A 72,089-nucleotide genomic window follows, 5' to 3' on the forward strand; every position below is an offset into this window, starting at 1 on the left:
AATTATTACTTTACTGAGAGAGTAGTGGATGCATGGAATAGCCTTCCTGCAGAAGTGGTCGCTGCAAATACAGTAAAGGAGTTTAAACATGCATGGGATGAGCATAAGGCTATCCTTCATATAAGATAGGGCCAGGGACTATTCATAGTATTCAGATTATTGGGCAGACCAGATGGGCCAAATGGTTCTTATCTGCCGACACATTCTATGTTTTGTTTCTATGCTCACATCTCCCCTAGCATTAGCTAAACTACAACTCCCAGCTTGTCCTCTCTGACAGTAGCGGGACACAAGCTGACAGTGGGAGGATTTTTCCTCCAGCTGTGGGCCCTGTGCTCACAGCTATCAATCAAGGAAGTTTGTCCATGACGCATGGACACAGCAGGACTAGCAGGGGAGGCAGTTGTTTGACTGGCTTTTTCAGTATTAAATACTGAAAATTTTCTAATGAAAGCAATTGCAAACCCTATCTATTGGTTTTGCATGCTTTACAACACATCAAAAGTTTTTTTTTTATCTGACAGTGCCCATTTAAGGAGTTAATTGTAAAGAAAGAAGAGAACAAGTATACTGAACATTTATGCTTCCAAAAAGACTGACATTCGACTTGAAATGTACACTTTATGTTTATTGGAACAATTATGTGTGATAAAACATGTACACAGAGCATCGAATCCATACTGCCCAATTTATTTGCAATAAATAATGAACTAAAAAAGTGCTGGAAGGCCACCGAAAATTTTATATATATATCTATATACCAGTCCACCAGCCTCCATTTTAAGCACTTAAAAAACATTTTTGACTGATCCTTTTTTCTCTTTGAAATATAAAATTCACGTTTTGGGCATTTTTGAATAGGTTTGGTTTTCTTTACAAAAGAAAGAGCCAGATGTCGTGATCAGTCTGATACATCTGATCCACCCGCAGATCTTCCAACAGCTGTCAACTGTGTCTCAAATTCTTCCTCCGTGATTTTACCCTTTTTCAGCTTTTTCAACAGCCTGGTATCACGTAGCAGCTCATTCACATCTTCATCATCCAAGTCTGAGCCCTAAGGGGTACATCAGCAAAGTTAATACATATTCCATATCAGAGTATTTCTGATCAGAGTGTGTTTTATCTTAAAGCAAATCTGGCAGTAGGTTTGTGGTGCTCTGAGATACTAAACAGATGATGTATCGCTTACACCGTTCTGTTCAGTCATTCTCCTGATATACAGAAGTATGGGTTGTGCTCCTCGATCGTCACCAGAATCTTCAACATGGCTACACAGACTGAAGTAAGCAGTTTTTTAAATAAAAGCATTTATTGTGTAAAACATTTTATACATTTGTTCATGTGCCCCTACTTTGTATAGAAAGACCTGTATAGATGCAGTAGTTTTTTTTTTCATGCATCATTCTATGAACTTACAATATAAACAGAATTTACTGTACAACTTATGGATGGGTATATACAACAAAACATCTGGTGTCGATGGAGCTGCTTTCCACAACATCTCACAGCCGGAGTGAATTGAATTATCAAACGTATATCACTGATTGGCCAACTTTTTATGGAGCCACATGTTCCACGTCATCACTTAGCAGAACAAAATAGGACAGGCCTTGACGAATGCCTGGTGCCAGGTTGCTGTAGCAACCTAAAAAGTAGATTTTTCGGCTTACCATAAAATCTCTTTCTCTGAGCTTCTATTGGGGACACAGGACCATGGGTATATGCTGCTAGGAGGCTGACACTAGGAAAAAAACTAAAGAAAGTCGGCTCATCAAGCACCCACCTCCTGGCTCTGAGCAACTCAGTTTAGTCCCAAAGCAGAAGGAGAACCGACCAAGAAAGAATAGTCCAAACCCAGACAAGAAGGGGGCCGATCACAGCGGCGGGAAGTGGCTGGTCACAAACCAGGGGGGGGGGGGGGTGCTGTGTCCCCCAATAGAAGCTCAGAGAAAGATATTTTACGGTAAAATCTACTTTTCTCGACCGCTTCATTGGGGGACACAGGACCATTGGACGTCCTAAAGCAGTCCCTGTGGAGGGAAGACAACATCCCAGCCAGAAAAGAACTCAGGTGGAAATCTGAACTGCCGCCTGTAAGACCCTGCGGCCCAGACCCACGTCGGAGGACACAAAGGTATGAACACGGCAAAACTTGGCAAAAGTATGCAGCAACAATCAGGTCGCTGCCTTGCAAACTTGAAGAGCTGAAGCCCCGTGGCCTACTTCCTAGGAGGCCCCCACCGATCCGGTGGAGTGAGCCATCACTCGAAAGGGGGGCACCTGACCCTTGCAGCGATACGCCTCCAAAATGGCGGAGCGTATCCACCGGGAGACAGTGGCCTTAGAAGCCAGGAGCCCCTTGTTCTGCCCATCGGTAAGCACAAACAGGGAATCACACCACCGGAAGGAGGAAGTGACCGACAAATAGGTCCGAACTGCCCAAACCAAGTCCAGCTTGTGAAGGCAATACGATCTCCTCGTTCAGGTGAAAAGAAGACATGACCTTTGGTGGAAAGGAAGGCACCGGCCGAAGGACCACCTTGTCCTGTGGATCACCTTAAAGGGTGAACGGCAAGAGAGGGCAGCCAGTTCAGACACGCGGCGAATGGATGTGACCGCAACAAGTGGTGGGGGACCGGAACATAGGGACCTCGTGAGCCACGCCCTGCAAAAATGTGCGGACATGAAGGTCGGACGCAAGAGGGCACTTGGAAAAGGACGGAAAGCGCCGAAACCTGCCCCTTGATGGAACTGAGAGCAAGGCGCGTCTCCAGCCCCGATTGCAAAATGGACAGGAGATTCGGCAGAGAAAAGGAGGTGGGAGAGAGAGAATATGCCTCACACCAGCGGAAATAGGCCCGACAGGTACGGTGGTAAATCCTGTCAGATGAGGGTTTCCGGGCACGGAGCATAGTCTGGATCACACGGGTAGAGAAGCCCTCAAAACCGCGGTTTCAACTGCCACGCCTTCAAACGCAGCAGAAGTAAATTGGGGTGGCAGAGGGGCCCTTGGGTGAGGAGGTCGGGACGATCCGGAAGGGAACGTTGGCCACGAGACTGACCACGTCCGCGTACCACAAGCGACAAGGCCAGTCCGGGACCACCAGAATTGCCGAGACGCCTTCTGCCTTGAGTTTCCGGACGTCCTTGGAAAGAAGCGGGAGCGGCGGAAAGAGGTAGGGGAGCACGAACTGGGTCCAAGGGACCACCAGAGCATCTACCGCCAGTGCCAGGGGATTCCGCGACCTGGGCACAAAGCGAGGGAGTTTCCTGTTCTGGCGAGATGCGAACAGATTCACGTCTGGAGTCCCCCCGTGGTGATAGATTAGATCGAAAACCTCCGGGTGAAGGGACCACTCGCCCAGGTCAGCCGAGGAGCAACTCAGGAAGTCCGCCTCCCAATTGTCGACCCTGGGGATGTGAACCGCCGATATGGCTGGAACGTTAAGTTCGGCCCAAGAGAAGATCTTCGACACCTCCCTCATGGCCGCCAAGCTGCGGGTGCCGCCCTGGTGATTGATGTATGACACGGCTGTGGCATTGTCCGTCTGCACCCGGACCGGAAGGCCCCAAAGCAGGCGACTCCAGTGAAGAAGGCACAGGAAGATTGTCCGGAGCTCCAGGACGTTGATGGGGAGACCGGACTCCGACGGAGCCCAGCGGCCCTGGACCGTTTGGTCCCGAAAGACACCTCCCCAGCTGAGGAGACTTGCGTCCGTGGTCAGGACATGCCAAGAGGCAGGAAAGAGCTACCCTCCCGAAGGAGAGGAGACGAGACCGAAGCCACCAAAGGAGGGAGTGGCAGACTCTGAGAGGGAGCTGTATCCTGCGGTGAAGAGACCAGGGAGATTTGTCCCACTGAGACAAGATGGCCCACTGGAGAGGAAAGTACCGAAATTGGGCAAAGGGGACTGCTTCCATGGAGGCCACCATCTTGACCAGAACTGACATGCAGGTGCAAACGGAAATCAGACCCGGCTGCCGAAGTAAGCGAATTCCCAACAAGAGCTCCCGGAGCTTGTCCTCCGGTAGAGAGAGACGAGCCGCCGCTGCGTTAAAGGGAATCCCGAGAAAAAACAGGGATTGGGATGGAGACAGGTTGGATTTTGCACAGTTGATGATCCAACCGAAACTGGAGAGGGTCTGCAGCGTGATGTTGAGGCTTATCTGATTCTGTTCTAGAGAGGGCACCTTGATGAGCAGGTCATCCAGATAGTGGAGAACAGAGACACCCCGAGAGTGGAGGAGAGCCACCACTGCCGCCAAAGTCTTGGTGAAAACCTGGGGTGTGATCGCCAGCCCGAAGGGCAGGGCGACAAATTGAAAATGACCCGCAGGAACAGCGAACCTGAGAAAACGCTGGTTGGCCGGAAAGATAGGGATGTGCAGGTAGGCATTCCGTAACTCCCCCGAATCCATGGAGGTGACTACTGTCCGAAGGGATTACATCCAGAAATGCCGAAGCCGCACATGATGGTTCAAGATCTTCAAATCGAGAATGGGACGAAGAGTGCCATCCTTCTTGGAGACCACTTAGAGATTTGAGCAGAACCCCTGAGAAAGGAGGATGCGAAAGGCCACCTGAAAAGCTGCAGCAAGAGCGGGAGATCGAGGAGGGTGGGACCAGAAAAAATACCCGATAGCCCTGAAAAACAACCTCTCGAACCCAAGCATCCTGAACTTGCTCCAGCCAAATATCCCGAAAGAGGGACAGGCGACCCCCCCCCCACCCGAGAGGAAGACTCAGATAGGGCGCACCCTCAGGCAGAGGGAGGTTTGCGGGTCCCGGATTTGGAAGAGGGGCAGTTGGAACGGGGCCCGACTTCCAGGAGAGGCGAGTTTTGAAAGATGAAGCCCTCCTATCCTGCGAGGCCGCAGGCTTGTCCGGGCGGCCTGAGAAACGAAAGGAAGAAATCTTCCGCCGGGAGTCCGAATGGCGCAGACGATTTTGGGGCAAGAGGGAGCTCTTACCTCTGGTAGCCTCAGAGATGATATAATCAGGGCGTTTGCCAAAAAGGACAGACCCCAAAAAAGGAAGTTCAGTGAGGGAACGCTTAGAGGCCGCATCTGCGTTCCAAGCCTTAAGCCACATGGAGTGCCGCAGGGCCACTAGATTGCCTGAGGCAAAGGCAGCGCAGCGGGCCAACTCCAAGGAGGCCGAGCAGGGATAGTCCCCTGCATTAGCGATTTGCTGCGCTAGAACTGCCAAATCACCAGGGGACTCCCCTGTCAAAATCCCCTGGCGCAATTGACCGGCCCAAACTGAGAGGGCCGGCCAAGTGGATGCAAAGGCTGGAGACAAAGCAGAGCCCGCCGCCTCAAAGGCGAATTTCACCAAATTTTTAATGCGCTTGTCTGAGGGGTCTTTAAAGGAGGCTGCATCCGCCAGTGGCAAGGTGGTGGATTTAGATAGCCGTGATACTATAGGATCCACTGCAGGAGGAGAAGACCACTTTGTAACCAGTCCCATGGAAGCGCTTATCCGGATGCTTCCAAGCCGCCTCTAACAGCTCGTGAAATTCTGTGAGTGGACTGAAAACTTGGTGTGACCGACGAGCGCGACGGAAGGACACTTCAGGGCCTGCGCCTGAAGTTCCCGGGTCCTGCAGACAACAGACTGTCCACCATATCAGACATGCGGGAAGTCTCCTCCGAGTCAGAGGGAGGATCCGAATCAGAGTTGCTCAGAGCCAGGTATATCCTACTGGGAGGAGACGACTTTCTTTAGTTTTTTTGCCTAGTGTCAGCCTCCTAGCAGCAAGCAGTATATACCCATGGTCCTGTGTCCCCCCAAAGAAGCGCTCAAGAAACGTGGCAATTTGCGATCTTGTCAGCCCAGTATTGGTGTCACAGCCATCCACTCCTCCCCTGTCCTTAACTCAAATTTGAAGTCTATGATAATACACTGTTTTCTTCTGTCCTAGTAGGAGATAAAGATAACCCTATTGTGTGCTGCCTTGGGACTGATAAAAAGAAGAAATTTTAATGAGTAAATTTGAACTATTGTTGGCAATTGGTATAATTTTACCTTTTCATGTTTTCTTTTCAGAGCCACCTTTTTCTTCTTTTCTTTCTTACTTTTCTGCTTTGACCAGGCCTTATTTTTAGCAAAGCTTTTCCTGATTTCTCCTTGTTTCTCTTTTTTCTCCAGCAACATTTTCTGTCTTTGCTTTTCTCTGTTTTTATCTTTGTAAGGAATAGAATCTGTATCAATGGTAGTGGAAACAAAGTCTGAAAAATCCTTCCCTCTCAGTTCCGGCATTCGGGGCATCCTTAGCAAAGCAAAGCCATGGGCAAGAGTAGAAAAGTCCAAATCTATAGAAATAAACATCTAAAAATTATAAGGGCAAATAATGGATACTTACTATATTCTCAAAAAATCAGGCTGTGTAGGGGAGATAAGTACTTCTACCATCAGACGCTTAGTTTTACACATGGACATTTAACAGTATAGGGAATACAAATTACTACCGTATATACTCGAGTATAAGCCGAGTTTTTCAGCACGATTTTTCGTGCTGAAAACACCCCCCTCGGCTTATACTCGAGTGAACTCTCCACCCGCAGTGGTCTTCAACCTGCGGACCTCCAGAGGTTTCAAAACTACAACTCTCAGCAAGCCCGGGCAGCCATCGGCTGTCCGGGCTTGCTGGGAGTTGTAGTTTTGAAACCTCCGGAGGTCCGCAGGTTGAAGACCACTGCGGCCTTCGACATCATCCAGCCCCCTCTCACCCCCTTTAGTTCTGTACAGTACTCACCTCCGCTCGGCGCTGGTCCGGTGCTGCAGGACTGTCCGGAGAGGAGGTGGTCCGGTGGGATAGTGGTTCCGGGCTGCTATCTTCACCGGGGAGGCTTCTTCTAAGCGCTTCGGGCCCGGCCCCAGAATAGTCACGTTGCTTTGACAACGACGTAGAGGTACGTTCATTGCCAACGTACTTCTGCGTCATTGTCAAGGCAACGCCTCTATTCCGGGCCGGAAGCGCGGAGAAGAGGCGCCCCCGGTGAAGATAGCAGCCCGGAACCACTATCCCACCGGACCACCTCCTCTCCGGACAGCCCTGCAGCACCGGACCAGCGCCGAGCGGAGGTGAGTACTGTACAGAACTAAAGGGGGTGAGAGGGGGCTGGATGATGTCGAAGGCCGCAGTGGTCTTCAACCTGCGGACCTCCGGAGGTTTCAAAACTACAACTCCCAGCAAGCCCGGACAGCCGATGGCTGCCCGGGCTTGCTGGGAGTTGTAGTTTTGAAACCTCTGGAGGTCCGCAGGTTGAAGACCACTGAGGGCGGATGATGAGAAGAGGATGATGAAGGGGGGGTGTGGGATGATGAGAAGAGGATGATGAAGGGGGGGTGTGGGATGATGACAAGAGGATGATGAAGGGGTGGGATGATGACAAGGGGATGATGAAGGGGGGGGTGTGGGATGATTACAAGGGGATGATGAAGGGGGGTGAGGATGATGACAAGGGGATGATGAAGGGGGGTGGGGATGATGACAAGGGGATGATGAAGGGGGGTGGGGATGATGACAAGGGGATGATGAAGGGGGGTGGGGATGATGACAAGGGGATGATGATGAGGGTCTGGATGATGACAGGCGGTGATGATGATGAGGATGTTAATGACGGGTCTGGATGATGACAGGGGGGGGGGATGATGTATTTCCCACCCTAGGCTTATACTCGAGTCAATAACTTTTCCTGGGATTTTGGGTTGAAATTAGGGGTCTCGGCTTATACTCGGGTCGGCTTATACTCGAGTATATACGGTATGTGATGACCATAGCAGCTGCTGGGTTAGGGTACACATTTTATTTAGGTCACAACATGAATATGTGTCAGTGTATAAAATTTAGCAGTGGGACAAGATGCATTATCTTGCTGAAAGAGGCCGTTGCCATTATATAATAACTGTGCCATAAAGGGTTGCATTTGGTGAGCGATTTTTTAGGTTGATGGTATAAGTCAAAGTAACATCCACATTAATGCCAGGGACCCAAGCAGAGAAAGAACAACCTAAGCTGATGTACAGAAAAGCATTGTCAAAAGCATGACACTGCCCCCACTCTGTGTCACTTGCAAGAACAAAGCAAGCAACACATAGTCACAATATCACCTACAAGATATAGAATATAACACTACTCATCAGACCAGGCCACCTTTTCCATTGCTCCATTGTCAATTTATGGTACTTATATGCATACAGGGGGTGCTGTTTATAATGCACGGGAGCACTATTCAACACTATTCTAAAAGCTACACAGCCTCATGTGAAGCAAGCTATGATGCACTGTACATTCTCACACCTTCCTTTCACTGAATATATATATATTTAGATATTGAATACACATACATACCTTTGACTCGGAAAATGAGGTTGCATTCATGTTTGGCATAAGCTTGCACAAAAGACACAAAAGCTTTCATGCCTTTCTCAAATATTGCCCTGTCATTTTGTGCCATAGATCGTAATTTTGGCAAATGATCCACTGTGCATTTGAAGTCTGCCATTTCTTGCAAAGGGCACTATATATGAAGAGATTAAAAAAATCAGTTACTAAGAGCATCTGACAGAGAACATACAGTCACTAGGTAGAGCTGGTGCAAGACACTAAAGTGTATCACAAACTACACAGAGTCCTCTTTCTAGGTCTCCCACCGGCCATGAAAAAAATTCTGTGAAGTGGGTAAGATATCAATGAAAAGGTTATGCAGTGTTTTCAATGCTCCTTTACAGAAAACATCCATAAAATAATGAGAACTGCAAAGAAACATGTGCAAACACCATCATGGAGTCACGTTTCTTGGGACTCGCACTAGCTGTAAAGCATTACTTACAGAACTGGAGCAGGACATGTTTTTTTTATGTCTCTTACGAGCAACATTTAAAGGGGTACTCCACTGGCCAGCGTACGGAAGTAAATCTTCTGAATGCTGTTTTCGCGCTGCGGGGGTCGGTCACTCCCTTGTGCCATCACGGCCATGCCCCCTCAATGCAAGTCTATGGGAGGGGATGTGACGGTCGTCACGTCCCCTCCCATAGACTTGCATTGAGGGGGCGTGGCCGTGATGGCACTAGGGGCGTAGCCGACCCCCGCAGCGCGAAAACAGCATTCGGAAGATTTACTTCCGTACGCTGGCCAGTGGAGTACCCCTTTAAATGTTGATATAATGCATAATACAAATATTCAATTCAATGATAATAAAAATGATGATTATGATAAGTAAAATGGAAAATGAAAGCAAGTGAACAAACAAAACTAATGGAAAGTGAATCAATACTTCACAAAGTGTATTCTGCAGCTTCAAGTACACATTATATATATATATATATATATATATATATATATATATATATATATATATATATATATATATATATATATATATATCTCTATAAGGATAACAAAGGATTGGCCTGATTTTATGGGAGAGGCCTATATTGTATTTGTACAGGGGTGGGGCCTTACCACTAGGTCAGTGTTCACTGCTGTTACCGCCCTCATCATATATTTTACTCAGATGGTGTGCCCCATTTCTCATTAGAGGTTGCAGTGCTCACACAAGTGTAGCAGCGCGTTCAAGCAGCTTACAAATAGAATTCTTTTTTTTATTATTAGAGGCAAAGTGTACAACAACAAAAAAGAAAGAAAAGCATATTATAAAAAAATGGGTTATTTCGGTAATATATATAGTCTTGGGAAAACAGGGCAGCTATGGTAAAGGTTTGTGTTGATGCCCACAACCATATGCTGTATGTGAACAGCATGAGGTTGTAATGTAGTTCAAATGCCAAAATAAATTACTTATTAAATAGAAAACCATTCATTCAAACAATACTAGATATTGAAAGTAAAAACAGCAGTATTATAATTTATAAAATATTCACCTTTTGGTTTATTGACAGAAAGTTAACATATGATTCTTCCATAGGAAGCAAAAATACAAGTGCATTGCCATGATTACCAATTCTTGCTGTCCGACCACACCGATGAACAAATGCACTGGAAGAAAATGTCACCAGAATTATAGTGGAAAAGGAATACATGCATAACGAATCTAAGACCCTGTGTGAATGCACAGACTAATGTCAATGCTGAAAACATAAGATACAGAAAAGCACTTTATTGCCGTTTATAAACAGTCAGCAAGGAAACTGTGTGACATCTAATGAACTAACCAATACTGCTCCCCAAATGCTGTTATATTCAGAATTCTGTCCTAATAAATGTACAAAGATGGAAGATCTGGGATCTTGACCTGACAGGTCAACCCATTAGCACCCCAATGGGTTCTGCTCCAATCCATTGCTTTTCATATCTGGTTAAAGAATTTCCAGTGACATGACTGTATATTTTCCGGTGTATACACTTAACAGAGGCTTGTGCCTGATACAATACGATGGCATCCTTAACTGACAGATGGAAATAAGCAAATCAATTCGGAACAAAATAAATTTGTTCCAAATTTTGCAAAAACATTTGAATTGGTCACAATCTGATTTTTTTGGAGGATTGAGTTTGGGCAAATTCAGTACAATGCCAGGGACTCCTGTCAATGACATGACTCCCTGTTCCTGCACACTGAGCAGCAAGGCAAACAAGGTTTACCTCGCTACAAGGACTCCTGTATTATTGCATGTCAATGTTTTAGTAGGCAAATAGATAGGAAAGTAATGGGGTTAGGCCCTCAGCTGCCATGACAACCCATAAGTACCCAGAGATTAAACCAAAAGGGGCACCAATGGGGTAACAGAGGGAGCTCCCTCCTACTAATAAACATATTTGAAGTGACATTTGCTATTGACCCCAGCATCTAAAGCAGTTTTTCCCAACCAGTGTGCCTCCAGCTGTTGCAAAGAGCAGAGTTAGCTCTTATTTTGGTTGCTACAGAATGTACATTGACACCCTCTGCACAGGGGGAAGGGCACAGCTTTTGAGCCCCCACCATCCCCATGATGTAACTAAAACCGTACACTGAAGTATAGGAAGTCAATCAAAATCTTGACAGTTATTTTTCATTAAACCATGTAGTCTCATGTTTTGTTTTTTTCACATTAATCAATATTATAGACAACAAATACAACTCCTTGTCGCTACAAATTAGAACTATTAGAGACATATCTCAAATCGAAAAATTGCTGATATTCTGAAAGAATGCTTACCTAGCACTGCTAGGAGGGTCATACTGCACAACCCAGTTCACTTCTGGTATGTCAATGCCTCTTGCCATCACATCTGTACAGACCAAAATACCACTGTACCAAAGGACAAATGAGACAACAAATGCTTAGCATTCAGATAATACCAAAGTCTATAAAAACATGGAATGCAATGTCATATACAGTCTTTGGTTTTATAAGGCAACACTCTAGAATACTCCATGAGCCAACAAGATGCTTTCTATCTGTAGCCAACCATTGGAGTTGTCTCACCTTTCAAGCTTCCTATATTCTGTGAAAATCCTGTTACGCTTGTGTTTCATTTTCCCATGAATGCTCATTACTTTGACGTTCTTCACAAAACTTTCTAATGCTTTCCCATAGTACTCCACACAGGCACAGGTGCTGTACACACAAGCAGAAATGGCATTGTAACACAAATCAGAGATTTATCTTAAAGCATTATCCACAATAACGCATTTACCTGAAAAACACGAGATGCTTCTCTTGCTTCCGTTGGCGCAGGAAACTAACAAGGTAGTTGAATTTTTCATTTGCTTTACAAATCTGTCAAAAGCAATCACTTGGTAAGAAAAAAAACTGCATTTCCATATTTATTCAAGGTCTTATTGTCTCTTAAACATTAGCCAATCACTGGCAAATGGATAGAGGAGTAGCTTCAACAGGAACGTCAGTTTCGCATGGCGCAGAACACAGATCCCGACAGGTGCAATGCGTTTCACTGCATAGGACAGGAATAGCAGCAAATTGAAGGAGAAAATTTCTAAATCTTCATTTTTTTACACTTGCATGTTCTTGTAGACCCAGTTTTTGAATTTTTACAAGGGGTAATAGGAGAAAAAGCCCCCCAAAATGTGTAAACCAATTTCTCTCGAGTAAGGAAATACCCAATATGTGAACGTAAAGTGCTCTGTGGGTGCAGTAGAGGGCTCAGAAGGGAAGGAGCGACAATGGGATTTTGGAGAGTTTTTGCTGAAATGGTTTTTGGGGGGCATGTCACATTTAGGAAGCCCCTATGGTGCCAGAACAGCAAAAAAAAAAAAAAAACACATGGCATACTATTTTGGAAACTACACCCCTCAAGGAACGTAACAAGGGGTCCAGTGAGCCTTAACACCCCACAGGTGCTTGACTACTTTTCGGTGAAGTTGGATGTGTAAATGACATTTTTTTCTCTCACTAAAATGCAGTTTTTCCCCAACTTTACAATTTTTACAAGAGGTAATAGGAGAAAATGCCCCCCAAAAGTTGTAACCCCATTTCTTCTGAGTATGGAAATACCCATACTCGTATGGGTGTGGATATAAAGTGCTCTGTGAGCGCACTACAAGGCTCAGAAGAGAAGGAGCCACATTTGGCTTTTTGAAAGCAAATTTTGCTGAAATGGTTTTTGGGGGGCACATGTCACATTTAGGAAGCCCCTATGGTGCCAGAACAGCGGGGACCGCAATTCCCAAGGCCTACAGGTACGCCCTAGGTCCTTAAGGGGTTAAAATATGCTAGGGAGCTATTCTATGTTGTTGTGTAGCTATGTTGGTATTTAATAAGGAATGTTGTATCATTTTTTGATTATCAGACTTTTGTAGGTGGTACATATGTGTTCATAGATAGACACAGTATAGCGATAGCTGGATTGTAGGTTTTTGAACCCTTATAAAGCATTTAATGAACCTGCATACATTTATTTGACTTTCTCTGTGTAATCTCTTTCTATGTAAAATACTCTCATCAGAAATGTTATTATTTATCAGCTTACCATGTAATAATTCTGAAGACGTGTTGGTGTTTTCTGGGTGTTAGTGGCTGCCACTCCTTTTTCCTTTACAGCGATACGCACAGGATTCCGAAGCCCAGCTCGCACTAGATTCTCAACTTCCTGAGTCTGGGTGGCAGAAAATAGTCCAGTCCTCCTTTGCTTGGGCAGAAATCCCAATATGGTGTTTATGCTATGAGTGAGAAAGGATACATCTTTTAAAGAAGTGAGGTACTTGCCCAGGCACTTGAGTAGCAGAAGATACCTAAGATGAATCTATCATCCAGAAAATGGATATGAAACCAACAGCACTGTTACATCCAGTGCAATAAAAAGATACAGAATATGTCCATGAATCTTGTGTGCTTGTTTCTATTCCTTATAAACAGTTTTTTCTTATGTTAAGAGTCAGAGGCAGGCCTAGGGTCTGTTGTGCACAAAGACACACAAGATTCACAGGTATACTCGGTTTTGTTTTATTGCTTTATATATAATGGTGCCAGCGATTTTATATCCATTTTCTGGGTGACAGATTTGCCTTAAATAAATCTAGAGGGTAGGGGATAATAGTCTGATCAATGTGGGTGTCCAATTTCTGGGACTTCCACGTACATGACAACCTGGGTGTCTTGTTCCCCAAGTGAATGAAGAGGCAGTCAAGAATGCGTACTATTGCTCTATTCATTTACTAGGGGACACCCACTGATCAGATAAGGGATAACCCCTATAAAATAGTATATTACTTTGTCTATGTTAGACAGTATCTTATTAGATCTAACATGTCTGAATATGATCTATGACATATAAAAATCTATCACCTTGCTTCAAACCCCAAATCCAGAAGTCGGTCTGCTTCATCCAAAATAAGAACATCCAGGGTTTTTACAGCACTGACCAAATCCAGCCCATCTGCCTGTCTCCGAAACATATCTTCCAACCTTCCGGGAGTAGCCACAATAATGTTTCCACTATTGAAAAGAAGGATAATTGAACCTACATTGGGTTACTCTACAGGTAAACTGAGGTCCAGCAAGTTCACAACCTCACTTAGAGAAGTCACAATCCAAACTAAACCAATTTATGTACAAATTCATAGGGTTGAAATGCAGTATTCTACACATTATGCAGGGGGGGGGGGGGGGTTACTAAGACTGGCGTTTCACTCAATTACAATTTTTATAGATTTTTTAACAGCTTTTAAAGGGAAAAGTACAGATACAGGCCATCAGTGCCAAAATCATGAACGATAAATCCCCTCATTTCAGGTTTATTTTTTACAAAAGTGGGAAGGGCGGCGCATGCTCAACCTCACGGCTACATACAGGTGCAAATCCAAACAATAAAAGTAGCAGCAAACACAAAACGTCTTTTTATTCAAACACTTATACAATCTTTATGGTACAGTAGAGATTTATGCAGCAGCAACAAACAGCATAAAAAAAGCTGGTAAACAACTGACTAGTTTCAGGCGTGCATGGAGGAAAGGGAATAAATAGGTCACCATAGGGCTGGGCGGTATACCGGTTCATACCGAATACTGAAATTTTTGTGCTGCACAATATGAATTTTCCCCCATACCGCAATACCTGTTTGGCCCCTCCCCTCGGGAATGAATGAGTTATCAGCCCAGCACTGCGCTGTTTTGCCCCCCCCCCCCCCAAATTAATTATCAGCCCAGCGCTGCCCCCATTGGGGTAAATACTCACATATCACCCGCAAGCGCTGCCCTCCTCGTCCTCCTGTTTGTTGCGGGCCTCATGGCGCTGACACTCTATACTGTACGCTGTACCCCTATGCCTGGGCTGCAAAAGATAAACAAAATAAACTTTAACTCACCTCCCGGTGGTTATGTAGCGGCCTCACCTGCTTCCTGGGGACAGGAACGTCGGACAGCTGTCAGCTTATCACCGGCCGCAGAAATGTTCCGCCTCGACCAGTGATAGGATAAGCGCACTGTCATGTAAAAAGCCGGCCAGAGCTCCTAACATGACAGTGGGCTCAGCCTATCACTGGCCGAGGCGGAACAACACTGCGGCCAGTGATAGGCTGACGGTTGTCCAAGGTTCCCGTCCCCAGGAAGAGCGTAAGGTCGACGTAGAAACGTTGAGTTAAAGTTTATTTTGCTTACCCCTTGCAGCCTGGGCATAGGGGTACAGCGTACAGTATAGAGTGTCAGCGCCGGAGGCCCGCAACAAACAGGAGGACGAGGAGGGCAGGGTGATATGTGAGTATTTACCCCGATGGGGACAGCGCAGCGCTGGGCTGATAACTTTGGGGGGGGGATACCGTTATATACCGTGGAACCGCCATAAGTTACAAAAATACCGTGATACACATATTTGGTCATACTGCCCAGCCCTAGGTCACCAATGTGACTCCTTCCCTCAGCCCGTAGGTGCTGCAGTTTACTATTCTGTATATGAAAAAAAATATATCAACAAAACAGATAAAACAATTGACATTAATCACAATCAAGATCTGGGGCTAATAAAGTAAAATAAAGTACTATTTAATAACAAAATCCAATGAGTCTCTCTGTTCAGTTATACCCTTCTCCAATCACCACCCTTCTTGGCACCATAGAACCGCAAGGTGGAAACATGGCCTGCGTAGTCTTTTTGAAAATGTTTGGACACATCAGAAGGATTGAATTATGACATATTAACAACACCTCTAATATGCTCTCAGGTTCTCTCTTTTTTTTTTTTATTGTCTCTGAGCACAGCCTGTGTAATATTTGTTGCAATTGCGATGTAAGCACTTGTTATGTAAGTGTACAGTTAAAGGGGTACTCCGGTGAAAAACTTTTATTATTATTTTTTTTTTTAATCAACTGGTGCCAGAAAGTTAAACAGATTTGTAAATTATTTCTATTCAAAAATCTTAATCCTTCCTGTACTTATTAGCTGCTGAATACTACAGTGGAAATTCTTTTCCGTTTGAAAAACAGAGCTGTCTGCTGAATCACGAGCACAGTGCTCTCTGCTGACATCTCTGTCCATTTTAGGAACTGTCCAGGGTAAAAGGAAATCCCCATAGCAAACATATGCTGTTCTGGACAGTTCCTAAAATGGACAGAGATGTCAGCAGAGAGCACTGTGCTCGTGATGTCAGCAGATAGTTCTGTGTTTCAAAAAGAAAATAATTTCCGCTGTAGTATTCAGCAGCTAATAAGTACAGGAAGGATTAAGATTTTTTAATAGATGTAATTTACAAATCTGTTTAACTTTCTGGCACCAGTTGATTTGAAAAAAAAAAAAAGTTTTTCATACTCCGGTGGAAAACCTTTATTTTTTTTTCTTTTTTTTTTAAATCAACTGGTGCCAGAAAGTTAAACAGATTTGTAAGTTACATCTATTAAAAAATCTTTAAAAAAAAGAAAAAAAACTCTGGACAGCTCCTGACACGGACAGAGGTGTCAGCAGAGAGCACTGTGGACAAGACAAAAAAGAAATTCAAAAAGCAAAGAATTTCCTCTGTAGCATACAGCTGCTAATAAGTACTGGAAGGATAAAGATTTTTTAATAGAAGTCATTTACAAATCTGTTTAACTTTCTGGCAACAGCTCATTTGAAAAAAAAAAAAAAAAAAAAAAAAAAAAAAAGTTTTCCACCGGAGTACCCCTTTAATGCATTGTCTTATATCATATCACCAACTATCAATGGTGTTAACAATCTCTGTGGTAGGAATTGCAAACTTACAAAAAAAACACCTACTATCTCCACATTTAAAGAAACCTTGGGTTTCATAGATAATGATCTACTAACCATACTAGGAGATAATAAAGAAGGATTTTGCGCAACAGAGTGGCCTATTGAATTTTGTTATTTAATAGCACACAACCTCAAGGGTTAAATTCTTGTACTGAAACAGTGTAAAAGGATGGAAGACGCACTCACCAGGTTCTTGCTGGGAAGATGGCTTACTTTATTGCAGCGTGCTGTACAGAAATTCACCAGGTACAGAGGTACACAGGGAGCAGTGGATGGTAACAGGCAGGGGGCCGCGACTAGTTTTGCGCATGTGGGCGCTTCCTCTGGCTCGCACTGACGCACTTGGCATCTGGAGGAGGTTCTTATGGATCGGGAAAGCCAATTTACCATGACAACATAAACAAGGTGAGTAAAAACAATAGTTAACATGTGCTTAAAACATTCCATAAATAACTAAACCTCATATAACAACCTGTGAGGGGGGTTGCCAGAGGAGAAAGGCATTAGTTATTTACGGAATGTTTTAAGCACATGTTAACTATTGTTTTTACTCACCTTGTTTATGTTGTCATGGTAACTTGGCTTTCCCGATCCATAAGAACCTACTCCAGACGCCAAGTGTGTCAGTGCGAGCCAGAGGAAGCGCTCACGTGCGCGAAACTAGTCGCTGCCCCCTGCCTGTTACCATCCACTGCTTACAATACCTTATTGTAGAGGAAAGGAGTCACATTGGTGACCTATTTTTTCCCTTTCCTAAATGCACTCAGACTAGGACTAAGACCACAAGGTCTTACAGCATCAGTTTTCCAGCTTTCAATATGCGCTTTTATACTGCTGCATGAATCTCTCCTGTACTATGAAGATTTTAATATATGTTTAAATAAAGACAAACATTTTAACTGCACATCAGTGCTGGCAGCCATGTTCTACTTCTATGGTATTTCATGACCCATTATCCAAGTGTTTCCCAACCGGGGTGCCTCCAGCTGCTGCAAAACTACAACTCCCAGCATGCCCGGACAGCCAAAGGCTGTCCGGGCATGCTGGGAATTGTAGTTTTGCAACAGCTGGAGGCACCCTGGTTGGTAAACAGCGCATTATGCCATAGTGGCCAGCTGTACAAACTGAAAATATGAGTGAAAAGGATGTCACCGTGATGCTATGAGAAAGGCTTCATGACCATTTTCCCTATGTTAGTGTAGCTAAATAACAAAGCCATTTATTTTTTATTAAAAGATTTTTAACATGAAATATTTAACAGCATATTTGTTTAATACATGCCACTTACCCATGTTCTTTAAATTTCTTCACATCTTCAACAGGGTTACTTCCACCAATAAGAAGGATCTGACTGAAATAGGTGAAAACGCAAATGTAAAAGTACAATAAAACACATCACTACACTTTTCCCATGCTATTTCCAAAATGGGCTTACTGCCTATTGTCTGCAAAGAAAACACATTGCCTAGAACTGCCTTCCGACTACTTACAGATTTTAAAGAGTACCAATCACGATCTAAACTATCCCTAATCCACCCCCCCCACCCCATCTGTCCCTGACTCTCAGATCGAAGCTCAGATAGTAAAAGGAATGAGGGCATGCAGTAAGGCAGAGTCAGGCTATGAGCACACAGCTGGCTCCTGCCTGTCTGATTGACAGGCAGGGAACAGTGCTGAGCTTGTCTGTGTCCTGGCTGCAGTCTGAGATTTAGGACTCCAGCATGAGTCTGAAATCTATAAAAAGGGCTTGCAGCCAGGACTGGTAGGGAGACCCCTAGTGGTCATTTTTTTCAAAGTAGAATATTAAAAAGAAAGAAGCATATTTTTTAATAACATGCAAATGAAAAGTTATTATGCATACAATAATCTATAATATACCAAGTGTTTTTTTTGTAATAGGTACCCTTTAAAAAAAACTATTGCCCCCACTAGCTCATACTATCCCTGCTCTTTATCAACTGCTCTTGAGCAAAGCTGCTGACTCCAAGAGGTCCAGTGGCTAAAAGCCCAGGAGATGTTTAAAAATTATCTTGTTGTGGTAGAGAGTTCCCAAATTATTTTAAATGTTACCTGTCCGTGCCAGACACATGTTGGGAGATGCATGGCCATGGTTATGATGGTGCATATTTGGTGGAGCTGCCCACCAATCTACCAGTTGTGGACACAGGTTCTTAGGCACATATATCACCAGAGTGAGTCTCCTGAATACTTAGGAGTTCCTCCATTGTTTATGATTCCTGCCAGCTTCCCCAAATAGAAACATGCACTTATTAGCCATCTCCTTTAACCCCTTCATGACACAGCTAGTTTTGGCCTTCATGACCCAGTCCGTTTTTTCAAATCTGACGTGTCTCTTTAAGTGGAAATGAACTGGTTTTACCTGGCAAAGTGATTTAGAGACAATTTTTTCGAGACATATTGTACTTTATATTAGTGGTAAATTTTTGTTGATATATGAAGCGATGTTTGTGAAAAACTCTAAAATATTGTGAAAAATTGGAAAAATTTTCATTTATCTATGTTTGAAACTCTCTACTTGTAAGAGAAATAGTCATGCCAAATAAATTTAGTAAATAATTCACATCCTCAACATGTCTACTCTATGCTGGCATCATTTGTTAAACATTCTTTTACTTTTTTACGACATTAGAAGGCTTATATTATTATGAGCATTTTTTTAATTTTCTACAAAAGTTCAAAATCTAATTTTTTATGGGGGGGGGGACAATAACATTTTGAATATATATGTGTGTGTGTGTGTTTATATATATATATATTATACACACACATATATATATATATTTTTTTTAATTCTGTACAACAGCTCCCCCTATTGTCTAGTGCACAAAAGATGCAGTAACAGGTTTAGGACACTAGGAGGAGCTGTTGTACAACTAAACAGCTCATTTACAAAAAAATAATAATAATAATTACTGCACTTGCTTCACCCGGAAGTGAAGCATGCAGGCAGGCACAGCGTCGGCAGCTCGGGACGGGTAAGGGACACCGGGGGGGAAGGGGGACAGGTAAGGGACACTGTGGACTCCTAGCAGAGCGGTGTATGTGTCCCGATCCCCTTGATCGGGACACACACACCAGTCTGCTAGGATTTTTATATGCGAAACGCTGCCATCAGTGATCTGCCGACACACGCTGTCGGCAAAATGTCCGCCATGTCAACATAGCCTAAGGACGGGCACCTTCCTCCCATTCCTTTTCTCTACCCTATTCCCCTTTACATTTCTCTCCCCTATACCTTTCTGTTCCCTTTCTTACTCATTTAGTATTTTATATATTACTGTCATTATTTGTCTTGTTTTCTTGAAAAACAATAAAACTTTGAATTGCAAAAAAAAAACTAAAAACCTGAAAACATAAAATATGACGAGTAAAACCCTATTTCTTTCAATATTTAATACATAGTCACCAGTCCTAAACAGGTGACCTTTCCTTCTTTAAAAATTTTGCCTTCTAATATCACACCCTTTAACCTCTTCAGGACGCAGGGCGTACCTGTACGCCCTGCGTCCGCTCCCCTGCTAAATATCGGGCACAGATAACACTGATCAATGCTATGCTATGGGGCCTGATGAAGCGTTGATTTAAATGTCTGACCTATAAAAATATAATGTTAATAAAACAGCACGGTCAACGGCGTATAGGTTAAAAAATTCCAAGTCCAAAATTGTGTATTTTTGGTCATTTTGTATACCCTAAATTTTTTTTATAAAAAGTGATCAAAAAGTCCGATAAAAAACAAAAACAGCACCAATAATAACTACAGACCACGACACAAAAATTAGCCCCCATGTAGCCCCGTATGCGGAAAAAAATAAAAACGTTAAAGGGGTACCGCGTTTAGTTTTTTTCAATTTTGTCCCACAAATATTTTTTTTGCTTCTGCCATAGATGTTGTGGTGAAATTACTGATTTCATTACAAAGTAAAATTGGTAGTGCATAAAAAATATAAGTCTGTAGATGGAAAACGGAAAGCGTTATGATTTGTAGAAGGTGAGGAGGAAAAAACTGGGCAAAATTGTGCAAAAATTGAAAAACCCTGTGTCCTTAAAGGGGTTCCCTGGTGCTTAGACATCTTATCCCCTATTCAAAGGATAGGAGATAAGATCCCTGATCGTGGGAGTCCCGCCGATGGGTACCCCTGTGATCTTGCATGCTGCAATCCGTTTATAATCAGTCCCCGGAGCGTGTTCACCCCTCAATGCAAGCCTATGGGAGGGGGCGTGATAGCTGTCACGCCCCCTCTCATAGGCTTGCATTGAGGGGCGGAGCGTGATGTCACACGGGTGCGGGGCCGTGACGTCACACACCGTCGGCCCTGTGGTTGCCGGTAATCAGACTGATTATAAAACTGATTATAAACGGGGTGCGGCGTGCAAGATCACGGGGGTCCCCATCTGCGGGACTCCCGCGATCAGGCATCTTATACTCTATCCTTTGGATAGGGGATAATATGTCTAAGCACCGGAGAACCCCTTTAAGGTGTTAATATAGATTGCTTAAAGGAAGACCAAAACATGAGAGAAGCTGATCATCAAAGACATATTTTAGTCAGGAAAGAAATTCTTGAGGACAGCACTATACACTGGTCCCTCAACATACGATGGTAATCCGTTCCAAACGACCCATCGTTTGTCAAATCCATCGTATGTTGAGGGATCCGTGCAATGTAAAGTATAGGAAGCTGTACTCACCTGTCCCTGCCGCTCCGGACCAGGTCCTCACCGCTCCCGATGCTGTCCCAGGGGCTCCCGATGCTGTCCCGCTGCTCCGGTGTCTTCTTCGCGATCCTCCGGTGTCTTGCGCATCTTCTGCAGGGTCCGGGCCTCACTTTCTGGTGACGTTATTACGCTGCTGCGCCGGCACGGCGTGCGTAGTGACGTAATAATGACGCCGGAAAGTGAGGCCCGGACCCTGGAGAAGATGCGGAAGACGCCGGAGGATCGCGAAGTGGACAGCATTTTGTGCTGTCGGATAGCAGTTAATGCGATGGCCCCGACATATAAAAGCATCGTATGTCGATGCTGACATCGACATGTGATGGCCTCTTAGAGGCCATCGTATGTCGATTTTATCATATGTTGGGGCCATCGCATGTCGGGGGGTTACTGTATAGAATAAACAATCATAAAAAATAGGACAGGAGTATTAGAACTTACCAGAACTGAGGGAAATGCTTGGTGAAGCAAGAAAGCACCTCATCAATCTGTATCGCAAGTTCCCGAGTTGGAGTGATAATGATTGCACCAATCTATATGATAGTAAAAGAGGAGACAAAGCAAAGACACCACATAAAGTACTGGGCCTAATAAGATGGTATGGTTTGATCTATAGAGAAGAATTCTTGAAAATTAATATGAGTATTCCCATGAGTGTAAATAAAAGGGTGGAACTGCTATCCATGTTGGTATATACCAGTGTTTGCTAACCTGTGTGCCTCCAGCTGTGGCAAAACTACAACCCCCAGCATGCCCAGACAGCCAAAGGCTGTCCGGGCATGCTGGGAGTTGTAGTTTTGCCACAGCTGGAGGTACACTCGTTGGGAAACACTAGTATATACTAACATCTGTGGCTGAGGCTCCATTTGAATCCTCCGTCGCAAATTCAGCCAGATAGATACCTTAGCCGAACCTGAGACAGTCCATTATAAGTCCCTTTTGCAACGGTTCAGGCTTAGGCTGCTTTCACACTATAAAATGTATCCGTTTTAAAGATCTGTTCAATGTTCCGTTGTAAAAAAAAAACTGAAAAATCGGCCGTTAAACGGCTGTTACAAAATCCCATACGGCCGTTAGAAAATCCCATTATCCTCTAATGGGATTTTTACATTATCTGTTTTAACCCGTTATAGCCCGTTATTTATAACGGACTTTATTTTGTGACAGGTGAATGAACGGAAGAAATAGTGCATGCAACGGGTTAAAACAGATAACGTAAAAATCCCATAGACTATAATGGGATTTTCTGACGGCCGTTTAACAGATGATTTTCAGGTTTTCTATAACGGAACGTTGAACGGATCTTTAAAACGGATAATGTAAAAATCCCATAGACTATAATGGGATTTTCTAACGGCCGTATGGGTTCTGTAACGGCCGTTTAACGGACGATTTTCAGTTTTTTTTTTTTATAACGGAACATTGAACGGATCTTTAAAACGGATACATTTTATAGTGTGAAAGCAGCCTTAGTGTAGTGGCTTCAATTCATGACAGAAGCCACAACACAAGTGTGAACATAAAATGCCCTCTATAAGCTGTCCTGCACTAAATAAAACGTCTACTAAAAACTATACCAGTGAACTGAACATGACGATACCTGCTGCTTCTTCAGTTTCCCTTCCCTCCTCAGAAGGATTTCTAGCAGTGGGATCACAAAGGCCAGAGTCTTCCCACTTCCAGTTATCTGTGACCAACACAAGAATTATAATAAAATTTAGTATATCACGTAAGCAAACAGAACTGCGCAATTGCAATAATGTTTCGGTACTCACGGCTTCTGCAGCTATGTCTTTGTTGTTCATAAATAGCGGGATTGTTGCAGCCTGCATGAAAGGGAAATAACAGAACTGTATCAATGTAAAAGGCTATGGCCGGCATTTATCATTGTAGTGTAAGTGAAGCATTTTTTACACTTTTTTTGTGTGCTGTGATGTGTAGGAGCACCAAATCTATGAAATGGTCACAGAACATTTGATAAATTTTGTGCAGGTCACATTTTCTGAAATTTCTCTCTTCACATACACCAAAAAGCTCAGCTAAGTCTGGGTTGGTGTAGTTTTTGAGACTTTTCAGTGGCTTTGCGGATTTTTGTGCCTTTTCACAAGAAGGCGCAGTTCATAAAACCCTTCCATATCATGTGTACAGTGGTCCCTCAACATACCATGGTAATTCGTTCCAAACTACCCATCGTTTGTCGAATCCATCGTATGTTGAGGGATCCGTGCAATGTAAAGTATAGGAAGTTGTACTCACCTGTCCCCGCCGCTCCGGACCGCGTCCTCACCGCTCCCGATGCTGTCCCAGGGGCTCCCGATGCTGTCCCGCTGCTCCGGTGTCTTCTTCAGGATCCTCCGGCTTCTTCCCCATCTTCTGCAGGGTCCGGGCCTCGCTTTCTGGTGACGTTATTACGCTGCTGCGCCGGGACAGCGTGCGCACGACGTAATAACAACACAGGAAAGTGAGGCCCGGACCCCGGAGAAGATGCAGAAGACACCAGAGGATCGCGAAGTGGACCCGGAGCAGCGGGGATAGGTAAGTAAACCTGTCCGGGATGCTTAAACTGCTATCCGACAGCAGCTTAAGCATTTTGCACTGTCTGATAGCAGTTAATGTGATGGCCCCGACATATAAAAGCATCGTATGTCGATTTTATCATATGTCGGGGCCATCGCATGTCGGGGGGTCACTGTGTTGCCAAAATCAGTGGATTGCAACTCAAAATCAGCAGAAATGTGTAAACCAAAAGGCGCAAAAAAGGCGCAGATAAACCCTGCTTGCGCCTTATTTGCGCCTTTTCTAGACACAGAAAACAGTCTAAATACAATGATAAATGTCGCCTATGAATCCTATACTTTTACACTATTTCTGCCTACACTTCAGATCTGGGACTGTTTATTAGAGGGCGATCTGTGACAAGGAGTTAAGCAAGGTACTTTACTTTTATTATATAATAGGGGCACTCTGTCTGCAGTGGTTATGGGGGGACCTCTGCTGACTGTGCTTATGTGGGGCACTTTAATGAAAGGGCTTATACAGGGGCAGGGTGTTCTGTGGGGCACTTCAATGACATGGCTTATACAGGGGCAGGGTGTTATGTGGGGCACTTCAATGACATGGCTTATCCAGGGGCAGGGTGTTATGTGGGGCACTTCAATGATATGGCTTATCCAGGGGCAGGGGGGCTTATGTGGGGCACTTTAATGACATGGCTTATCCAGGGGCAGGGGGGCTTATGTGGGGCACTTCAATGACATGGCTTATCCAGGGGCAGGGGGGCTTATGTGGGGCACTTTAATGACATGGCTTATACAGGGGCAGGGGGGCTTATGTGGGGCACTTCAATGACATGGCTTATCCAGGGGCAGGGGTATTTATATGGGGCCCTTCAATGACATGGCTTATCCAGGGGCAGGGGTGTTCTTCCTGAGGACGGTGCAGTAGCGCCGAAACTAGTAGAGGGGGCAAATGTCAGTGTTTTAAATCTGTCTAGGTTCACTTAGATAAAGGGATACTGCAGTTCCCTATACATTTACCTTAGTGATCTTACTCACAGTTACCAGATTACAGTGAGCCCTAACATGAGTTTTTAACGTTTTGGTCACAAACTATTTTATTAGAGCACCATTAAAAGTTAAGTTTTAGGGAAGCCTCCCTGTAATAGGGATCTTGTGCCCTGGGCTTTTCCTGCCCTGGGCTTTAATAATTTTTTGTACAAAGTGATCCCTGACTTCCTTTAGGGACCAGTTGTGTTAAACTTCAATGACATGGCTTATCCAGGGGCAGGGGTGTTTATATGGGACACTTCAATGACATGGCTTATCCAGGGGCAGGGGTGTTTATATGGGGCACTTCAATGACATGGCTTATCCAGGGGCAGGGGTGTTTATATGGGGCACTTCAATGATATGGCTTATCCAGGGGCAGGGGTGTTTATATGGGGCACTTCAATGACATGGCTTATCCAGGGGCAGGGGTGTTTATATGGGGCACTTCAATGATATGGCTTATCCAGGGGCAGGGGTGTTTATATGGGGCACTTCAATGATATGGCTTATCCAGGGGCAGGGGTGTTTATATGGGGCACTTCAATGATATGGCTTATCCAGGGGCAGGGGTGTTTATATGGGGCACTTCAATGATATGGCTTATCCAGGGGCAGGGGTGTTTATATGGGGCACTTCAATGATATGGCTTATCCAGGGGCAGGGGTGCTTATATGGGGCACTTCAATGATATGGCTTATCCAGGGGCAGCGGTGTTTATATGGGGCACTTCAATGATATGGCTTATCCAGGGGCAGGGGTGCTTATATGGGGCACTTCAATGATATGGCTTATCCAGGGGCAGCGGTGTTTATATGGGGCACTTCAATGATATGGCTTATCCAGGGGCAGGGGTGCTTATATGGGGCACTTCAATGATATGGCTTATCCAGGGGCAGCGGTGTTTATATGGGGCACTTCAATGACATGGCTTATCCAAGGGCAGGGGTGTTTATATGGGGCACTTCAATGATATGGCTTATCCAGGGGCAGCGGTGTTTATATGGGGCACTTCAATGACATGGCTTATCCAAGGGCAGGGGTGTTTATATGGGGCACTTCAATGATATGGCTTATCCAGGGGCAGGGGTGTTTATATGGGGCACTTCAATGATATGGCTTATCCAGGGGCAGGGGTGTTTATATGGGGCACTTCAATGATATGGCTTATCCAGGGGCAGGGGTGTTTATATGGGGCACTTCAATGATATGGCTTATCCAGGGGCAGGGGTGTTTATATGGGGCACTTCAATGATATGGCTTATCCAGGGGCAGGGGTGTTTATATGGGGCACTTCAATGATATGGCTTATACAAGGGCAGGGGTGCTTATGTGGGCACTTGGACAATAATACTCAACGAGGGGCGGAGCGCTGCTTGGCTAATAATGCTCATGGAGGGAATACATGTGCATAACATGTTGCCGCATTACAAATCTGTGTGAAATGTAGAGGAAAGGGCTGAGGAGCTGTGATCTGCTGTACGAGTCCTCAGCGCCGGGGAAGAGACGGCACCATGCTAGTACCTGCACCGGAGTCATGTGGGAGAAGCCCAGCTCCCTCAGGGTCTCACGGATCTTATCATTCAGCTTCTCCGGTAAAGAGTCCCATGTCCCTTCTGTTACATTCTCCATCTTCCTGTAACTACTGCCACACACGTGGGAACAGTGCTTCCGGCTAATGAGTCCCCACAGCAGCCGGCAACTTGTGCACAAGTGAAAGGTTCCGGATGTCGTTAAACAACTGTGTCATTATAAAGCTATTGAACATTAGTTATAAATATATACTCACAGAACTATTGAACTTTGCCCCCCATTGTTGTCTACCATGTATACCTATGTGTACTGTCTCTAATGCTGTCCCCTGTTCATATGTACTGTCTAGAATGCGGTCACCCTATTCATGAATACTTATGTGTACTGTCTCTTATGCTGTCACCCTATTCATGTATACTTATGTGTACTGTCTCTAATACTGTCCCCTATTCATGTATACTTATGTGTACTGTCTCTTATGCTGTCACCCTATTCATGTATACTTATGTGTACTGTCTCTAATACTGTCCCCTATTCATGTATACCTATGTGTACTGTCTCTAATGCTGTCCCCTGTTCATATGTACTGTCTAGAATGCGGTCACCCTATTCATGAATACTTATGTGTACTGTCTCTTATGCTGTCACCCTATTCATGTATACTTATGTGTACTGTCTCTAATGTTGTCCCCTATTCATGTATACTTATGTGTACTGTCTCTAATGCTGTCCCCTGTTCATATGTACTGTCTAGAATGCGGTCACCCTATTCATGAATACTTCTGTGTACTGTCTCTTATGCTGTCCCCTATTCATGTATACTTATGTGTACTGTCTAGAATGCGGTCACCCTATTCATGAATACTTATGTGTACTGTCTCTTATGCTGTCACCCTATTCATGTATACTTATGTGTACTGTCTCTAATACTGTCCCCTATTCATGTATACTTATGTGTACTGTCTCTAATGCTGTCCCCTATTCATGTATACTTATGTGTACTGTCTCTAATGTTGTCCCCTATTCATGTATACTTATGTGTACTGTCTCTAATGCGGTCACCCTATTCATGTATACTTCTGTGTACTGTCTCTTATGCTGTCCCCTATTCATGTATACTTATGTGTATTGTCTAGAATGCGGTCCCCTATTCATGTATACTTATGTGTACTGTCTCTAATGTTGTCCCCTATTAATGTATAGTTATGTGTACTGTCTAGAATGCGGTCCCCTATTCATGTTTTCTTATGTGTACTGTCTCTAATGCTGTCCCCTATTCATGTATACCTATGTGTACTGTCTCTAATGTTGTCCCCTATTCATGTATACTTATGTGTACTGTCTAGAATGCGGTCACCCTATTCATTTATACCTATGTGTACTGTCTCTTATGCTGTCCCCTATTAATGTATACTTATGTATAATGTCTCTTATGCTGTCCCCTATTAATGTATACTTATGTGTACTGTCTCTTATGCTGTCCCCTATTCATGTATACTTATGTGTACTGTCTCTAATGTTGTCCCCTATTAATGTATAGTTATGTGTACTGTCTAGAATGCGGTCCCCTATTCATGTTTTCTTATGTGTACTGTCTCTAATGCTGTCCCTTATTCATGTATACCTATGTGTACTGTCTCTAATGTTTTCCCCTATTCATGTATACTTATGTGTACTGTCTAGAATGCGGTCACCCTATTCATTTATACCTATGTGTACTGTCTCTTATGCTGTCCCCTATTAATGTATACTTATGTATACTGTCTCTTATGCTGTCCCCTATTAATGTATACTTTTGTGTACTGTCTCTTATGCTGTCCCCTATTCATGTATACTTATGTGTACTGTCTCTAATGTTGTCCCCTATTAATGTATAGTTATGTGTACTGTCTAGAATGCGGTCCCCTATTCATGTTTTCTTATGTGTACTGTCTCTAATGCTGTCCCCTATTCATGTATACCTATGTGTACTGTCTCTAATGTTGTCCCCTATTCATGTATACTTATGTGTACTGTCTAGAATGCGGTCACCCTATTCATTTATACCTATGTGTACTGTCTCTTATGCTGTCCCCTATTAATGTATACTTATGTGTACTGTCTCTTATGCTGTCCCCTATTAATGTATACTTATGTGTACTGTCTCTTATGCTGTCCCCTATTCATTTATACTTATGTGTACTGTCTAGAATGCGGTCCCCTATTAATGTATACTTATGTGTACTGTCTGTAAAGCGGTCCCCTATTAATGTATACCTATGTGTACTGTTTCTAATGCGGTCCCCTATTCATGTATACTTATGTGTACTGTCTCTAATGCTGTCCCCTATTCATGTATACTTATGTGTACTGTCTCTAATGCTGTCCCCTATTCATGTATACTTATGTGTACTGTCTCTAATGCTGTCCCCTATTCATGTATACTTATGTGTACTGTCTCTAATGCTGTCCCCTATTCATGTAAACTTATCGCAGAGGCGGACATATCGCCTGTGCAGCCGATTCAGCTGCACAGGGGCCCAGCGTGAGAGGGGGCCCGGTGCCCTCTCCAGGTCCGGCCCCAGAGGCGAGCATTAGGCCACATACCACCGCATACTCCCCGACCACAGCAAGTTTGACAGCACCAGCACCATGATTGCCCCCCCCCTTGTGCCCCCCCCTAGCAGCAGTAGGTCACTAGCAGCTCTCATGGCCATCAGGGGGGTACAGCTAGTTCACCAGTATGAGATAGATAGAAAGATAGATTAATAGATGATAGATAGATAGATAGATAGATAGATAGATGATAGATATGATATAGATAGATAGCAGATAGATGGATAGATAGATGATTGATAGATAGATAGATCAGTGTTTCCCAACCAGGGGGCCTCCAGCTGTTGCAAAACTACAACTCTCAGTATGCTTATAAAGCCAAAGACATGCTGGGAGTTGTTGTTTTGGAATAGCTAGAGGCCCCCTGGTTGGGAAACACTGATCTATCTATCTATCTCATATCTATCTATCTCATATCTATTATCTATCTATATATCGTCTATCTATATATCATCTATCTATCTATCTACAAAACTAAAGATCCAGCGGCACTCCCAGATAAGGTGCAAAAACAAAGTGTTTTATTCCCCCATGTATGTGTGACGTTTCCATAGCATCCCGCCATCTTCATCATACGTACAGTTGTACATTCTGTAGTCTCTGTGACATCACTGTGCTTCATAATAAACTGTGACATCACTGTGCTTCATAATAAACTGTGACATCACTGTGCTTCATAATAAACTGTGACATCACTGTGCTTCATAATAAACTGTGACATCACTGTGCTTCATAATAAACTGACATCACCGTGCTTCATAATAAACTGTGACATCACCGTGCTTCATAATAAACTGTGACATCACCGTGCTTCATAATAAACTGTGACATCACCGTGCTTCATAATAAACTGTGACATCACCGTGCTTCATAATAAACTGTGACATCACTGTGCTTCATAATAAACTGTGACATCACTGTGCGTCATAATAAACTGGGACATCACCGTGCTTCATAATAAACTGGGACATCACCGTGCTTCATAATAAACTGTGACATCACCGTGCTTCATAATAAACTGTGACATCACCGTGCTTCATAATAAACTGTGACATCACCGTGCTTCATAATGAACTGTGACATCACTGTGCTTCATAATAAACTGTGACATCACCGTGCTTCATAATAAACTGTGACATCACCGTGCTTCATAATAAACTGTGACATCACTCTGCTTCATAATAAACTGTGACATCACTGTGCTTCATAATAAACTGTGACATCACTGTGCTTCATAATAAACTGACATCACTGTGCTTCATAATAAACTGTGACATCACTGTGCTTCATAATAAACTGTGACATCACTGTGCTTCATAATAAACTGTGACATCACTGTGCTTCATAATAAACTGTGACATCACCGTGCTTCATAATAAATTGTGACATTACCGTGCTTCATAATAAACTGTGACATCACCGTGCTTCATAATAAACTGTGACATCACTGTGCTTCATAATAAACTGTGACATCACTGTGCTTCATAATAAACTGTGACATCACTGTGCTTCATAATAAACTGTGACATCACTGTGCTTCATAATAAACTGTGACATCACTGTGCTTCATAATAAACTGTGACATCACTGTGCTTCATAATAAACTGACATCACTGTGCTTCATAATAAACTGTGACATCACTGTGCTTCATAATAAACTGTGACATCACTGTGCTTCATAATAAACTGTGACATCACCGTGCTTCATAATAAACTGTGACATCACCGTGCTTCATAATAAACTGTGACATCACTGTGCTTCATAATAAACTGTGACATCACTGTGCTTCACGATAAACTGTGACATCACTGTGCTTCATAATAAACTGTGACATCACTGTGCTTCATAAATAGTGTTGCTCGCGAATATTCGCAATTCGAATATTATTTGCGAATATCGCATATTCGCGAATTCGCGAATTTCGCGAATATAGCGCTATATATTCGTAATTACGAAATTTTTTTTTTTTTTTTTTTCTTCACAGTACACATCACAGTGATCACCCCTCTCTGCTTCCAGCTTGTGTGGTGTAAAGAAGGCTGTAATAATACTGTGTGAGACCGGCGTGCGAAAATTCGCATATGCGCAAATTCGCATATGCTAATTTTCGCATATGCTAATTTTCGCATGCGCGAATTTTCGCATGCGCAAAAATAAAACGAGGATATAACGAAAATGCGAATATTCGCGAATATATGACGAATATTCGTCCATATATTCGCGAATATTCGCGAATTCGAATATGGCCTATGCCGCTCAACACTATTCATAAACTGTGACCAACACCGTGCTTCATAATAAACTGTGACATCACCGTGCTTCATAATAATCTGTGACATCACTGTGCTTCATAATAAACTGTGACATCACTGTGCTTCATAATAATCTGTGACATCATTGTGCTTCATAATAAACTGTGACATCACTGTGCTTCATAATAAACTGTGACATCACTGTGCTTCATAATAAACTGACATCACTGTGCTTCATAATAAACTGTGACATCACTGTGCTTCATAATAAACTGTGACATCACTGTGCTTCATAATAAACTGTGACATCACTGTGCTTCATAATAAACTGTGACATCACTGTGCTTCATAATAAACTGTGACATCACCGTGCTTCATAATAAACTGTGACATCACCGTGCTTCATAATAAACTGGGACATCACCGTGCTTCATAATAAACTGTGACATCACTGTGCTTCATAATAAACTGTGACATCACTGTGCATCATAATAAACTGACATCACCGTGCTTCATAATAAACTGTGACATCACTGTGCTTCATAATAAACTGTGACATCACCGTGCTTCATAATAAACTGTGACATCACCGTGCTTAATAATAAACTGTGACATCACCGTGCTTCATAATAAACTGTGACATCACCGTGCTTCATAATAAACTGTGACATCACCGTGCTTCATAATAAACTGTGACATCACCGTGCTTCATAATAAACTGTGACATCATCGTGCTTCATAATAAACTGTGACATCACCGTGCTTCATAATAAACTGTGACATCATCGTGCTTCATAATAAACTGTGACATCACTGTGCTTCATAATAAACTGTGACATCACCGTGCTTCATAATAAACTGTGACATCACTGTGCTTCATAATAAACTGTGACATCACTGTGCTTCATAATAAACTGTGACATCACTGTGCTTCATAATAAACTGTGACATCACTGTGCTTCATAATAAACTGTGACATCACTGTGCTTCATAATAAACTGTGACATCACTGTGCTTCATAATAAACTGTGACATCACTGTGCTTCATCCTGTAATTTAATGTCACTGTGTATAACAACCCTGTAGTGACATCACAGTTTATTATTCTTGAATGCTGACTTCACTGTGTATATTTACCCGGTACAATGACATCACAGTATAGTTACCCTCTACTGTGACAACACTGCGTTTATTAACCCTGCAGTGGCAAAACTGTTTGTTGTCCCTGTACAGAGACATTACTGTTTATATTAACTCTGAACTGTGATGTCACTGTGCACATTTACCCTGTATTCTCACTCGCAGTGCAAGGTAAATATGTACAGTGGCATTAGCGTATACAGGCTTAATATATACAGTGATGTCACAGTGCAGTCTAAGTATCAACAGTGATGTTGCAGTATAGAGATAACACACAGTGATGTTATAGTTCAGAGATAATATACACAGTGATGTCACAGTACAGGGATAATACACACAGTGATGTCACAGTACAGGGATAATACACAGTGATGTCACAGTACAGGGATAATATACACAGTGATGTCACAGTACAGGGATAATATACACAGTGATGTCACAGTACTGGGATAATACACAGTTATGTCACAGTACAGGGATAATACACACAGTGATGTCACAGTACAGAGATAATACAGACAGTGATGTCACAGTACATAGATAATACACACAGTGATGTCACAGTACAGGGATAATACACAGTGATGTCACAGTACAGAGATAATACACACAGTGATGTCACAGTACAGGGAGGGATAATATACACAGTGATGTCATAGTACAGGGATAATACACAGTGATGTCACAGTACAGAGATAATACACACAGTGATGTCACAGTACAGGGATAATACACAGTGATGTCACAGTACAGAGATAATACACACAGTGATGTCACAGTACAGGGAGGGATAATATACACAGTGACGTCACAGTACAGGGATAATACACAGTGATGTGACAGTACAGGGATAATACACAGTGATGTCACAGTACAGGAATAATACACAGTGATGTCACAGTACAGGGATAATATACAGAGTGATGTCACAGTACAGGGATAATATACAGAGTGATGTCACAGTACAGGGATAATACACAGTGATGTCACAGTACAGGGATAATACACACAGTGATGTCACAGTACAGAGATAATACACACAGTGATGTCACAGTACAGGGATAATACACACAGTGAGGTCACAGTACAGGGATAATACACACAGTGATGTCACAGTACAGGGATAATATACACAGTGATGTCACAGTACAGGGATAATACACAGTGATGTCACAGTACAGAGATAATACACACAGTGATGTCACAGTACAGGGAGGGATAATATACACAGTGACGTCACAGTACAGGGATAATACACAGTGATGTGACAGTACAGGGATAATACACAGTGATGTCACAGTACAGGAATAATACACAGTGATGTCACAGTACATGGATAATATACAGAGTGATGTCACAGTACAGGGATAATATACAGAGTGATGTCACAGTACAGGGATAATACACAGTGATGTCACAGTACAGGGATAATACACACAGTGATGTCACAGAACAGAGATAATACACACAGTGATGTCACAGTACAGGGATAATACACACAGTGAGGTCACAGTACAGGGATAATACACACAGTGATGTCACAGTACAGGGATAATATACACAGTGATGTCACAGTACAGGGATAATACACAGTGATGTCACAGTACAGGGATAATATACACAGTGATGTCACAGTACAGGCATAATACACAGTGATGTCACAGTACAGGGATAATATACACAGTGATGTCACAGTACAGGGATAATATACACAGTGATGTCACAGTACAGGGATAATATACAGTGATGTCACAGTACAGGCATAATACACAGTGATGTCACAGTACAGGGATAATACACAGTGATGTCACAGTACAGGGATAATATACACAGTGATGTCACAGTACAGGCATAATACACAGTGATGTCACAGTACAGGGATAATACACAGTGATTTCACAGTACAGGGATAATATACACAGTGATGTCACAGTACAGGGATAATACACACAGTTATGTCACAGTACAGAGATAATACACACAGTGATGTCACTGTACAGAGATAATACACACAGTGATGTCACAGTACAGGGATAATACACAGTCATGTCACAGTACAGAGATAATACACACAGCGATGTCACAGTATAGGGATAATACACAGTGATGTCACAGTACAGAGATAATACACACAGTGATGTCACAGTACAGGGAGGGATAATATACACAGTGATGTCATAGTACAGGGATAATACACAGTGACGTCACAGTACAGGGATAATACACAGTGATGTCACAGTACAGGGATAATACACAGTGATGTCACAGTACAGAGATAATACACACAGTGATGTCACAGTACAGGAATAATACACAGTGATGTCACAGTACAGGAATAATGCACAGTGATGTCACAGTACAGGGATAATATACAGAGTGATGTCACAGTACAGGGATAATATACAGAGTGATGTCACAGTACAGGGATAATACACAGTCATGTCACAGTACAGAAATAATACACAGTGATGTCACAGTACAGGGATAATACACAGTGATGTCACAGTACAGGGATAATACACACAGTGATGTCACAGTACAGGGATAATGTACAGAGTGATGTCACAGTACAGGGATAATATACAGAGTGATGTCACAGTGCAGGGATAATACACAGTGATGTCACATTACAGGGATAATACACACAGTGATGTCACAGTACAGGGACAATACACAGTGATGTCACAGTACAGAGATAATATACAGTGATGTCACAGTACAGGGATAATAGACAGTGATGTCACAGTACAGGGATAATACACACAGTGATGTCACAGTACAGGGATAATACACAGTGATGGCTGTCACGATGCCGGCTGGCAGGAGGTGGATCCTCTGTGCCAGAGAGGGATAGCGAGGACCGTGCTAGTGGACCGGTTCTAAGACACTACAGGTTTTCACCAGAGCCCGCCGCAAAGCGGGATGGTCTTGCTGCGGCGGTAGTGACCAGGTCGTATCCACTAGCAATGGCTCACCTCTCTGGCTGCTGAAGATACAGAAGATAGGCGAGGTACAAGGGAGTAGGCAGTAGCAAGGTCGGACGTAGCAGAAGGTCGGGGGCAGGCGGCAAGGTTCGTAGTCAGGGGAGATAGCAAAGGTACTGGTACACAGGGTATAAACACACAAAGAACGCTTTCACTGGCACTAAGGCAACAAGATCCGGCGAGGGAGTGCAAGGGAGGAGACTAGATATAGCCAGGGAACAGGTGGGAACCAATTAAGCTAATTGGGCCAGGCACCAATCATTGGTGCACTGGCCCTTTAAGTCTCAGGGAGCTGGCGCGCGCGCGCCCTAGAGAGCGGAGCCGCGCGCGCCAGCACACGACCGCAGGAGACGGGAACGGGTAAGTGACCTGGGATGCGATTCGCGAGCGGGCGCGTCCCGCTGTGCGAATCGCATCCCCAACGGCCATGGCAGAGCAGCGCTCCCGGTCAGCGCTGACCGGGGAGCTGCAGGGAGAAGGACGCCGTGAGCGCTCCGGGGAGGAGCGGGGACCCGGAGCGCTAGGCGTAACAGTACCCCCCCCCTTAGGTCTCCCCTTCTCTTTATCGGGTAACTGCCTCCCCTGGGATGAGGACACCGGGAAAGGATGGAGGGATTCCTCAACGGCAGGCAGAACCGCAGGAGTAGGAATGGGGAGAGAGGGCAGAGGGCGAGACCTGGCACGGGGCAGTGTGACACCAGGACGAGGGCCATGAGGGGACACAGAAGCTTGCCTGATGGAACTGGGAGGGGGGGAGGGGCATTTCCTGTGGCAGGCAGAGTCCTTAATGACCTTAGGGGGACCGGATACAGGAGGAACCACAGAGTTACGGCAAGGGTTACTGGGAACCGGTTTTAGACAGTTCTTGGCACAAGAGGACCCCCAACTCTTGATCTCCCCAGTGGACCAATCCAGGGTTGGGGAATGAAGTTGAAGCCAGGGAAGTCCAAGGAGAATTTCCGAGGTGCAATTGGGGAGGACCAAAAGTTCAATCCTCTCGTGATGAGATCCGATGCTCATAAGAAGGGGCTCCGTGCGGAAACGTATGGTACAGTCCAACCTGGCTCCGTTGACCGCGGAAATGTGGAGTGGCTTGACAAGACGGGTCACCGGAATACGGAATTTATTCACAATGGACTCCCGAATAAAATTCCCAGAAGCTCCAGAGTCCAGGCAGGCCACGGCTGAGAGGGGAGAGCTGGCTGAAGTGGAAATCCGAACAGGTACCGTGAGACGTGGAGAAGCCGACTTGGCATCAAGAGACGCCACACCCACGAGAGCTGAGTGCGAGCGTGCGTTTCCCAGACGTGGAGGACGGATTGGGCAATCCACCAAAAAATGTTCAGTACTGGCACAGTACAGACAAAGATTCCCTTCCTTACGGCGATTCCTCTCTTCCAGGGTCAGGCGAGACCGATCCACTTGCATGGCCTCCTCGGCGGGAGGCCTAGGCGCAGATTGCAGTGGAGACTGTGGGAGAGGTGTCCAGAGATCTAAGTCTTTTTCCTGGCGGAGCTCTTGATGCCTCTCAGAAAAACGCATGTCAATGCGAGTGGCTAGATGAATGAGTTCATGCAGGTTAGCAGGAGTCTCTCGTGCGGCCAGAACATCTTTAATGTTGCTGGATAGGCCTTTTTTAAAGGTCGCGCAGAGAGCCTCATTATTCCAGGATAGTTCAGAAGCAAGAGTACGGAATTGTATGGCGTACTCGCCAACGGAGGAATTACCCTGGACCAGGTTCAGCAGGGCAGTCTCAGCAGAAGAGGCTCGGGCAGGTTCCTCAAAGACACTTCGAATTTCCGAGAAGAAGGAGTGTACAGAGGCAGTGACGGGGTCATTGCGGTCCCAGAGCGGTGTGGCCCATGACAGGGCTTTTCCAGACAGAAGGCTGACTACGAAAGCCACCTTAGACCTTTCAGTAGGAAACTGGTCCGACATCATCTCCAAGTGCAGGGAACATTGCGAAAGAAAGCCACGGCAAAACTTAGAGTCCCCATTAAATTTGTCCGGCAAGGACAGGCGGAGGCTAGGAGTGGCCACTCGCTGCGGAGGAGGTGCAGGAGCTGGCGGAGGAGATGATTGCTGATGAAGTTGCGACTGAAGTTGGTGCACAATGGTGGACATTTCCGACATCTGGTGGGTTAGATGGGCGATCTGTCGGGCTTGCTGGGCGACCACCGTGGTGATATCAGAGGCAACTGGCAGGGGAACCTCAGCGGGATCCATGGCCGGATCTACTGTCACGATGCCGGCTGGCAGGAGGTGGATCCTCTGTGCCAGAGAGGGATAGCGAGGACCGTGCTAGTGGACCGGTTCTAAGACACTACAGGTTTTCACCAGAGCCCGCCGCAAAGCGGGATGGTCTTGCTGCGGCGGTAGTGACCAGGTCGTATCCACTAGCAACGGCTCACCTCTCTGGCTGCTGAAGATACAGAAGATAGGCGAGGTACAAGGGAGTAGGCAGTAGCAAGGTCGGACGTAGCAGAAGGTCGGGGGCAGGCGGCAAGGTTCGTAGTCAGGGGAGATAGCAAAGGTACTGGTACACAGGGTATAAACACACAAAGAACGCTTTCACTGGCACTAAGGCAACAAGATCCGGCGAGGGAGTGCAAGGGAGGAGACTAGATATAGCCAGGGAACAGGTGGGAACCAATTAAGCTAATTGGGCCAGGCACCAATCATTGGTGCACTGGCCCTTTAAGTCTCAGGGAGCTGGCGCGCGCGCGCCCTAGAGAGCGGAGCCGCGCGCGCCAGCACACGACCGCAGGAGACGGGAACGGGTAAGTGACCTGGGATGCGATTCGCGAGCGGGCGCGTCCCGCTGTGCGAATCGCATCCCCAACGGCCATGGCAGAGCAGCGCTCCCGGTCAGCGCTGACCGGGGAGCTGCAGGGAGAAGGACGCCGTGAGCGCTCCGGGGAGGAGCGGGGACCCGGAGCGCTAGGCGTAACAATGGCACAGTACAGAGTTAATACACAGTGATGTCACATTACAGTGATAATACACAGAGTGATGGCACAGAACAGAGATAATACACAGTGATGTCACAGTACAGGGATAATACACACAGTGATGTCACAGTACAGGGATAATACACAGTGATGTCACAGTACAGAGATAATACACACAGTGATGTCACAGTACAGGGATAATATACAGAGTGATGTCACAGAACAGGGATAATATACAGAGTGATATCATAGTACAGGGATAATACACACAGTGATGTCACAGTACATGGATAATATACACAGTGATGTCACAGTACAGGGATAATATACACAGTGATGTCACAGTACAGGGATAATACACAGTGATGTCACAGTACAGGCATAATACACAGTGATGTCACAGTACAGGGATAATACACAGTGATGTCACAGTACAGAGATAATATACACAGTGATGTCACAGTACAGGGATAATACACACAGTGATGTCACAGTACAGGGATAATACACACAGTGATGTCACTGTACAGGGATAATACACAGTGATGTCACAGTACAGAGATAATACACACAGCGATGTCACAGTACAGGGATAATACACAGTGATGTCACAGTACAGGGATAATACACAGTGATGTCACAGTACAGAGATAATACACACAGTAATGTCACAGTACAGGAATAATACACAGTGATGTCACAGCACAGGAATAATACACAGTGATGTCACAGTACAGGGATAATATACAGAGTGATGTCACAGTACAGGGATAATATACAGAGTGATGTCACAGTACAGGGATAATACACAGTCATGTCACAGTACAGAGATAATACACAGTGATGTCACAGTACAGGGATAATACACAGTGATGTCACAGTACAGGCATAATACACACAGTGAGGTCACAGTACAGGGATAATATACAGAGTGATGTCACAGTACAGGGATAATACACAGTCATGTCACAGTACAGAGATAATACACAGTGATGTCACAGTACAGGGATAATACACAGTGATGTCACAGTACAGGCATAATACACACAGTGATGTCACAGTACAGGGATAATATACAGAGTGATGTCACAGTACAGGGATAATATACAGAGTGATGTCACAGTGCAGGGATAATACACAGTGATGTCACATTACAGGGATAATACACACAGTGATGTCACAGTACAGGGACAATACACAGTGATGTCACAGTATAGAGATAATACACAGTGATGTCACAGTACAGGGATAATACACACAGTGATGTCACAGTACAGGGATAATACACAGAGTGATGGCAAAGTACAGAGATAATACACAGTGGCGTCACAGTACAGGGATAATACACAGTGATGGCACAGTACAGAGTTAATACACAGTGATGTCACATTACAGGGATAATACACAGAGTGATGGCACAGTACAGGCATAATACACAGTGATGTCACAGTACAGGGATAATACACAGTGATGTCACAGTACAGGGATAATGTTACGCCTAGCGCTCCGGGTCCCCGCTCCTCCCCGGAGCGCTCACGGCGTCTTTCTCCCTGCAGCGCCCCGGTCAGTCCCGCTGACCGGGAGCGCCGCACTGTCATGGCCGTTGGGGATGCGATTCGCACAGTGGGACGCGCCCGCTCGCGAATCGCATCCCAGGTCACTTACCCGTCCCGGTCCCCTGCTGTCATGTGCTGGCGCGCGCGGCTCCGCTCTCTAGGGCGCGCGCGCGCCAGCTCTCTGAGACTTAAAGGGCCAGTGCACCAATGATTGGTGCCTGGTCCAATTAGCTTAATTGGCTTCCACCTGCTCCCTGGCTATATCTGGTCTCCTCCCTTGCACTCCCTTGCCGGATCTTGTTGCCTTGTGCCAGTGAAAGCGTTTAGTGTGTCCAAAGCCTGTGTACCTGAACTTCTGCTACCCATCCTGACTACGAACCTTGCCGCCTGCCCCCGACCTTCTGCTACGTCTGACCTTGCCTCTGCCTAGTCCTTCTGTCCCACGCCTTCTCAGCAGTCAGCGAGGTAGAGCCGTTGCTAGTGGATACGACCTGGTTGCTACTGCCGCAGCAAGACCATCCCGCTTTGCGGCGGGCTCTGGTGAAAACCAGTAGCCTCTTAGAACCGGTCCACTAGCACGGTCCACGCCAATCCCTCGCTGACACAGAGGATCCACTACCTGGAAGCCGAATCGTGACAGTAGATCCGGCCATGGATCCCGCTGAGGTGCCGCTGCCAAGTCTCGCTGACCTTACCACGGTGGTCGCTCAGCAATCGCAGCAGATTGCCCAACAAGGACAGCAGCTGTCGCAGTTGACCGCCACGTTACAGCAACTTCTGCCTCTGCTACAGCAGCAACCATCTCCTCCGCCAGCTCCTGCACCTCCTCCGCAGCGAGTGGCCGCTCCTAGCCTCCGCTTGTCCCTGCCGGACAAATTTGATGGGGACTCCAGACTCTGCCGTGGATTTTTGTCTCAGTGTTCCCTGCATATGGAGATGATGTCGGACTTGTTTCCTTCAGAACGGTCTAAGGTGGCGTTCGTAGTAAGCCTTCTTTCAGGAAAGGCCTTGTCTTGGGCCACACCGCTCTGGGACCGCAATGATCCTGCCACAGCCACAGTCCAGGCCTTCTTCACTGAACTCCGGAGTGTCTTCGAGGAGCCAGCCCGAGCTTCTTCTGCCGAGACTGCCCTGTTGAACCTGGTCCAGGGTAATTCTTCCGTTGGCGAGTATGCCGTACAATTCCGTACTCTTGCTTCAGAATTATCCTGGAATAACGAGGCTCTCTGCGCGACCTTTAAAAAAGGCCTATCCAGTCGCATCAAGGATGTGCTGGCCGCACGAGAGATTCCTGCCAATCTGCAAGAACTCATCCATCTAGCTACCCGCATTGACATGCGTTTTTCTGAGCGACACCAAGAGCTCCGCCAGGAAAAAGACTTAGATCTCTGGGCACCTCTCCCACAGTATCCGTTGCAATCAACGCCTGGGCCTCCCGCCGAGGAGGCCATGCAAGTGGATAAGTCTCGCCTGACCCAGGAAGAGAGGAATCGCCGTAGGGAAGAAAATCTCTGTCTTTACTGTGCCAGTACCGAGCATTTCTTGGTGGATTGCCCTATCCGTCCTCCACGCCTGGGAAACGCACGCACGCACCCAGCTCACGTGGGTGTGGCGTCTCTTGGTTCCAAGTCTGCTCCTCCACGTCTCACGGTACCCGTGCGGATTTCTTCTTCAGCCAGCTCCTCCCTCTCAGCCGTGGCCTGCTTGGACTCCGGTGCCTCAGGAAATTTTATTTTGGAGTCGTTTGTTAATAAATTCAGCATCCCGGTGACCCGTCTCGTCAAGCCGCTCTACATTTCCGCGGTCAACGGAGCCAGATTGGACTGCACCGTGCGTTACCGCACAGAGCCCCTCCTCATGTCTATTGGACCCCACCTTGAGAGGATTGAGTTCTTCATTCTCCCCAACTGTACCTCTGAGGTTCTCCTCGGTCTGCCTTGGCTCCGGCTTCATTCCCCCACCATTGATTGGACCACCGGGGAGATCAGGAACTGGGACTCTGCCTGCCACAGGAAGTGCCTCTCCCCCCCTCCCAGTCCCGTCAGGCAAGCCTCTGTGCCACCCCATGGCCCCCGTCCTGGTGTCACACTGCCCCGTGCCAGGCCTCGCCCTCTGCCCTCCCTCCCCATTCCCACTCCTGCTGTACTGCCTGCCGTTGAGGAAACCCTCCATTCTTTCCCGGTGTCCTCATCCCAGGGGAGGCAGTTACTGGACAAAGAGAAGGGGAGACCTAAGGGGGGGGGTACTGTTACGCCTAGCGCTCCGGGTCCCCGCTCCTCCCCGGAGCGCTCACGGCGTCTTTCTCCCTGCAGCGCCCCGGTCAGTCCCGCTGACCGGGAGCGCCGCACTGTCATGGCCGTTGGGGATGCGATTCGCACAGCGGGACGCGCCCGCTCGCGAATCGCATCCCAGGTCACTTACCCGTCCCGGTCCCCTGCTGTCATGTGCTGGCGCGCGCGGCTCCGCTCTCTAGGGCGCGTGCGCGCCAGCTCTCTGAGACTTAAAGGGCCAGTGCACCAATGATTGGTGCCTGGTCCAATTAGCTTAATTGGCTTCCACCTGCTCCCTGGCTATATCTGGTCTCCTCCCTTGCACTCCCTTGCCGGATCTTGTTGCCTTGTGCCAGTGAAAGCGTTTAGTGTGTCCAAAGCCTGTGTACCTGAACTTCTGCTACCCATCCTGACTACGAACCTTGCCGCCTGCCCCCGACCTTCTGCTACGTCTGACCTTGCCTCTGCCTAGTCCTTCTGTCCCACGCCTTCTCAGCAGTCAGCGAGGTAGAGCCGTTGCTAGTGGATACGACCTGGTTGCTACTGCCGCAGCAAGACCATCCCGCTTTGCGGCGGGCTCTGGTGAAAACCAGTAGCCTCTTAGAACCGGTCCACTAGCACGGTCCACGCCAATCCCTCGCTGACACAGAGGATCCACTACCTGGAAGCCGAATCGTGACAGATAATATACACAGTGATGTCACAGTACAGGCATAATACACAGTGATGTCACAGTACAGGGATAATACACAGTGATTTCACAGTACAGGGATAATATACACAGTGATGTCACAGTACAGGGATAATACACACAGTTATGTCACAGTACAGAGATAATACACACAGTGATGTCACTGTACAGAGATAATACACACAGTGATGTCACAGTACAGGGATAATACACAGTCATGTCACAGTACAGAGATAATACACACAGCGATGTCACAGTATAGGGATAATACACAGTGATGTCACAGTACAGAGATAATACACACAGTGATGTCACAGTACAGGGAGGGATAATATACACAGTGATGTCATAGTACAGGGATAATACACAGTGACGTCACAGTACAGGGATAATACACAGTGACGTCACAGTACAGGGATAATACACAGTGATGTCACAGTACAGAGATAATACACACAGTGATGTCACAGTACAGGAATAATACACAGTGATGTCACAGTACAGGAATAATGCACAGTGATGTCACAGTACAGGGATAATATACAGAGTGATGTCACAGTACAGGGATAATATACAGAGTGATGTCACAGTACAGGGATAATACACAGTCATGTCACAGTACAGAAATAATACACAGTGATGTCACAGTACAGGGATAATACACAGTGATGTCACAGTACAGGGATAATACACACAGTGATGTCACAGTACAGGGATAATGTACAGAGTGATGTCACAGTACAGGGATAATATACAGAGTGATGTCACAGTGCAGGGATAATACACAGTGATATCACATTACAGGGATAATACACACAGTGATGTCACAGTACAGGGACAATACACAGTGATGTCACAGTACAGAGATAATATACAGTGATGTCACAGTACAGGGATAATACACAGTGATGTCACAGTACAGGGATAATACACACAGTGATGTCACAGTACAGGGATAATACACAGTGATGGCACAGTACAGAGTTAATACACAGTGATGTCACATTACAGTGATAATACACAGAGTGATGGCACAGAACAGAGATAATACACAGTGATGTCACAGTACAGGGATAATACACACAGTGATGTCACAGTACAGGGATAATACACAGTGATGTCACAGTACAGAGATAATACACACAGTGATGTCACAGTACAGGGATAATATACAGAGTGATGTCACAGAACAGGGATAATATACAGAGTGATATCATAGTACAGGGATAATACACAGTGATGTCACAGCACAGGGATAATACACACAGTGAGGTCACAGTACAGGGATAATACACACAGTGATGTCACAGTATAGGGATAATATACACAGTGATGTCACAGTACAGAGATAATAAACACAGTGATGTCACAGTACAGGGATAATATACACAGTGATGTCACAGTACAGGGATAATATACACAGTGATGTCACAGTACAGGGATAATACACACAGTGATGTCACAGTACATGGATAATATACACAGTGATGTCACAGTACAGGGATAATATACACAGTGATGTCACAGTACAGGGATAATACACAGTGATGTCACAGTACAGGCATAATACACAGTGATGTCACAGTACAGGGATAATACACAGTGATGTCACAGTACAGAGATAATATACACAGTGATGTCACAGTACAGGGATAATACACACAGTGATGTCACAGTACAGGGATAATACACACAGTGATGTCACAGTACAGGGATAATACACAGTGATGTCACAGTACAGAGATAATACACACAGCGATGTCACAGTACAGGGATAATACACAGTGATGTCACAGTACAGGGATAATACACAGTGATGTCACAGTACAGAGATAATACACACAGTGATGTCACAGTACAGGAATAATACACAGTGATGTCACAGCACAGGAATAATACACAGTGATGTCACAGTACAGGGATAATATACAGAGTGATGTCACAGTACAGGGATAATATACAGAGTGATGTCACAGTACAGGGATAATACACAGTCATGTCACAGTACAGAGATAATACACAGTGATGTCACAGTACAGGGATAATACAAAGTGATGTCACAGTACAGGCATAATACACACAGTGAGGTCACAGTACAGGGATAATATACAGAGTGATGTCACAGTACAGGGATAATACACAGTCATGTCACAGTACAGAGATAATACACAGTGATGTCACAGTACAGGGATAATACACAGTGATGTCACAGTACAGGCATAATACACACAGTGATGTCACAGTACAGGGATAATATACAGAGTGATGTCACAGTACAGGGATAATATACAGAGTGATGTCACAGTGCAGGGATAATACACAGTGATGTCACATTACAGGGATAATACACACAGTGATGTCACAGTACAGGGACAATACACAGTGATGTCACAGTATAGAGATAATACACAGTGATTTCACAGTACAGGGATAATACACACAGTGATGTCACAGTACAGGGATAATACACAGAGTGATGGCAAAGTACAGAGATAATACACAGTGGCGTCACAGTACAGGGATAATACACAGTGATGGCACAGTACAGAGTTAATACACAGTGATGTCACATTACAGGGATAATACACAGAGTGATGGCACAGTACAGAGATAATACACAGTGATGTCACAGTACAGGGATAATACACACTGTCACGATGCCGGCTGGCAGGTAGTGGATCCTCTGTGCCAGAGAGGGATTGGCGTGGACCGTGCTAGTGGACCGGTTCTAAGCCACTACTGGTTTTCACCAGAGCCCGCCGCAAAGCGGGATGGTCTTGCTGCGGCGGTAGTGACCAGGTCGTATCCACTAGCAACGGCTCACCTCTCTGGCTGCTGAAGATAGGCGCGGTACAAGGGAGTAGGCAGAAGCAAGGTCGGACGTAGCAGAAGGTCGGGGCAGGCAGCAAGGATCGTAGTCAGGGGCAACGGCAGAAGGTCTGGAAACACAGGCAAGGAACACACAGGGAACGCTTTCACTGGCACTAAGGCAACAAGATCCGGCAAGGGAGTGCAAGGGAAGTGAGGTAATATAGGGAAGTGCACAGGTGATAACCCTAATTGGAACCACTGCGCCAATCAGCGGCGCAGTGGCCCTTTAAATCGCAGAGACCCGGCGCGCGCGCGCCCTAGGGAGCGGGGCCGCGCGCGCCGGGACAGAACAGACGGGGAGCGAGTCAGGTAGGGGAGCCGGGGTGCGCATCGCGAGCGGGCGCTACCCGCATCGCGAATCGCATCCCGGCTGGCAGCGGGATCGCAGCGCCCCGGGTCAGAGGACGTGACCGGAGCGCTGCAGCGGAGGGAGTGAAGCGAGCGCTCCGGGGAGGAGCGGGGACCCGGAGCGCTCGGCGTAACAGTACCCCCCCCCTTGGGTCTCCCCCTCTTCTTGGAGCCTGAGAACCTGAGGAGCAGACTTTTGTCAAGGATGTTGTCCTCAGGTTCCCAGGATCTCTCTTCAGGACCACAACCCTCCCAGTCTACTAAAAAAAAATTTTTCCCTCTGACCTTTTTGGCAGCCAAAATTTCCTTGACTGAGAAGACGTCCGAGGAGCCGGAAACAGGAGTGGGAGGAACAGATTTGGGAGAAAAACGGTTGAGGATGAGTGGTTTGAGAAGAGAGACGTGAAAGGCATTAGGGATACGAAGAGAAGGAGGAAGAAGAAGTTTATAAGAGACAGGATTAATTTGACACAAAATTTTGAAAGGACCAAGATAGCGTGGTCCCAACTTGTAGCTAGGGACACGGAAGCGGACATATTTAGCGGAGAGCCATACCTTGTCTCCAGGGGAAAAAACGGGGGGAGCTCTTCTTTTCTTATCCGCGAACCTCTTCATGCGTGAAGAAGCCTGTAAGAGAGAATTTTGGGTCTCTCTCCATATAATGGAAAGGTCACGAGAAATTTCATCCACAGCGGGCAGACCAGAGGGCAAGGGGGTAGGGAGGGGGGGAAGAGGGTGACGGCCGTACACCACGAAAAATGGGGATTTGGAGGAAGATTCAGAGACCCTGAAGTTATACGAGAATTCGGCCCATGGAAGGAGATCTGCCCAGTCATCCTGGCGGGAGGAAACAAAATGTCGCAAATAATCACCCAGGATCTGGTTAATTCTTTCTACTTGTCCATTGGACTGGGGATGATATGCAGAGGAAAAATTTAATTTAATCTTGAGTTGTTTACAGAGAGCCCTCCAGAATTTAGACACGAATTGGACCCCTCTATCCGAGACAATCTGCGTAGGCAACCCGTGAAGACGAAAAATGTGTACAAAAAATTGTTTAGCCAACTGAGGCGCAGAAGGAAGACCAGGAAGAGGGATGAAATGTGCCATTTTGGAGAATCGATCAACGACCACCCAAATAACGGTGTTGCCACGGGAAGGGGGTAAATCAGTAATAAAATCCATACCAATCAGAGACCAAGGCTGTTCGGGGACAGGCAGAGGATGAAGAAAACCAGCGGGCTTCTGGCGAGGAGTCTTATCCCGGGCACAGATAGTGCAGGCTCGCACAAAGTCCCCAACATCCGTCTCCAGAGTCGGCCACCAATAGAAGCGGGAGATGAGTTGCACAGATTTCTTGATGCCCGCATGACCTGCGAGATGGGAGGAGTGACCCCATTTGAGGATTCCGAGGCGTTGGCGTGGAGAAACAAAGGTCTTTCCTGGAGGAGTCTGCCTGATGGAGGCAGGAGAAGTGGAGATCAGGCAGTCAGGTGGAATGATGTGTTGCGGAGGGAGATCAACTTCTGAGGCATCCGAGGAACGAGAGAGAGCATCGGCCCTAATGTTCTTATCGGCAGGACGAAAGTGAATCTCAAAATTAAATCGGGCAAAGAACAGAGACCACCGGGCCTGGCGAGGATTCAGCCGTTGGGCAGACTGGAGGTAGGAGAGGTTCTTGTGGTCGGTGTAGATAATAACAGGAAATCTTGATCCCTCCAGCAGATGCCTCCATTCCTCAAGTGCTAATTTAATGGCTAGAAGCTCTCGATCCCCGATGGAGTAGTTCCTCTCCGCTGGAGAGAAGGTCCTAGAGAAAAAACCACAAGTGACAGCATGCCCGGAAGAATTTTTTTGTAGAAGAACAGCTCCAGCTCCCACTGAGGAGGCATCAACCTCCAATAGGAAGGGTTTGGAAGGGTCAGGTCTGGAGAGCACGGGAGCCGAAGAAAAGGCAGACTTGAGTCGTTTAAAGGAGTCTTCTGCTTGAGGAGGCCAGGACTTGGGATCAGCATTTTTTTTGGTTAAAGCCACGATAGGAGCCACAATGGTAGAAAAATGTGGAATAAATTGCCTGTAATAATTGGCGAACCCCAAAAAGCGTTGAATAGCACGGAGTCCGGAGGGGCGTGGCCAATCTAAGACGGCAGAGAGTTTGTCTGGATCCATCTGTAGTCCCTGGCCAGAGACCAAATATCCTAGAAAAGGAAGAGATTGGCATTCAAACAGACATTTCTCAATTTTGGCATAGAGTTGGTTGTCACGAAGTCTCTGAAGAACCATACGGACATGCTGGCGGTGTTCTTCTAGATTGGCAGAAAAAATTAGGATATCGTCCAGATATACAACAACACAGGAGTATAACAGATCACGAAAAATTTCATTGACAAAGTCTTGGAAGACGGCAGGGGCATTGCACAGTCCAAAGGGCATGACCAGATACTCAAAGTGTCCATCTCTGGTGTTAAATGCCGTTTTCCACTCGTCCCCCTCTCTGATGCGGATGAGGTTATAGGCGCCTCTTAAGTCCAATTTAGTGAAGATGTGGGCACCTTGGAGGCGATCAAAGAGTTCAGAGATGAGGGGTAAGGGGTAGCGGTTCTTAACCGTGATTTTATTAAGACCGCGGTAGTCAATGCAAGGACGTAGGGAGCCATCTTTTTTGGACACAAAGAAAAATCCGGCTCCGGCAGGAGAGGAGGATTTACGGATAAAGCCCTTTTTTAGATTCTCCTGGACGTATTCGGACATGGCAAGAGTCTCTGGGGCAGAGAGAGGATAAATTCTGCCCCGGGGTGGAGTAGTACCCGGGAGGAGGTCGATAGGGCAATCATAAGGCCTGTGAGGAGGTAGAGTCTCAGCTTGTTTTTTGCAGAAAACATCCGCGAAGTCCATATAGGCCTTAGGGAGACCGGTTACTGGAGGAACCACAGAGTTACGGCAAGGGTTACTGGGAACCGGTTTTAGACAGTTCTTGGAACAAGAGGGCCCCCAACTCTTGATCTCCCCAGTGGACCAATCCAGGGTTGGGGAATGAAGTTGAAGCCAGGGAAGTCCAAGGAGAATTTCTGAGGTGCAATTGGGGAGGACCAAAAGTTCAATCCTCTCATGATGAGATCCGATGCTCATAAGAAGGGGCTCCGTGCGGAAACGTATGGTACAGTCCAATCTTTCATTATTTACACAATTGATGTAGAGGGGTCTGGCGAGACTGGTCACCGGGATGTTGAACCTGTTGACGAAAGAGGCCAAAATAAAATTTCCTGCAGATCCAGAGTCCAAGAAGGCCACAGCAGGGAAGGAGAAGGCAGAGGCAGACATCCGCACAGGCACTGTAAGACGTGGAGAAGCAGAGTAGACATCAAGGACTGTCTCACCTTTGTGCGGAGTCAGCGTACGTCTTTCCAGGCGGGGAGGACGGATAGGACAATCCCTCAGGAAGTGTTCGGTACTAGCACAGTACAGGCAGAGGTTCTCCATACGGCGTCGTGTCCTCTCTTGAGGTGTCAGGCGAGACCGGTCGACCTGCATAGCCTCCACGGCGGAAGGCACAAGAACAGATTGCAGGGGACCAGAGGAGAGAGGAGCCGAGGAGGAGAAACGCCTCGTGCGAACAGAGTCCATATCTTGGCGGAGTTCCTGACGCCTTTCGGAAAAACGCATGTCAATGCGAGTGGCTAGGTGAATAAGTTCATGTAGATTAGCAGGAATTTCTCGTGCGGCCAGAACATCTTTAATGTTGCTGGATAGGCCTTTTTTGAAGGTCGCGCAGAGGGCCTCATTATTCCAGGACAATTCTGAAGCAAGAGTACGGAATTGTACGGCATACTCGCCAACGGAAGAATTACCCTGGACCAGGTTCAACAGGGCAGTCTCAGCAGAAGAGGCTCGGGCAGGTTCCTCAAAGACACTTCGGATTTCCGAGAAGAAGGAGTGTACAGAGGCAGTGACGGGGTCATTGCGGTCCCAGAGCGGTGTGGCCCATGACAGGGCTTTTCCGGACAGAAGGCTGACTACGAAAGCCACTTTAGACCTTTCAGTGGGAAAGAGGTCCGACATCATCTCCAGATGCAGGGAACACTGGGAAAGAAAGCCACGGCAAAACTTAGAGTCCCCATCAAATTTATCCGGCAAGGATAGGCGTAGCCCAGGAGCGGCCACTCGCTGCGGAGGAGGTGCAGGAGCTGGCGGCGGAGATGACTGCTGAAGCTGTGGTAGTAACTGTTGTAGCATAACGGTCAGTTGAGACAGCTGTTGGCCTTGATGCGCTATCTGTTGTGACTGCTGGGCGACCACCGTGGTGAGGTCAGCGACAACTGGCAGAGGAACTTCAGCGGGATCCATGGCCGGATCTACTGTCACGATGCCGGCTGGCAGGTAGTGGATCCTCTGTGCCAGAGAGGGATTGGCGTGGACCGTGCTAGTGGACCGGTTCTAAGCCACTACTGGTTTTCACCAGAGCCCGCCGCAAAGCGGGATGGTCTTGCTGCGGCGGTAGTGACCAGGTCGTATCCACTAGCAACGGCTCACCTCTCTGGCTGCTGAAGATAGGCGCGGTACAAGGGAGTAGGCAGAAGCAAGGTCGGACGTAGCAGAAGGTCGGGGCAGGCAGCAAGGATCGTAGTCAGGGGCAACGGCAGAAGGTCTGGAAACACAGGCAAGGAACACACAGGGAACGCTTTCACTGGCACTAAGGCAACAAGATCCGGCAAGGGAGTGCAAGGGAAGTGAGGTAATATAGGGAAGTGCACAGGTGATAACCCTAATTGGAACCACTGCGCCAATCAGCGGCGCAGTGGCCCTTTAAATCGCAGAGACCCGGCGCGCGCGCGCCCTAGGGAGCGGGGCCGCGCGCGCCGGGACAGAACAGACGGGGAGCGAGTCAGGTAGGGGAGCCGGGGTGCGCATCGCGAGCGGGCGCTACCCGCATCGCGAATCGCATCCCGGCTGGCAGCGGGATCGCAGCGCCCCGGGTCAGAGGACGTGACCGGAGCGCTGCAGCGGAGGGAGTGAAGCGAGCGCTCCGGGGAGGAGCGGGGACCCGGAGCGCTCGGCGTAACACACACAGTGATGTCACAGTACAGGGATAATACACACAGTGATGTCACAGTACAGGGATAATACACACAGTGATGTCACAGTACAGGGATAATACACAGAGTGATGGCACAGTACAGAGATAATACACAGTGACGTCACAGTACAGGGATAATACACAGTGATGGCACAGTACAGAGTTAATACACAGTGATGTCACATTACAGGGATAATACACAGAGTGATGGCACAGTACAGAGATAATACACAGTGATGTCACAGTACAGGGATAATACACAGTGATGTCACAGTATAACCATCTCAAAGCCAGACCACCATGTAATTTCAGCTGAAAATAAAGCAGGGCCTCATGTTCAAGTTTCGCCTAAGGCCTCACAAAGTCTAGAGCCACCTCTGGTCGGCCCTACCATGGGACCCAGTGGGACCATAAGTCCCAGGTAGCACTTTTCAGGGGCGGCATTTTGCTGCCCCCTTTTTTTTTTTTGTGCCTAGTAGGTTCAAGCAGCTGCGGGGTATAATAGCGCAGCGGGCACTTTAGACAGTGAGTCTGCCTCCGGCCGACCGGGCTCTGACGAGGGACGTCGCACAAGTGACGTACTTCTGCAGACCCGCTCAGGAGGACGTCAGTGACGTCACTCGTCAGGCCGCTGCCAGAGAGGAGAAGCGCTGTGCAGGTCAGGTAAGTGTGTCTCTGTGTGTGTCTGTGTCTGTCTGTGTGTTTGGGGGGGCTATGGCTACCTAATGTGAGGAATCTATGCTACCTAATGTGGGGAAACTATGTTACCTAATGTGGGGAATCTGTGCTACCTAATGTGGGGAAACTATGCTACCTAATGTGGGGAAAGTATGCTACCTAATGTGGGGAGGCTATGCTACCTAATGTGGGTAAACTATGCTACCTAATGTGGGTAAACTATGTTACCTAATGTGGGGAAACTATGTTACCTAATGTGGGGAAACTATGTTACCTGATGTGGGGAATCTGTGCTACCTAATGTGGGGAAACTATGCTACATAATGTGGGGAAACTATGTTACCCAATGTGGGGAATCTGTGCTACCTAATGTGGGGAAACTATGCTACCTAATGTGGGGAAACTATGTTACCTAATGTGGGGAATCTGTGCTACCTATTGTGGGGAAACTATGCTACCTAATGTGGGGAAACTATGCTACCTAATGTGGGCAAACTATGCTACCTAATGTGGGGAAACTGCTACCTAATATAGGGAATCTATGCTACCTAATGTGGGGAAACTATGCTACCTAATGTGAGGAAACTATGCTACCTAATGTGGGGAATCTATGCTACCTAATGTTGGGAATCTATGCTACCTAATGTGGGGGGTCTTGAATGAGCTGCGGCATATGGGAGGCCTTAATAAATAATTAGAAACTTATACAGCAAGTGACATATGGGGGTCCACCTGAGTAAGTGACACATGGAGGGGGGGGGGGGGTGCTGAACAATTGATGTTTTGGGGGGGGGGCACAGGCACATTCTTTGCACAAGGGCCCTCTGCTGTCTGTGTCCGCCCCTGGGTAGAGAATAAGGGGTAAAGTGGAAAATAGAACAAATGCAGTTATTTTTTTCATAATTTTTTTTTAATGAAGTAAACGAGATAAAGGTAAGCAATGACTTTTCCTCAGTCTGAAGCGCGGTCCTCATCGGCAGGAAGCAGTGAGGAGGAGGAGGATGACGGAGGTTCTGATTCCATCTCTGCTTCTTTTTCGTCCCTCTCTATATATAGGGCCGTGGCCATGAAGAAGGCCCCTCCGATGACTGCCATTATGGTGCAGGTCATGAGGGCATACTCCAGGCTGCGGTATTTCAGAAGAGGGGATTTGGCATATCCTCGTTCGTAGGTGTCAGATATCAGGCCGATGAGGTACGGGCTGCCGGCGTCACCTAGGAGGTGATAGATTGTCATCTGCACGGCCAGGGCTGAAGATCTCCTCCACGGAGTTACTACTTTTAGTATAATGTCAGATATGAGGGTGAAATTTACTGACAGAAGCGTCTCTCCGATGAAGATGAAGATGTTGGTGGCAACGAGGCTGATGTTGCCAAAAGTCAATGCCAACAGAAGAAAAGGGGCAGAGAGCATCATCGCGCATCCACACACAAGCGGGTCCGCCCGTGGGTTGGATTTGCGATATCTTTTACTTATCTCCGTCCCTGCTACAACTCCCAGAATGCCGGAAACGACTGTAACCACACCAAATATTAGGATGTCGTGATAGTCACAAGGTTCAGCACGGCAAGGGTCCTTCTCTTGTAGGAGTGTTCGTGCGTGGGTCAGGTATGACGGACCCCATACACCTATGGCTCCCACTATGAAGGATACCGCCGTCGATCCCATGGTGGTTAACATGAAGCTTCGATTTTTAAATAGTTTTTTCAGATCTGTTGCCCATTTGGCAAACTTCTGGGATTTGTTGTTCTTCTTCCCGTTTGTAGTCGTTCTTGGAAGCTCCTTTGTGACCAAAATCATCAAAGCCACAGCTAGGAGGCCCAGGCCAGGGGTGACCCGAAATGCCCAGTGCCAATCACCCCTTGCTGCATCAGTCACTTTGGGCCCGATGATGTATCCTAGTCCGCAGCCTACAGGTATGACGGAGTAAAACACGTTCAGCATGCGGGTCCGCTGGTCACTTGTAAAAAGGTCTGCAATGATGGAGGGGGCGATGGTGCAGAAAGTCGCCTCTCCGGCCCCAACCAGTCCACTCGTCAGCAGGAAGAGCAGGAAATACCCGTCAGGGATGAATGACAGGGTAAGTGTCATGCTCAGCCAAACGATGACTCCTGCGCAAACAGTATATTTCTTATTACAGTGGTCGCCCAAATATCCGGCAATTGGTGCGACCAGCACGTAGCTTCCAATGAACAATGTATTCAATAAGCCGGACAGACTAGCATTGGTGTCATATGCTTTCTGTATATAAGGCAGCACCCCCGCCACGCTGGAGCGATTTGCATAGATGAGCAAATTAACAAAGGCGAGGATCACTACGGTGATGATGGAACGTGCGGTGGACATCACGCTTAGAGATGGCAGGTTCTGCCTCTCAGGGATATCGCCCTTTTCTACATCCATATCACTATGGTCCTCCATTGCTTCTTCCTCCTCCTTCAGCAATGGGTCTTGTGGAGAGGCCATGGTCACAGGTCAGAGCCTGAAAACACTAGAGAGAGAGATAAGTGAACACATTAGACAACATGTCATCATTCCTGTCATTATACAATAGATCCTTCATACAGAGCAGAAATGTCCAGCACAGAACCACAAGATAACACTAAGACCATCGCAGCCTCAGAAGAAGACGCTTCTCTATAAGTGTTTTATATGGAGACGTCTTCCCTGAGGTTACCAATGTCTGATAACCCTGAACCTGTCCAGTCCTAGTAATATCTGATAACCCTGAACCTGTCCGGTCCTAGTAATATCTGATAACCCTGAACCTGTCCAGTCCTAGTAATATCTGATAACCCTGAACCTGTCCAGTCCTTGTAATATCTGATAACCCTGAACCTGTCCGGTCCTAGTAATATCTGATAACCCTGAACCTGTCCGTTCCTAGTAATATCTGATAACCCTAAACCTGTCCGGTCCTAGTAATATCTGATAACGCTGAACCTGTCCAGTCCTAGTAATATCTGATAACCCTGAACCTGTCCGGTCCTAGTAATATCTGATAACCCTGAACCTGTCCGGTCCTAGTAATATCTGACAACCCTGATTCTGTCCGGTCCTAGTAATATCTGATAACCCTGAACCTGTCCTATCCTAGTAATATCTGATAAACCTGAACCTCTCCGGTCCTAGTAATATCTGATAACCCTGAACCTGTCCGGTCCTAGTAATATCTGATAACCCTGAACCTGTTCGGTCCTAGTAATATCTGATAAACCTGAACCTCTCCGGTCCTAGTAATATCTGATAACCCTGAACCTGTCCGGTCCCAGTAATATCTGATAACCCTGAACCTGTCCGGTCCTAGTAATATCTGATAACCCTGAACCTGTCCGGTCCTAGTAATATCTGATAACCCTGAACCTGTCCGGTCCTAATAATATCTGATAACCCTGAACCTGTCCGGTCCTAGTAATATCTGATAACCCTGAACCTGTCCGGTCCTAGTAATATCTGACAACCCTGATTCTGTCTGGTCCTAGTAATATCTGATAACCCTGAACCTGTCCGGTCCTAGTAATATCTGATAAACCTGAACCTCTCCGGTCCTAGTAATATCTGATAACCCTGAACCTGTCCGGTCCTAGTAATATCTGATAACCCTAAACCTGTCCGGTCCTAGTAATATCTGATAACCCTAAACCTGTCCGGTCATAGTAATATCTGATAACCCTGAACCTGTCCGGTCCTAGTAATATCTGATAAACCTGAACCTCTCCTGTCATAGTAATATCTGATAACCCTGAATCTGTCCCAGTAATGGTGGATTATAAGGGCTTGGCTGTATGGTCACTGGGCCATGTGAACTTCATACTGTAGATACAATTGGGCTATCCTGCTATATACATTTACTAATAATGAACCTACCCCACCTCATTGGGATCTATCCGTACCCTATATGAGTTTCTGCCACTAGTTGATTTGATAATTTTCCCTTTCGGAGTACCCGGAGTATTTCTATTGTTAGTACACACAGAATTCTATTATATAATATTATATTTCTGCCCTAATCTTTCTGTTATTCTTTTACTACACCACCAAATCTTTCTCATAGACTTATATCTTTTAGAACTTCATGAATTAGGACTCTTTTTCTTGGGGGCTTTTTTGGGCATAATTGCATTTTAGCAGTTTTGCAAGAAAAAGCTCTGGTCATGATACTATCTGTGCGTTTTATTATGTTTAATGCCTAAGCCAAGTATTGTCACAATGCTATGAGAAATATAACTTTTGTTATTTCTTTTGGAAATTAATTTCTTGTTTTTTATGCTAAAAAAAAAGCAACAGCAATAAAAAAAAACTGTCAAACAAAAAGCCCTGTGTATGTATGAATAGAAGAGGCTGAGACTTACCTTGTGGTTCTCTCTTCAGACAAGGAACGGTCAAAATCTTGAATTCTCTATCGCAAATAGAAACTCTCTAACAAACACTTTGCACCACAGGTTGTGAATGCAAAACACACTGAAGAGACTGCAGCCGGCGCGCACCTCCTTGTACAGCTTACGATGACATCATCACAAGCATGTGTGACATCACAGGGTTCTAAACCATCTTCAGGTATGTGTATATCTGTATAGTAAATGTGAGTAGCCGTATTAGTCCAGTGATGCAGATTGTAATACCTTTTTTATTGGACTAGCAGAATTTTGTAGAGACAAACTTTTGGGATTCCTCCCTGATAATTTATAAAGTCCTTTAATCATTAGTCCTTGAGGAATCCTGAAAGCTTGTCTCTACAAAATTCTGTTAGTCCAATAAAAAAGGTATTACAAGAGACTGCAACATATTTTTTGATTTGTGTGTGTGTATATATATATATATATATATATATATATATATATATTATATATATATATATATATAGTTCCAGGCGTGAGTAGGTGCCTCCAGCTAGGGTCCGTGTCCAGGATTCATGTACAATGTGCAAAGAGCAACGTTTCAATGGTCTCACACCATCATTATCAAGCCACTTGATAATGATGGTGTGAGACCATCGAAACGTCGCTCTTTGCACATTTGGGATGAATAAATAGTTTTCATTTTTTCACCATACCTTGAGTGCCACAGTATTTTCCTTGGAACTACGTATGCAGGATCCTGGACCCGGATCCTAGCTGGAGGCACCTACTCACGCTTTAGGAGTGCTGCTTTCTTCTTTGACATATATATATATATATATATATATATATATATATATATATATATTAATATACACCTAGAAATACATCAAGTACATAAAAACATGTTTTAGAAAAATATTTCTGTAGGCCTGCCGAGTATACCCCCGTACTTCACAGTGTATTCTTAGTTTATATATTTTAATCTTTTGACCTTTTAACCCCACTAGGACCAAGGGCATCCTGGGACTTAAAGGGGTATTCCAGGCCCAAACTTTTTTTTATATATCAACTGGCTCCAGAAAGTTAAACAGATTTGTAAATTACATCTATTAAAAAATCTTAATCCTTTCAGTACTTATGACCTTCTGAAGTTAAGGTTGTTTTTTTCTGTCTAAGTCCTCTCTGATGACACCTGTCTCGGGCAACGCCCAGTTTAGAAGAAAATCCCCATAGCAACCCTCTTCTAAACTGGGCGTTTCCCAAGACAGGTGTCATCAGAGAGCACTTAGACAGAAAATAACAACCTTAACTTCAGAAACTCATAAGAACTGAAAGGGTTAAGATTTTTTAATAGAAGTAATTTACAAATCTGTTTAACTTTCTGGAGCCAGTTGATATATATAAAAACGTTTTTGCCTGGAATACCCCTTTAAGATTGAACCGATTATTATTGATATATGTCATGAATGCATCAACGGTCAGATGGTCGGACGACCAAATGATGACCACATCGTCTACATACCTCCCATACCATGCGAGGCATGTGGAAAATGGATTGGTGTCAGAAAAAATAAACTGCTCCTCCCACCAAAAAACAAAAAGGTTACCCCGAGCTGGTGATGACTTTGCTCCCATTGAAGCACCCGTGCGCTGCAAATAAAAATTGTTACCAAACATAAAATAATTGTGTTTTAACACAAAATCTACCACCTCAATAATGTAATGTCTCAAATCCACAGAATATTTAGAAAATCTCATCAGTATATCCGAGATAGCTGATAATGCCAGGTTTTTCGGAATACTGGAATAGAGCGATTCAATGTCGCAAGTAAGCCACGACAGAGAATCGCTCCATGTGAATTTAGTTCTTCTGACCAGGAGTTTACTGAAAATTCAGATTGTTCAGATACCACGGACACTAGCGGGGACTCAGAACCGCAATATGTGAACACTCACAAGAATCGCAATGCGAGAAGACAGTCAAAAAACGAGGAAGGCACGGTGGCAGAAAACATAGGAAGAAGAGCTTCGGAGCGTAACAAGGACAAACGGAAAAAGTAATAAAAGAGGATTTTCAAGTCATTAACATTTCTGCACAAATCAATACAGATGAAGGAACCTCGGTCCTGTGGAAAGGACTGGGTTTCTCTCCTACACATCATTTTGATGTTTATCGGACAATTTTGGATATAAATAAATTTGTGAGAACTTTAACAGTTAAGAAACATTTTTTTGTGGAAAATGCTGATGAACCATCGGACCCACCTCAACTTTCTATAAACCCTGATTTACCACTAATGCATACGTTAGCAGAACAAATTGCTTTTAGAGATCTCCGTCTCCTTGAAAATAGTGGGATATCAATTTGTGATGAAGTGAATACTGCACATACCTTCTCCACTAAAAACCAAAATTTTTACCCCATACAGACCAGACCAGCAATTTTTGATTGGTTCCAGGACCTTATCATGAAAGATTTGGTTAATCTACAATCAAAAGTAATGTCCAATACAACTCATCCTAATTTGAATTAAATGGAGGCTGCTGCCATAAAGAAACTAAAGAAAAACAAAAATTTGACGATCCGATCCACCGATAAAGGCGGCTTGGTAGTATGTATGGACACGGGACTGTATATCAATTTAAATGAAAATCTACTATCTGATGATAAAACTTACCTTAAACTTTGTGGGGATCCCACTGAACCTTTTAAAAAAGAACTGTTGACTCTGTTGGAAGAGGGGAAAGCCAGATCTATTTTGACCCAAAAAGAAGTGGATTATATTTTCATGCATGCTCCAATTATTCCTATCTTCCACTCGCTACCCAAGCTGCACAAGGACCGATTCCCGCCGCCGATGCGTCCAATCGTGGCGGGGATCGGATCCCATAACGAGCACCTATGCGAGTGGTTGGACTCAGTACTGCAACCTCTGGTTATGCAATGCCCAAGTTATATCAAGGACACTAAGCACTTGCTAAAAATCATGGATGAATTCACATGGAGCGATTCTCTGTCATGGCTTACTTGCGACATTGAATCGCTCTATTCCAGTATTCCGCAAAATCTGGCATTATCAGCTATCTCGGATATACTGATGAGATTTTCTAAATATTCTGTGGATTTGAGACATTACATTATTGAGGTGGTAGATTTTGTGTTAAAACACAATTATTTTATGTTTGGTAACAATTTTTATTTGCAGCGCACGGGTGCTTCAATGGGAGCAAAGTCATCACCAGCTCGGGCTAAGCTGTTTGTTTTTTGGTGGGAGGAGCAGTTTATTTTTTCTGACACCAATCCATTTTCCACATGCCTCGCATGGTATGGGAGGTATGTAGACGATGTGTTCATCATTTGGTCGTCTGACCATCTGACCGTTGATGCATTCATGACATATATCAATAATAATCGTTTCAATCTTACGCTTACCCACACATGGTGTAAAAGTGAAACCCCCTTTTTGGATGTCCCTGATACAAATAAAATTGAGGTTGATCCTTACAGAAAAAAGATATCAGGCAATACCATCCTAAGGGCGAATTCATGCCATTCCAAACAAACAGTAAGAGCCATACCAGTAGGTGAACCTATACGAATTAAGCGGAACAGTTCTTCCGCCAAGGTGTACCGCAGGGAAGCTGATGCAGCATGCACACGCCTAGCGGCTCGAGGTTACCCTGGATGGCTCTTGAAAAAAGCTTGGTCGAGAGTGGATCCTATGGATCGAAAATCCCTTTTTACAAGTAAGCAACCAACTGAATCACAAGATTGTCCTACATTTGTCACCACGTACAGTCCAGAATTTAATGACATCAAACGCATTGTAATTAAACACTTACCTTTGCTATCAACAGATCCCACGGTAGGGGAGATTATAAAGTCAGGTGTGAGATTTGCAGCGAGGCGGGCATCTACTCTATCCAATCTCCTTGTTCCCAGTATGGTGGACATGGCTAGTGTTACCACCCAATGGATTAGCACCAAGGGCTTCCACAAGTGCGGTAAATCGCGGTGTGTGGTATGTCCCTTTGCCGAAAAATGCCAGAAAATAGAAGGTACGGTGGATGGCAAATGCCATGTAATTCACAACTTTATAAACTGTGATAGCACTTTTGTTTTATATAAAATCATGTGCACACAATGTCACTTAACATATGTGGGTTCCACCAAAAGGTCCCTTAAAAAAACGCATGCAAGAGCACATTAGACATGCTGCTGGCCCTTTAAGCTCGAACATTTCTAACATATCTAAACATTTTCTAATATGTCATAATTCAGACACCACTTCCCTCAGGTTCTCAGGCATTGAGAAGGTGAAGCTAAATAAAAGGGGAGGTGACCATATTCGATCCCTCCACAATAGGGAAATCATGTGGATTTATCTTTTGAATTGCATTCAACCCCATGGTCTAAATAGCAAAACAGATTTAATATTACATTACTGATATGTCTCTGAATAATTTATCTGTGTGTGGTCCCATGTTTTTGTTTTAATCATGTGCACATGTGATGTGGACCTGTCCCTCCCCTTCCTGTGGGAATGGGGAAAATGCCCTGGAGTATATAAGGGTGCCTCATTTGAGGATCTACAGGCTGTGAGTAAGGATGGATAGATCAGAAACGCGTCAGCCATGCTTGGGACCCCCCTCTGTTTGTGCAATAGTTCATATTTTTGATATTTTCACGGTTTGTCTGCCACCGTGAAGGCTTTTAAGGAAGAACCCTGAATAAAGACGGACGTTTTACTTCTACTTGCTGGCTTTTAGTATTTTATTTTAGTTTTATCCACTGTGCCAGGGATGAAAATTATTCCAAAAGAAACTAACTCAACTGTCTATGCTCCCCCGTTGCTCCAATATTTGTGTCCCGTTCTTGTTCGCCGCCTTCTGCTTTTCCTGCAGGTCAGTGAATCACAGTGCGCTCAGTGTCATCATTGTTTCAGCACCAGTTTTACAAATCAATGTGCCTCCAGTGTTACACCAGTGTTTACAAATAAGTGTGCCTCCAGCTGTTGCAAAACTATAACTTCCAGCATGCCTTGACAGCTAGAGACTGTCCGGGAATGCTGGGAGTTGTAGTTTTGGACCACCTGGAGAGACACTGTTTTGAAAACACTGCCTTAGTCAGTATTTTCCAACCTGGGGACTTCCAGCTGTTGCAAAACTACAACTCCCAGCATTCCCCTGACAGTCTTTAGCTGTCCAGGCATGCTGGGAGTTATAGTTCTGCAACAGCTGGAGACACTCAGGTTTGGTAGGTAGGTCCTTAGTCCATTGTTTTCCAACCTGGGTGCCTCCAGCTGTTGAAAAACTCTAACTCCCAGCTTAAGACTGTCCGGGCATGCTGGGAGTTGTAGTTTTGAAACAGCTGGAGGCCCCCAGGTTTGGAAACACTAACTACGGCAGTGTTTTCGAAACATTGTCTCTCCATCTGTTGCAAAACTACAACTCCCAGCATGCTCGGACAGTCTTAAGCTGGAAGTTAGAGTTTTGCAGCAGAAGGTGGCATTTTGGTGGGTAGTTGGGCCCTTAGTCCAGTGTTTCCCAACCTGAGTGCCTCCAGCTGTTACAAAACTACAACTCCCAGCATGCCCAAACAGCCAAAGCCTGTTTGGAAAACACTGGACTAAGGGCCTACCTACCAAATGTAACGTGGCCACCCACCTACCAACCAAACATATACCTGCCTACCTACCAACCAAACATATTACCTACCTAGCAAATGCTTTTCCTGCCTACCTAACAAACGTATACGGTAGCCTACCTACCTAGCGGCAAACCTTTTACTTGCCTTCCTACCAACAGAACTTACTACCTGCCTAAATAACTTGCAAACTTACTACTTGCCTACCTACTTAGAGAATGTTCTACTTACCTAATTTACTACTTGCAAACGTACTACCTGCTTACCTAGCAAACATATTTCCTTGGTTGGGGGGGGGATGGGGGCCCAGGCATATTCTTTGCACAGGGGCCCTCTGTTGTCTGTGTCCGCCCCTGCTTATGTGTACTGTCTAGAATGCTGTCCCCTATTCATTTATACTTATGTGTACTGTCTCTTATGCTGTCCCCCATTTCATGTATACTTATGTGTACTGTCTCTAATGCTGTCCCCTATTCATGTATACTTATGTGTACTGTCTCTAATGCTGTCCCCTTGTTACGCCGAGCGCTCCGGGTCCCCGTTCCTCCCCGGAGCGCTCGCCTCATCCTCGTTGCTGCAGCGCCCCGGTCAGATCCACTGACCGGGTGCGCTGCGGTACCGCCTCCAGCCGGGATGCGATTCGCGATGCGGGTGGCGCCCGCTCGCGATGCGCACCCCGGCTCCCGTACCTGACTCGCTCTCCGTCGGTCCTGTCCCGGCGCGCGCGGCCCCGCTCCCTAGGGCGCGCGCGCGCCGGGTCTCTGCGATTTAAAGGGCCACTGCGCCGCTGATTGGTGCAGTGGTTCTAATTAGTGTGTTCACCTGTGCACTCCTTATATATACCTCACTTCCCCTGCACTCCCTCGCCGGTTCTTGTTGCCCTTGTGCCTAGTGAAAGCGTTCCCTTGTTTGTTCCTAGCCTGTGTTCCAGACCTCCTGCCGTTGCCCCTGACTACGATCCTTGCTGCCTGCCCCGACCTTCTGCTACGTCCGACCTTGCCTTTGTCTACTCCCTTGTACCGCGCCTATCTTCAGCAGTCAGAGAGGTTGAGCCGTTGCTAGTGGATACGACCTGGTCACTACCGCCGCAGCAAGACCATCCCGCTTTGCGGCGGGCTCTGGTGAATACCAGTAGTGACTTAGAACCGGTCCACTAGCACGGTCCACGCCAATCCCTCTCTGGCACAGAGGATCCACCTCCTGCCAGCCGGCATCGTGACAGTAGATCCGGCCATGGATTCCGCTGAGGTGCCGCTGTCAAGTCTTGCCGACATTTCCACGGTGATTGCCCAGCAGTCCCTAATGATCACCCAACGAAATCACCAGCTGGCATACTTGACCACCGTGACACAGCAACTGCAGATACAGCAGCTGCTGCCGCAGATACAGCAACTGCAGTCACAGACACAGCAGCTGCAACTGCAACAACCATCTCCTCCGCCGGCTCCTGCAACTCCTCCGCAGCGTCCGTCCGCTCCTAACCCCTGCTTGTCCCTGCCGGACAAATTTGATGGGGACTCTAGACTCTGCCGTGGTCTCCTTTCTGGAAAGGCCTTGTCTTGGGCCACACCGCTCTGGGACCGCAATGATCCTGCCACAGCCACAGTCCAGTCCTTCTTCGCTGAGGTCCGTGGTGTCTTCGAGGAGCCTGCCCGAGCTTCTTCTGCCGAGACTGCCCTGCTGAACCTGGCCCAGGGTGTTTCTTCCGTTGGCGAGTACGCCATTCAGTTCCGTGCTCTTGCTTCCGAGTTGTCCTGGAATAGTGAGGCTCTCTGCGCGACCTTTAAAAAAGGCCTATCCAGCAACATTAAAGATGTTCTGGCCGCACGAGAAACTCCTGCTAACCTACATGAACTCATTCATCTTGCCACTCGCATTGACATGCGTTTTTCCGGATGGCGTCTGGAGCTCCGCCTGGATATGGACTTTGTTCGCACGAGGCGTTTTTTCTCCCCGGCTCCTCTCTCCTCTGGTCCTCTGCAATCCGTTCCTGTGCCTCCCGCCGTGGAGGCTATGCAAGTTGACCGGTCTCGCTTGACACCTCAAGAGAGGACACGACGCCGCATGGAGAATCTTTGCCTGTACTATGCTGGTACCGAACACTTCCTGAAGGATTGTCCTATCCGTCCTCCCCGCCTGGAAAGACGTACGCTGACTCCGCACAAAGGTGACACAGTTCTTGATGTCAACTCTGCTTCTCCACGCCTTACTGTGCCTGTGCGGATATCTGCCTCTACCTTCTCCTTCTCTACTATGGCCTTCTTGGATTCCGGATCTGCAGGAAATTTTTTTTTGGCCTCTCTTATCAACAGGTTCAACATCCCTGTGACCAGTCTCGCCAGACCCCTCTACATCAATTGTGTTAACAATGAAAGATTGGACTGTGCCGTGTGTTACCGCACGGAACCCCTCCTAATGTGCATCGGACCTCATCACGAAAGAATTGAGTTTTTGATCCTCAGGTTCTTTGGACCCAAGAAGAGGGGGAGACCCAAGGGGGGGGTACTGTTACGCCGAGCGCTCCGGGTCCCCGTTCCTCCCCGGAGCGCTCGCCTCATCCTCGTTGCTGCAGCGCCCCGGTCAGATCCACTGACCGGGTGCGCTGCGGTACCGCCTCCAGCCGGGATGCGATTCGCGATGCGGGTGGCGCCCGCTCGCGATGCGCACCCCGGCTCCCGTACCTGACTCGCTCTCCGTCGGTCCTGTCCCGGCGCGCGCGGCCCCGCTCCCTAGGGCGCGCGCGCGCCGGGTCCCTGCGATTTAAAGGGCCACTGCGCCGCTGATTGGCGCAGTGGTTCTAATTAGTGTGTTCACCTGTGCACTCCTTATATATACCTCACTTCCCCTGCACTCCCTCGCCGGATCTTGTTGCCCTTGTGCCTAGTGAAAGCGTTCCCTTGTTTGTTCCTAGCCTGTGTTCCAGACCTCCTGCCGTTGCCCCTGACTACGATCCTTGCTGCCTGCCCCGACCTTCTGCTACGTCCGACCTTGCCTTTGTCTACTCCCTTGTACCGCGCCTATCTTCAGCAGTCAGAGAGGATGAGCCGTTGCTAGTGGATACGACCTGGTCACTACCGCCGCAGCAAGACCATCCCGCTTTGCGGCGGGCTCTGGTGAATACCAGTAGTGACTTAGAACCGGTCCACTAGCACGGTCCACGCCAATCCCTCTCTGGCACAGAGGATCCACCTCCTGCCAGCCGGCATCGTGACACCCCTATTCATGTATACTTATCGCAGAGGCGGACATATCGCCTGTGCAGCCGGTTCAGCTGCACAGGGGCCCAGCGTGAGAGGGGGCCCGGTGCCCTCTCCAGGTCCGGCCCCAGAGGTGAGCATTAGGCCACATACCACCGCATACTCCCCGACCACAGCAAGTTTGACAGCACCAGCACCATGATTGCCCCCCCCCCCTTGTGCCCCCCCTAGCAGCAGTAGGTCACTAGCAGCTCTCATGGCCATCAGGGGGGTACAGCTAGTTCACCAGTATGAGATAGATAGAAAGATAGATTAATAGATGATAGATAGATAGTTGATAGATATGATATAGATAGATAGCAGATAGATGGATAGATAGATGATTGATAGATAGATAGATAAATAGATAGATAGATAGATAGATAGATCAGTGTTTCCCAACCAGGGGGCCTCCAGCTGTTGCAAAACTACAACTGTCAGTATGCTTATAAAGCCAAAGACATGCTGGGAGTTGTTGTTTTGGAATAGCTAGAGGCCCCCTGGTTGGGATACACTGATCTATCTATCTATCTCATATCTATCTATCTCATATCTATTATCTATCTATCTATCTCATATCTATTATCTATCTATATATCATCTATCTATATATCATCTATCTATCTATCTACAAAACTAAAGATCCAGCGGCACTCCCAGATAAGGTGCAAAAACAAAGTGTTTTATTCCCCCATGTATGTGTGACGTTTCGATAGCATCCCGCCATCTTCATCATACGTACAGTTGTACATTCTGTAGTCTCTGTGACATCACTGTGCTTCATGATAAACTGTGACATCATTGTGCTTCATAATAAACTGTGACATCACTGTGCTTCATAATAAACTGTGACATCACTGTGCTTCATAATAAACTGTGACATCACTGTGCTTCATAATAAACTGTGACATCACTGTGCTTCATAATAAACTGTGACATTACTGTGCTTCATAATAAACTGTGACATCACTGTGCTTCATAATAAACTGTGACATCACTGTGCTTCATAATAAACTGTGACATCACTGTGCTTCATAATAAACTGTGACATCACCGTGCTTCATAATAAACTGTGACATCACTGTGCTTCATAATAAACTGTGACATCACCGTGCTTCATAATAAACTGTGACATCACTGTGCTTCATAATAAACTGTGACATCACTGTGCTTCATAATAAACTGTGACATCACTGTGCTTCATAATAAACTGTGACATCACTGTGCTTCATAATAAACTGTGACATCACTGTGCTTCATAATAAACTGTGACATCACCGTGCTTCATAATAAACTGTGACATCACTGTGCTTCATAATAAACTGTGACATCACCGTGCTTCATAATAAACTGTGACATCACTGTGCTTCATAATAAACTGTGACATCACTGTGCTTCATAATAAACTGTGACATCACTGTGCTTCATAATAAACTGTGACATCACTGTGCTTCATAATAAACTGACATCACCGTGCTTCATAATAAACTGTGACATCACCGTGCTTCATAATAAACTGTGACATCACCGTGCTTCATAATAAACTGTGACATCACCGTGCTTCATAATAAACTGTGACATCACCGTGCTTCATAATAAACTGTGACATCACCGTGCTTCATAATAAACTGTGACATCACCGTGCTTCATAATAAACTGTGACATCACTGTGCTTCATAATAAACTGTGACATCACCGTGCTTCATAATAAACTGTGACATCACCGTGCTTCATAATAAACTGTGACATCACTGTGCTTCATAATAAACTGTGACATCACTGTGCTTCATAATAAACTGACATCACTGTGCTTCATAGTAAACTGTGACATCACTGTGCTTCATAATAAACTGTGACATCACTGTGCTTCATAATAAACTGTGACATCACTGTGCTTCATAATAAACTGTGACATCACTGTGCTTCATAATAAACTGTGACATCACTGTGCTTCATAATAAACTGTGACATCACTGTGCTTCATAATAAACTGTGACATCACCGTGCTTCATAATAAACTGTGACATCACTGTGCTTCATAATAAACTGTGACATCACTGTGCTTCATAATAAATTGTGACATCACTGTGCTTCATAATAAACTGTGACATCACTGTGCTTCATAATAAACTGTGACATCACTGTGCTTCATAATAAACTGTGACATCACTGTGCTTCATAATAAACTGACATCACCGTGCTTCATAATAAACTGTGACATCACCGTGCTTCATAATAAACTGTGACATCACCGTGCTTCATAATAAACTGTGACATCACCGTGCTTCATAATAAACTGTGACATCACCGTGCTTCATAATAAACTGTGACATCACTGTGCTTCATAATAAACTGTGACATCACCGTGCTTCATAATAAACTGTGACATCACTGTGCTTCATAATAAACTGTGACATCACTGTGCTTCATAATAAACTGTGACATCACTGTGCTTCATAATAAACTGTGACATCACTGTGCTTCATAATAAACTGTGACATCGCTGTGCTTCATAATAAACTGTGACATCGCTGTGCTTCATAATAAACTGTGACATCACTGTGCTTCATAATAAACTGACATCACCGTGCTTCATAATAAACTGTGACATCACCGTGCTTCATAATAAACTGTGACATCACCGTGCTTCATAATAAACTGTGACATCACCGTGCTTCATAATAAACTGTGACATCACCGTGCTTCATAATAAACTGTGACATCACCGTGCTTCATAATAAACTGTGACATCACCGTGCTTCATAATAAACTGTGACATCACTGTGCTTCATAATAAACTGACATCACTGTGCTTCATAATAAACTGTGACATCACTGTGCTTCATAATAAACTGTGACATCACTGTGCTTCATAATAAACTGTGACATCACTGTGCTTCATAATAAACTGTGACATCACCGTGCTTCATAATAAACTGTGACATCACCGTGCTTCATAATAAACTGTGACATCACTGTGCTTCATAATAAACTGTGACATCACTGTGCTTCATAATAAACTGTGACATCACTGTGCTTCATAATAAACTGTGACATCACTGTGCTTCATAATAAACTGTGACATCACTGTGCTTCATAATAAACTGACATCACTGTGCTTCATCCTGTAATTTAATGTCACTGTGTATAACAACCCTGTAGTGACATCACAGTTTATTATTCTTGAATGCTGACTTCACTGTGTATATTTTCCCGGTACAATGACATCACTGTATAGTTACCCTCTACTGTGACAACACTGCGTTTATTAACCCTGCAGTGGCAAAACTGTTTGTTGTCCCTGTACAGAGACATTACTGTTTATATTAACTCTGAACTGTGATGTCACTGTGCACATTTACCCTGTATTCTCACTCGCAGTGCAAGGTAAATATGTACAGTGGCATTAGCGTATACAGGCTTAATATATACAATGATGTCACAGTGCAGTCTAAGTATCAACAGTGATGTTGCAGTATAGAGATAACACACAGTGATGTTATAGTTCAGAGATAATATACACAGTGATGTCACAGTACAGGGATAATACATACAGTGATGTCACAGTACAGGGATAATACACAGTGATGTCACAGTACAGGGATAATATACACAGTGATGTCACAGTACAGGGATAATATACACAGTGATGTCACAGTACTGGGATAATACACAGTGATGTTACAGTACAGGGATAATACACAGTGATGTCACAGTACAGGGATAATACACACAGTGATGTCACAGTACAGAGATAATACAGACAGTGATGTCACAGTACAGACATAATACACACAGTGATGTCACAGTACAGGGATAATACACAGTGATGTCACAGTACAGAGATAATACACACAGTGATGTCACAGTACAGGGAGGGATAATATACACAGTGATGTCATAGTACAGGGATAATACACAGTGATGTCACAGTACAGAGATAATACACACAGTGATGTCACAGTACAGGGATAATGCACAGTGATGTCACAGTACAGAGATAATACACACAGTGATGTCACAGTACAGGGAGGGATAATATACACAGTGACGTCACAGTACAGGGATAATACACAGTGATGTGACAGTACAGGGATAATACACAGTGATGTCACAGTACAGGAATAAGACACAGTGATGTCACAGTACAGGGATAATATACAGAGTGATGTCACAGTACAGGGATAATATACAGAGTGATGTCACAGTACAGGGATAATACACAGTGATGTCACAGTAGAGGGATAATACACACAGTGATGTCACAGTACAGAGATAATACACACAGTGATGTCACAGTACAGGGATAATACACACAGTGAAGTCACAGTACAGGGATAATACACACAGTGATGTCACAGTACAGGGATAATATACACAGTGATGTCACAGTACAGGGATAATACACACAGTAATGTCACAGTACAGGGATAATATACACAGTGATGTCACAGTACAGGGATAATACACACAGTGATGTCACAGTACAGGGATAATATACACAGTGATGTCACAGTACAGGGATAATATACAGTAATGTCACAGTACAGGCATAATACACAGTGATGTCACAGTACAGGGATAATACACAGTGATGTCACAGTACAGGGATGATATACACAGTGATGTCACAGTACAGGCATAATACACAGTGATGTCACAGTACAGGGATAATATACACAGTGATGTCACAGTACAGGGATAATATACACAGTGATGTCACAGTACAGGGATAATATACAGTGATGTCACAGTACAGGCATAATACACAGTGATGTCACAGTACAGGGATAATACACAGTGATGTCACAGTACAGGGATAATATACACAGTGATGTCACAGTACAGGCATAATACACAGTGATGTCACAGTACAGGGATAATACACAGTGATTTCACAGTACAGGGATAATACACACAGTGATGTCACAGTACAGGGAGGGATAATATACACAGTGATGTCATAGTACAGGGATAATACACAGTGATGTCACAGTACAGGGATAATACACAGTGACGTCACAGTACAGGGATAATACACAGTAATGTCACAGTACAGAGATAATACACACAGTGATGTCACAGTACAGGAATAATACACAGTGATGTCACAGTACAGGAATAATACACAGTGATGTCACAGTACAGGAATAATACACAGAGATGTCACAGTACAGGGATAATATACAGAGTGATGTCACAGTACAGGGATAATATACAGAGTGATGTCACAGTACAGGGATAATACACAGTCATGTCACAGTACAGAAATAATACACAGTGATGTCACAGTACAGGGATAATACACAGTGATGTCACAGTACAGGGATAATACACACAGTGATGTCACAGTACAGGGATAATATACAGAGTGATGTCACAGTACAGGGATAATATACAGAGTGATGTCACAGTGCAGGGATAATACACAGTGATATCACATTACAGGGATAATACACACAGTGATGTCACAGTACAGGGACAATACACAGTGATGTCACAGTACAGAGATAATACACAGTGATGTCACAGTACAGGGATAATACACAGTGATGTCACAGTACAGGGATAATACACACAGTGATGTCACAGTACAGGGATAATACACAGAGTGATGGCACAGTACAGAGATAATACACAGTGACGTCACAGTAAAGGGATAATACACAGTGATGGCACAGTACAGAGTTAATACACAGTGATGTCACATTACAGGGATAATACACAGAGTGATGGCACAGTACAGAGATAATACACAGTGATGTCACAGTACAGGGATAATACACAGTGATGTCACAGTACAGAGATAATACACACAGTGATGTCACAGTACAGGGATAATATACAGAGTGATGTCTCAGAACAGGGATAATATACAGAGTGATGTCATAGTACAGGGATAATACACAGTGATGTCACAGTACAGGGATAATACACACAGTGATGTCACAGTACAGAGATAATACACACAGTGATGTCACAGTACAGGGATAATACACACAGTGAGGTCACAGTACAGGGATAATACACACAGTGATGTCACAGTACAGAGATAATAAACACAGTGATGTCACTGTGCTGCCTTCGCAATGTATTTTACATGCTTGGCACTCAGCAGGGTCTGTTCCTTTAAGACCCTCCATTTTCTTGAAGCCTAGAGGCGGGCCTTCTCTCTAAAGCATAGGGCTAGCCCCGGCATGTCTCATTCATTCCAGCTCCAGCCACCACAGTGACCAGATCCACAGGACTTCTTAAAGCTAATACAGACTGCAAATCTGATAAATACCAAAGCCTGTGAGTACGGAATTGTTAGTTAGCTTGTGTAGAGAGATGCTAGGCATTTGTAGATAGATAATGTGTGTTTTCAGTGTGTAGTAAGTGAGCACATGTTAGACTATCTATGTATTAGCTATGCATAATGTAAGGTACTTAAATAGCCATGCTTATATTTGTCTTTCATATGTTTGTTTTACAGTTTTACCGCACTTTCATTATATCTCAGTAAAGATTACATCAGTTAAGCAAACCAGCGTGTCTTTCCTTGAGATTCGGTATAAACTTGATGTGAAGCTGTGTCCACGAGACAGCAGAGACATTATAGTAAAAAGGATTTTAAAACGTTATCAGAAGCAGTTAATCAGCTTTGAATCGTCCGCAGCAGTAAAAAAGACTCATAAATCCTGTCCCTTGCAGTCTGTGTCGGAGTAAGGGCGCGAAGCACTAGAAAGTGAAACTAATTCTCTCACATGCTATAACACCGCTGTGCTGTGTCCAGTCATCATCATTATCTGCGCTGCCAGCTAAAGCAAGATGCAGAACCCAGAGAACAGCACTCTAACAGTTAACCCTCAATGCTCCTATAAAGAGGAAGACACCTTGCCAAGAAGTAGATCTAGGTGCACAACATTGTCTAGAGCGTCCAGTCAAACAAATCTAACTTCGGTTAGCGCCAATACATCAAGATTTAAACGCCATAGTTCTAGACACTCAAG

General features: G+C 45.4%; 2 protein-coding genes across 3 annotated transcripts; both read right to left on the reverse strand.

The window, feature by feature from the left end:
• Window positions 1-614: 614 nt before the first annotated feature.
• Window positions 615-26,652, reverse strand: DDX55 (DEAD-box helicase 55). Of its 2 annotated transcripts, none has more exons than XM_056534361.1 (14): window positions 26,455-26,652; window positions 23,161-23,211; window positions 22,986-23,072; window positions 21,827-21,918; window positions 17,937-17,999; window positions 13,754-13,903; window positions 12,939-13,128; window positions 11,646-11,728; window positions 11,435-11,566; window positions 11,165-11,257; window positions 9,890-10,004; window positions 8,358-8,526; window positions 6,029-6,186; window positions 615-1,054 (listed from the first exon to the last, which is right to left on the reverse strand). In XM_056534361.1, the coding sequence occupies exons 1-14, from the start codon at window positions 26,560-26,562 to the stop codon at window positions 902-904; spliced, it is 1,644 nt and encodes a 547-aa protein (XP_056390336.1). In that variant the 5' UTR covers window positions 26,563-26,652; the 3' UTR covers window positions 615-901. The 2 variants fall into 2 exon arrangements, with proteins under 2 accessions (XP_056390336.1, XP_056390326.1); XM_056534351.1 differs by having other exon boundaries at window positions 6,029-6,315; window positions 26,455-26,650.
• A 26,134-nt stretch (window positions 26,653-52,786) lies between these two features.
• Window positions 52,787-56,361, reverse strand: LOC130284228 (protein spinster homolog 1-like). Its single transcript, XM_056534373.1, has 2 exons — window positions 56,227-56,361; window positions 52,787-54,365 (listed from the first exon to the last, which is right to left on the reverse strand). The coding sequence occupies exon 2, from the start codon at window positions 54,338-54,340 to the stop codon at window positions 52,826-52,828; it is 1,515 nt and encodes a 504-aa protein (XP_056390348.1). The 5' UTR covers window positions 54,341-54,365; window positions 56,227-56,361; the 3' UTR covers window positions 52,787-52,825.
• Between the last annotated feature and the right edge of the window lie 15,728 nt (window positions 56,362-72,089).

Source organism: Hyla sarda, chromosome 1, assembly GCF_029499605.1.
Source record: "Hyla sarda isolate aHylSar1 chromosome 1, aHylSar1.hap1, whole genome shotgun sequence".
Taxonomy (NCBI): domain Eukaryota; kingdom Metazoa; phylum Chordata; class Amphibia; order Anura; family Hylidae; genus Hyla; species Hyla sarda.

Bases quoted from the DNA above. Each gene is read 5' to 3' on its own strand.
- DDX55 (XM_056534351.1), bottom strand. From the start codon at position 26,562: ATGGAGAATGTAACAGAAGGGACATGGGACTCTTTACCGGAGAAGCTG. The intron at 18,000-21,826 runs GTAAGTTCTAAT...CACCTATTTCAG, and splicing joins AAGCATTTCCCTCAGTTCTG to TCAGATCCTTCTTATTGGTG. The intron at 11,729-12,938 runs GTAAGCTGATAA...TGCTTTTGACAG, and splicing joins GTCTTCAGAATTATTACATG to ATTTGTAAAGCAAATGAAAA.
- LOC130284228 (XM_056534373.1), bottom strand. From the start codon at position 54,340: ATGGCCTCTCCACAAGACCCATTGCTGAAGGAGGAGGAAGAAGCAATG.